The sequence below is a fragment of the Nerophis ophidion genome, linkage group LG14, assembly GCF_033978795.1.
Source record: "Nerophis ophidion isolate RoL-2023_Sa linkage group LG14, RoL_Noph_v1.0, whole genome shotgun sequence".
In the NCBI taxonomy this organism is placed as follows: domain Eukaryota; kingdom Metazoa; phylum Chordata; class Actinopteri; order Syngnathiformes; family Syngnathidae; genus Nerophis; species Nerophis ophidion.
In genome coordinates this window covers 5,784,882-5,853,490 of record NC_084624.1, presented here as the reverse complement: position 1 = coordinate 5,853,490, position 68,609 = coordinate 5,784,882, and the positions used below count along the sequence as shown (strand labels likewise).

General features: G+C 43.0%; 3 protein-coding genes across 3 annotated transcripts; 2 read left to right on the top strand and 1 right to left on the bottom strand.

Moving 5' to 3' along the window:
* Positions 1-8,089: 8,089 nt before the first annotated feature.
* ly97.3 (lymphocyte antigen 97, tandem duplicate 3) lies at positions 8,090-10,546 on the top strand. The gene is made up of 4 exons (XM_061919715.1): positions 8,090-8,241; positions 8,418-8,495; positions 10,157-10,279; positions 10,349-10,546. Exons 1-4 carry the CDS (start codon positions 8,157-8,159, stop codon positions 10,453-10,455), a joined length of 393 nt encoding a protein of 130 aa, XP_061775699.1. The 5' UTR covers positions 8,090-8,156; the 3' UTR covers positions 10,456-10,546.
* Positions 10,547-17,639: 7,093 nt separating this feature from the next.
* Positions 17,640-34,088, bottom strand: rheb (Ras homolog, mTORC1 binding). The gene is made up of 8 exons (XM_061919712.1): positions 33,775-34,088; positions 30,469-30,540; positions 26,141-26,208; positions 24,219-24,301; positions 24,082-24,138; positions 23,936-23,983; positions 21,151-21,232; positions 17,640-18,334 (listed from the first exon to the last, which is right to left on the bottom strand). Exons 1-8 carry the CDS (start codon positions 33,824-33,826, stop codon positions 18,242-18,244), a joined length of 555 nt encoding a protein of 184 aa, XP_061775696.1. The 5' UTR covers positions 33,827-34,088; the 3' UTR covers positions 17,640-18,241.
* A 29,501-nt stretch (positions 34,089-63,589) lies between these two features.
* On the top strand, positions 63,590-66,870 carry LOC133568018 (leucine-rich repeat-containing protein 30-like). The gene has a single exon (XM_061919708.1). The coding sequence runs from the start codon at positions 63,775-63,777 to the stop codon at positions 64,660-64,662; it is 888 nt and encodes a 295-aa protein (XP_061775692.1). The 5' UTR covers positions 63,590-63,774; the 3' UTR covers positions 64,663-66,870.
* The last annotated feature ends 1,739 nt before the right edge of the window (positions 66,871-68,609 follow it).

Sequence of the window (68,609 nt, the reverse complement as noted above, 5' to 3'; positions counted from 1 at the left end):
CCAGTCCATAGCGGATTCAACATGATAGTGAGAGTCCAGTCCATAGTGGATCTTACATAATATTGTGAAAGTCCAGTCCATAGTTGATCTTACGTTATAGTGGGAGTCCAGTCCATAGTGGATCTAACATAATATTTTGAGAGTCCGGTCCATAGTGGATCTAACATAATAGTGTGACAGTCCAGTCCATAGTGGATCCAACATAATATTGTGAAAGTCCAGTCCATAGTGGACCTAACATAATAGTGAGAGTCCAGTCCATAGTGGATCTAACATAATAGTGAGAGTCCAGTCCATAGTGGATCTAACATAATAGTGAGAGTCCAGTCCATAGTGGATCTAACATAATAGTGTGAGAGTCCAGTCCATAGTTGATCTTACATTATAGTGGGAGTCCAGTCCTTAGTGGATCTAACATAATATTGTGAAATTCCAGTCCATAGTGGACCTAACATAATAGTGAGAGTCCAGTCCATAGTGGATCTAACATAATAGTGAGAGTCCAGTCCATAGTGGATCTAACATAATAGTGAGAGTCCAGTCCATAGTGGATCTAACATAATAGTGTGAGAGTCCAGTCCATAGTTGATCTTACATTATAGTGGGAGTCCAGTCCTTAGTGGATCTAACATAATATTGTGAAAGTCCAGTCCATAGTGGATCTATCATAATATTGTGAAAGTCCAGTCCATAGTTGATCTTACATTATAGTGGGAGTCCAGTCCATAGTGGATCTAACATAATATTGTGAAAGTCCAGTCCATAGTGGATCTAATATTATGGTGAGAGTCCAGTCCATAGTGGATCCAACATAATAATGAGAGTCCAGTCCATAGTGGATCCAACATAATAGTGAGAGTCCAGTCCATAGTGGATCCAACATAATATTGTGAAAGTCCAGTCCATAGTGGATCCAACATAATATTGTGAAAGTCCAGTCCATAGTGGATCCAACATAATATTGAAACTCTGTATTCTTCTTTCTCCAAACACGACGAGTTGAGTTTATACCAAAAAGTTCTATTTTGGTTTCATCTGACCACATGACATTCTCCCAATCCTCTGCTGTATCATCCATGTATCCATTTTGGTATAAACTCAACTCGTCGTGTTTGGAGGAAGAATAATAATGAGTTGCATCCCAAGAACACCATACCTACTGTGAAGCATGGTGGTGGAAACATCATGCTTTGGGGCTGTTTTTCCACTATAATTTACAAATAAAGTTTTTAAAATTCCTACAATGTGAATTCCTGGATATTGTTTTTCACATTCTGTCTCTCACAGTTGAAGTGTACCTATGATGAAAATGACAGACATCTGTCATCATTTTAAGTGGGAGAACTTGCACAATCGCTGGCTGACTAAATACTTTTTTTGCCCCACTGTATATGTGATTTGCTATGGAGTTTTTTTTCCCACTCCAGACTGGGCCCCCTTAGGAGCCCAGTACACTGTTTGTTTGTCTCATCTTGAACGAGTTTGTGCTGAAAACAAAGTTTTGTTGTACTTGTGCAAATGACTGTTTGAACTCAAGGATGGGAGAAGTTCTCTCTGAATGTTCTGAACTCCACTTTCCATGCCCCCTTTGTCCTGAGTAAGTGACTAATTCCGTCGTTGCAGGAGCAACAATAGTGTGGATGTTGCATAACCTGTTGCTGAAGTCGTGTTTACACTTCTTTTGACAGCATACCTATGAAAAGTCAACAATGCCTATCCTTTGTTAAAAACCAACTAGTGCACTTTAATGTGCTCTGGACTTTTCAAGACTAGTGATGACTATCTTTCACAATTTAACCAATTCTCGGTTGCCGGGAATCAATACCGGTACTCAACAGCACCAATTTTTGGTATTTTTTTTGTTTGTAAATGTGAATTGTGTCAAAGTTATTTGATGACGGACCCCAAGATGCAGAGATGGAGGCAGGCATTGAATGAAAAAACATGATTTAATATAAAATATTAGAATAAGAACAAAGGGTACAAACAAAAAGCACGCACATGGGCGGAATTACAAACTAAGGGAGCTAGCACTGGGAGCTAGAAAAACAAACAGGAGCTTTAGCATGGAAGCTAGTGGATGGCAAACAGAAAAACTGGAAATAGCGTATGGCTAACAAGAACAGCTTACCGCTACTACGACCAGGACAAAATGTAGTAGCTGTAACGATGCCAGACAGCAAAGACAGAAGAACAACAATACAGCAACAACAATACAGCGGCATAGCTCGGTTGGTAGATTGGCCGTGCCAGCAACTTGAGGGTTGCAGGTTCGATTCCCGCTTGTGCCATCTTAGTCACTGCCGTTGTGTCCTTGGGCAAGACACTTTACCCACCTGCTCCCAGTGCCACCCACACTGGTTTAAATGTAACTTAGATATTGGGTGTCACTATGTAAAAGCGCTTTGAGTCACTTGAGAAAAGCGCTATATAAATATAATTCATTTCATTTTCATTTACAGTGATCCAGCACTGACTGGAGGAACAGAGCAGGTAAAATAGGAGCGGGCTGATTGACCACAGGTGTGGCCAGGTGCCAATCAGCTGCAGATGAGGTGACAATATCACACAGGGAGACAAACAGGAAGCTGAACCAAAATAAGAGCACTTGACAGGAACTAAAGACAGGAGATAGTAAACACAGAGGAAACAAAGACAAATGCAGAGGAAAAAACTAAAACATAGACAAACTGTCAGGGGAAAGCCTGACAATTTTTTTTTCATGTAACATTTAACAGTGAGCTGTTAAATGTTTCCATATGAGTTGGGAAATAGTGTTAGATGTAAATATAAACAGAATACAATGATTTGCAAATCATTTTCAACCCATATTCAGTTGAATATGCTACAAAGACAACATATTTGATTATTTTGCAAATAATTCATTAACTTTAGAATTTGATGCCAGCAACACGTGACAAAGAAGTTGGGAAAGGTGGCAAGAAATACTGATAAAGTTGAGGAATGCTCATCCAACACTTATTTGGAACATCCCACAGGTGTGCAGGCTAATTGGGAACAGGTGGGTGCCATGATTGGGTATAAAAACAGCTTCCCAAAAAATGCACAAGAAAGGATGGGGCGAGGTACACCCCTTTGTCCACAACTGCGTGAGCAAATAGTCAAACAGTTTAAGAACAACGTTTCTCAAAGTGCAATTGCAAGAAATTGAGGGATTTCAACATCTACGCTCCATAATATAATCAAAAGGTTCAGAGAATCTGGAGAAATCACTCCACGTAAGCGGCATGGCCGGAAACCAACATTGAATGACCGAGACCTTCGATCCCTCGGACGGCACTGTATCAAAAACCGACATCAATCTCTAAAGGATATCACCACATGGGCTCAGGAACACTTCAGAAAACCACTCTCACTAAATACAGTTTGTCGCTACATCTGTAAGTGCAAGTTAAAGCCCCACTATGCAAAGCGAAAGCCATTTATCAACAACATCCAGAAACGCCGCAGGCTTCTCTGAGCCCGAGATCATAAAAGATGGACTGATGCAAAGTGGAAACGTGTTCTGTGGTCTGACGAGTCCACATTTCAAATTGCTTTTGGAAATATTCTACATCGTGTCATCTGGATCAAAGAGGAAACGAACCACCCAGACTGTAATCGACGCAAAGTTGAAAAGCCAGCATCTGTGATGGTATGGGGGTGCATTAGTGCCCAAGGCATGGGTAACTTACACATCTGTGAAGGCACCATTAATGCTGAAAGGTACATACAGGTTTTGGAACAACATATGCTGCCATCAAAGCACCGTCTTTTTCATGGACGCCCCTGCTTATTTCAGCAAGACAATGCCAAGCCACATTCAGCACGTGTTACAACAGCGTGGCTTCGTAAAAAAAGAGTGCGGGTACTTTCCTAGCCCGCCTGCAGTCCAGACCTGTCTCCCATGGAAAATGTGTGGCACATTATGAAGCGTAAAATACGACAGCGGAGACCCCGGACTGTTGAACGACTGAAGCTCTACATAAAACAAGATTTGGAAAGAATTCCACTTTCAAAGCTTCAACAATTAGTTTCCTTCAGTTCCCAAACGTTTATTGAGTGTTGTTGAAAGAAAAGGTGATGTAACACAGTGGTGAACATGCCCTTTCCCAACTACTTTGGCACGTGTTGCAGCCATGAAATTCTATGTTAACTATTATTTGCAAAAAAACAAAAAGTTTATGAGTTTGAACACCAAATATGTTGTCTTTGTAGCAAATTCAACTGAATATGGGTTGAAAAGGATTTGCAAATCATTGTATTCTGTTTATATTTACATCTAACACAATTTCCCAACTCATATGGAAACTGGGTTTGTATATGAAAAAAGATCGAAAAATGGACCATTCATCGTCAGTGCGCCTTATAATCCAGTCCACGTTATGGTTCGAAAAATACGGTACTTGTTGTATAATTTTTTCATAATGATTTACACTTTTTTTGTTCCACTGTCAAATTTGTACTGTAAACTAACACCAATGATCGAAATGAATCTTTGCGCCCTATGGTCAGAAAAATACGGTACTCTTTTGTATCTTTTAGGGGAAGGGGCCAACTCACATTTCCAAAATTGCGAGACATTTTCCACTGCCGGTCCTGGTTCTGCGTATATAAACGGGCTCAAGCCAGAGTATGGGTGTGCCGTGGCGTAGGCGACAAAAGCGAAACAATGGCGGGCCTAATCATTTTGCTACATGGACACTTTCTCTTACTGCTGACATCAGACTTTGACTCACAATAGAGGCAGTTTTTTTTTTTTTTTGGCTTTGAATGGGTGTCAAGTTTGGAGCTAACAGAGAAGCATCCAAAGGAGTTTGGTTATGGAGACAAACTCAACCAAACCAGGGTCTCCTAGGGCTCTGGTTCACTTTCACATTTACTTGTTAACATTTGCTTTTTACCAAAAATCAAATCGTAAAAAAAACCCATTGCACTGCAAAAAGTCAGTGTTCAAAAACAAGAAAAAAGAATACAACTATTAGTGGTATTTTATTTGAACTAAGCAAAATTATCTGCCTAATACATACAGATGACACGAGATATGTATGTGGAGAGGCGGAGCCAGTGAACGAGCAGCGGGCGAAGGACAAAGAAGGAAAAGACAAAGACAAAATGGAGGGAGAAAATGAAGAGAAGTAAGTTGGCCATGGCAGTCTTCATTTCCCGCCCCTACAAAAAAGGGAAGGGGGGAGTAGGCTCAGCCGGACGGAAGCCCGGCTTGCATCTGGCGATGGAGGTATGTGGAGAGGTGGAGCCAGCGAACGAGCAGCGGGCGAAGGACAAAGAAGGAAAAGACAAAGACAACATGGAGGAAGAAAATGAAGGGAAGATAGGTGGCCGTGGCAGTCTTCATTTCCCGCCCCTTCAAAAAAGGGAGGGGGGGAGTAGGCTCAGCCGGACGGAAGCCCGGCTTGCATCTGGCGATGGAGGTATGTGGAGAGGTGGAGCCAGCGAACGAGCAGCGGGCGAAGGACAAAGAAGGAAAAGACAAAGACAAAATGGAGGAAGAAAATGAAGAGAAGATAGGTGCCCATGGCAGTCTTCATTTCCCGCCCCTTCAAAAAAGGGAGGGGGGGAGTAGGCTCAGGCGATCGTAAGCCCGGCTTGCGTCTGGCGATGGAGGTATGTGGAGAGGTGGAGCCAGCGAACGAGCAGCGGGCGAAGGACAAAGAAGGAAAAGACAAAGACAACATGGAGGAAGAAAATGAAGGGAAGATAGGTGGCGGTGGCAGTCTTCATTTCCCGCCCCTTCAAAAAAGGGAGGGGGGGAGTAGGCTCAGCCGGACGGAAGCCCGGCTTGCATCTGGCGATGGAGGTATGTGGAGAGGTGGAGCCAGCGAACGAGCAGCGGGCGAAGGACAAAGAAAAGGACAAAGAAGGAAAAGACAAAGACAACACGGAGGAAGAAAATGAAGAGAAGATAGGTGGCCGTGGCAGTCTTCATTTCCCGCCCCTTCAAAAAAAGGGAGGAGGGGAGTAGCTCAGCCGATCGTAAGCCCGGCTTGCGTCTGGCGATGGACGTATGTGGAGAGGTGGAGCCAGCGAACGAGCAGCGGGCGAAGGACAAAGAAAAGGACAAAGAAGGAAAAGACAAAGACAACATGGAGGAAGAAAATGAAGAGAAGATAGGTGGCCGTGGCAGTCTTCATTTCCCGCCCCTTCAAAAAAAGGGAGGAGGGGAGTATGCTCAGCCGATCGTAAGCCCGGCTTGCGTCTGGCGATGGACGTATGTGGAGAGGTGGAGCCAGCGAACGAGCAGCGGGCCAGGGCATGCTGGAGCCCGGCCCAAGATGGCGGCGAGGAGCCGGGGGATGCGGCCGAGCGGAGAGGCGGGGCGTGCCGGATTGCGCACCGGTAGAAAATTAACATTTCTCCTCTGGCTGTATAAAAGGGGAGAAGGAGGAGAGATCGGGGAAGGAGTAGGAGAGCCCGCAGCATCCATCCATCCATCCATTTTCTACCGCTTATTCCCTTTTGGGGTCGCAGGGGGCGCTGGCGCCTATCTCAGCTACAATCGGGCGGAAGGCGGGGTACACCCTGGACCGCAGCAACGACGGAAAAACGGAAGCATCAAAGAGCAGACGAGGACGACGACGGCGGCGGCTGAAAAGCGGACCGTGAGCTAGCAGTGGAGAGGAGGAGCTGAAAAGCGACCCGACCCGAAGACAAAGCTTGTGATTTGAAAAAAATAAGCAAGAGTCAAACCACGTGCCCCCCATCTTCCGAATTCAGAGGTTCTCAAGGTCGGCAAGTATGTTTCAGGTAGTTTCTGCGTGTACAAACTTCCGACGACATGTCTTAAAAAGCGGAGCACACGTTTGTGTGTCACAAATTGTCAGAGTTAGTTTGTGACGGACCCCGAGATGCAGAGAAGGAGGCAGGCATTGAGGGAGAAAACATGATTTAATTAAAATACTAAAACAGGAACAAAACCAAAAGGGTACAAACAAAAGGCGCACGAGGCGGATAACAAACTAAAAGAGCTAGCATGGGAGCTAGGAGATAACGAGCCTAGCGTGGAAGCTGGCGGATAGCGAGCAGGAAACAGAAGTCGTTACTGGTAATATGAAAACAAACTGGAAGCAGGGAACAAAACAAAGTAAGCTACAAACAGCTAACGAACATAGCTTACCGCTACGCTGCAATGACAAGACCAGTAGGAACGACAAGCAGAAATGACATTGACACGGAGCGACAGGTAGCAACAACTTAAAACACATCTGTATACTCTAGCCTTTAAGTAGACCTCCTTTTTAGACCAGTTGATCTGCCGCTTCTTTTCTTTTTTCTCCAATGTCCCCCCCCCCTCCCTTGTGGAGGGGGTCCGGTCCGATGACCATGGATGAAGTACTGGCTGTCCAGAGTCGAGACCCAAGATGGACCGCTCGCCTGTGTATCGGTTGGGGACATCTCTACGCTGCTGATCCGCCTCCGCTTGAGATGGTTTCCTGTGGACGGGACTCTCGCTGCTGTCTTGGATCCACTTTGAACTGAACTCTCGCGGCTGTGTTGGAGCCACTATGGATTGAACTTTCACAGTATCATGTTAGACCCGCTCGACATCCATTGCTTTCGGTCCCCTAGAGGGGGGTGGGGGGGTTGCCCACATCTGAGGTGCTCTCCAAGGTTTCTCATAGTCAGCATTGTCACTGGCGTCCCACTGGATGTGAATTCTCCCTGCCCACTGGGTGTGAGTTTTCCTTGCCCTTTTGTGGGTTCTTCCGAGGATGTTGTAGATTTGTGCAGTCCTTTGAGACATTTGTGATTTGGGGCTATATAAATAAACATTGATTGCTTGATTGATTGATTGATAATCCAGCACTGACTGGATGGGAAGACAGGTCTAAATAGGATTGGGCTGATTAACACCAGGTGTGGCCAGGTGCCAATCAGCCGCAGCTGAGGGGACACAGCATTCAGGGAGGAAGACAGGAAACGGACAAAATAAGAGCGCTGACAGGAAATACTACACACAGAGGAAAAAACTAAAACACAAACAAATAACTCAAGTTGTCAAGCTTTCGCGTTTGACAGGCGCATATTTCCTGGAAGGGCGTACAAAAGGGCAGTGAACTTACGTAAGGCCAGACTGTGCCACATCGCCACCTGTACACACAGGCTTGGCCGGACGGACCACCCCGGGGGACGTTACCATGACACGAGCAAATATGAAGAGCTATAAAAAGGCAGGCGTGGAGTTCATCGCATTGACCGACAGCGATCGACAAGTTCTGAGAGGTATGGAGGCGTAACAAAATACCTTTTATTTTGTATAATGTTGTTGTAGTTCAATACAACCTCTTTCATTGTATGGGTTATGATGCATTTGTTGTTAAATCCACACCAATGTCGATCAAAACGGGAAATATTGCGATCTTTATACGGACTGAATTGTTTTGGCTGTGATTATACAGATTTACTGACGGAAGTGTGTCCCAAGACAATGAAGTTGTTGCTGTTGGTTTTAAGCGTTGCCTTGCTGTTCACTGCAGGTGAGTAGTCACTCATTCTCCACTCAGCAAACATCACTTCTGCTCGGACGTTGATAGCACGGCGACGTCGCAAAGACTGGCAAAAGCTTTTGTAATTATGACTAGGAAGCAGTTTGTCCTATGTTATACAAACCCCGTTTCTATATGAGTTGGGAAATTGTGTAAGATGTAAATATAAACGGAATTCAATGATTTGCAAATCATTTTCAACCCATATTCAGTTGAATATGCTACAAAGACAACATATTTGATGTTCAAACTCATACATTTTTCTTTTTTTAGCAATTAATATTTAACTGCCAAAGTAGTTGGGAAAGGGCATGTTCACCACTGTGTTACATCACCTTTTCTTTTAACAACACTCAATAAACGTTTGGGAACGGAGGAAACTAATTGTTGAAGCTTTGAAAGTGGAATTCTTTCCCTTTCTTGTTTTATGTAGAGCTTCAGTCGTTCAACAGTCCGGGGTCTCCGCTGTCGTAATTTACGCTTCATAATGCGCCACACATTTTCCATGGGAGACAGGTCTGGACTGCAGGCAGGCAAGGAAAGTACCCGCACTAATTTTTTACGAAGCCACGCTGTTGCAACACGTGCTGAATGTGGCTTGGCATTGTCTTGCTGAAATAAGCAGGGGCGTCCATGAAAAAGATGGCAGCATATGTTGTTCCAAAACCTGTATGTACGTTTCAGCATTAATGGTACCTTCACAGATGTGTAAGTTACCCATGCCTCGGGCACTAATGCACCCCCATACCATCACAGATGCTGGCTTTTGAACTTTGCGTGGATAACAGTCTGGATGGTTCGCTTCCCCTTTGGTCCGGATGACACAATGTCGAATATTTCCAAAAACAATTTGAAATGTGGACTCGTCAAACCACAGAACACTTTTCCAGTTTGCATCAGTCCATCTTAGATGATCTCGGGCCCAGAGAAGCCGGCGGCGTTTCTGGATGTTGTTGATAAGTGGCTTTCGCTTTGTATAGTAGAGCTTTAACTTGCACTTACAGATGAAGCGACGAACTGTATTTAGTGGCAGTGGTTTTCTGAAGTGTTCCTGAGCCCATGTGGTGATATCCTTTAGAGATTGATGTTGGTTTTTGATACAGTGCCGTCTGAGGGATCGAAAGTCACGGTCATTCAATGTTGGTTTCCGGCCAGGCCGCTTACGTGGAGTGATTTCTCCAGATTCTCTGAACCTTTTGATGATATTATGGAGCGTAGATGTTGAAATCCCTCAATTTCTTGCAATTGCACTTTGAGAAACGTTGTTCTTAAACTGTTTGACTATTTGCTCACACAGTTGTGGACAAAGGGGTGTACCTCGCCCCATCCTTTCTTGTGAAAGACTGAGCATTTTTTGGGGAAGCTGTTTTTATACCCAATCATGGCACCCACCTGTTCCCAATTAGCCTGCACACCTGTGGGATGTTCCAGATAAGTGTTTGATGAGCATTCCCTCAACTTTATCAGTATTTATTGCCACCTTTCACAACTTCATATTCACAACTGAATATGGGTTGAAAAGGATTTGCAAATCATTGTATTCTGTTTATATTTACATCGAACACAATTTCCCAGCTCATACGGAAACGGGGTTTGTAGGACGTTCACCGGTTCCGATCACGATTACCGACGTCTTTTTTGTTTTCCCCCAGGCGGCGCCCTCGACTGCCATCGCTGCGTCCCCGCCAAGGCCGGCGAAGACTGCGCGGCCAGCGTGGAGACTTGCAAACCAGAGAAAGATGGCTGCGCGGCCGCCAGGTTCCAGAGAGCGCCATGTGAGATCGTCGCATTGACTCCGCCTTGGGTCGCATGAGCTTTATTTTGAAACTCTGCCTTCCTTTCAGACGGCCACTACCAGAAATGCATGAAACTGTCGGACTGCGAGTTGCTGAAGATGAACGCGTTCATCGACATTTCGTGTTGCAACAGCGACATGTGCAACAGTTCTTGAAGACGACAAATACCACTTTTGGTCGGGTTTCAACTCAACGACACTCTTTGTGTGCTCGTGGAAAGCATCTGAAATAAACACTTGAACATTACTTTTGTGCTGAAAATGACTTTCATACCGCATGTTCTCCGACTTATTAAAGGGCTTCAGTCCTTAGAACACTCCTGAGAACAGCGTAGAAAAAGGTACAAAATGAATTGATCAAACAACACGCCGAAAATGAAGACTTTCAGCACAATCCCATTCAAGAGCAGACAAACATCACAGGGAGACAGAACAGGATCAGTGTCAGAGCTTGGTCCGCATCGCCGGCAGTAAGTGGGACCCGTTTGGCGCAGTCCAAGGATTGGTTTGCAGCCAAAGGTCTATACACGTGTACTGGAGAGGAGGCTACACCAGATAGTCGAACCTCGGATTCAGGAGGAACATTGTGGTTTTTGTCCTGGTCGTGGAACTGTGGACCAGCTCTATACTCTCGGCAGGGTCCTTGAGGGCTCATGGGAGTTTGCCCATGTGCTTTGTGGACTTGGAGAAGGCATTCGACCGTGTCCATCGGTAAGTCCTGTGGGGAATTGCTCAGAGAGTATGGGGTATTGGACTGTCTGATTGTGGCGGTCTGCTCCCAGTATGATCAGTGTCAGAGCTTGGTCCGCATCGCCGGCAGTAAGTGGGACCCGTTTGGCGGAGTCCTAGGATTGGTTTGCAGCCAAAGGTCTATACACGTGTACTGGAGAGGAGGCTACATCAGATAGTCGAACCTCGGATTCAGGAGGAACAGTGTGGTTTTTGTCCTGGTCGTGGAACTGTGGACCAGCTCTACACTCTGGGCAGGGTTCTTGAGGGTGCCCAACCAGTCTACATGTGCTCTGTGGATTTGGAGAAGGCATTTGACCGTGTCCATCGGTAAGTCCTGTTGGGAGTGCTCAGAGAGTATGGGGTATCGGACTGTCTGATTGTGGCGGTCCGCTCCCTGTATGATCAGTGCCAGAGCTTGGTCCGCATTGCCGGCAGTAAGTCGAACACATTTCCAGTGAGGGTTGGACTCCGCCAAGGCTGACCTTTTTCACGATTCTGTTCACAACTTTTATGGACAGAATTTCTAGGCGCAGTCAGGACATTGAGGGGATCCAGTTTGCTGGCTGCAGGATTAGGTCTCTGCTTTTTGCAGATGATGTGGTCCTGATGGCTTCATCTGGCCAGGATCTTCAGCTCTCACTGGATCGGTTTGCAGCCGAGTCTGATTCAGCACCTCCAAGTCCGAGTCCGTGGTTCTCGCCCGGAAAAGGGTGGAATGCCATCTCCGGGTTGGGGAGGAGACCCTGCCCCAAGTGGAGGAGTTCAAGTACCATGGAGTCTTGTTCACGAGTGAGGGAAGAGTGGATCGTTAGATCGACAGGCGGATCGGTGCGGCGTCTTCAGTAATGCGGACGCTGTGTCAATCTGTTGTGGTAAAGAAGGAGCTGAGCCGGAAGGCAAAGCTCTCAATTTTTCCATCCTCACCTATGGTCATGAGCTTTGGGTTATGACCGAAAGGACAAGATCACGGGTACAAGCGGCCGAAATGAGTTTCCTCCGCCGGGTGACGGGTCTCTCCCTTAGAGATAGGGTGAGAAGCTCTGCCATCCAGGAGGAGCTCAAAGTAAAGCCGCTGCTCCTTCACATCGAGAGGAGAAAGATGAAGTGGTTCAGGCATCAGGTCAGGATGCCACTCAAACGCCTCCTTAGGGAGGTGTTTAGGGCTGTCCGGTTGGTAGGAGGCCACGGGGAAGACCCAGGACACATTGGGAAGACTATGTCTCCTGGGAACGCCTCTGGATCCCCGGGAAGAGCTGGACCAAGTGGCTGGGGAGAGGTAAGTCTGGGTTTCCCTTCTTAGGCTGCTGCCCCCGCGACCCGATAAGCGGAAGAAGATGGACAGATGGAAGAACAGGATCAAACGTTACAGGGAGACAGAACAGGATCGCTGCCTTACAAACAAAGGTGAGAAACAGGTAAACGCTCGGGAGGCAGCCCCTGGAAAGGGTGTCCAGACTGAGGCCAAGGGAAAAAAACCTCATAGCCATAACACACATTAAAGACGTTCTACACACAGATTTATTCCTCATAAATCATATAAAAATACAAAAAGACAGAAATGCGTGCCCATAGCATGGCAGCTATGGCGAAGCTTAGCACATGAACAAGAATCCAAGACCGTAGAAAAACAGGAATAAGTAGCTCTCTGATTAGTGCCCGGCAGCAGGTGAGCATGCTGAACACTAATCAGAGGCAGGTGAAACCAATCTGCACCCCATGGCAACCAAAACACAAACCCAGGGGTGCGGAACACAGGGACTGAGGGAGTCCAAAACTAAACAAAACATGATCAAGGGCAACGGATCTTGACGTTCGCTCCTTGATCTCATTTTGTCACACAGTTTACTTCAAAGCATTCCAAGTACAACGATTCACATGCATTAAAAAATAATAATAAAATTCAAGATAATTACCATAATTGTTCTTCTTTGTACTTTGGCAACACTTTTAGTTTGGCCAGGCTCTTAAAGTGGATCATATTAGTACTTTGTTTGTGTTATGATCATGTTTTGTTCTGCTAGTTTTGAGTACCTCAGTTCCGTTTTGTCTTGTTTTTTTTTGTCTTGTGAATTGCATGTTTTATTTTGAAAAGTAACTCCTCTTGTTTCAGATCACTTGCCCTTCCTCCTGTGTCATCAGTCGGACCTCATCCCTGACCCCTGATTGTTTCCACCTGTTTCCCACTACCCTCATGTGTCATATGAGCCCACGCCTCCCCTTGTTCTGTGCCGGATTGTCTCGAGTTTTTCGTGCCTGTCTCGCTTCCATGTCCATGCCTTGCCTCGTCCCACGCTTATTTTCCTGGATCCTGAATTCCCACGATGCTATTTTGAGTTTGACTTTTCTCCTCCTCGTTGGAGTTATTTGTAGATATTGTAGTACTCTGACTCTGGAGTTGACACAGCCGTCAAAATAAAAGCCCTACTAAGTATCCCTACTCTGCATCTGAGTTCATTCCTTTGTCCAAGCCCGACACCTGGGTTTGTGTTTCAGCTGCCATTACTGCAGATTAGTTTCACCTGCCTCTGAGTAGTGTTTGGGACACTCACCTGCTCTTGGGCACTAATCCCGTTTCTTTCCACTATCTTCACTACTTCACAAAAAAGTCTATATATTATAAGTATAATGTAAAACTAGGTTAATAAGTAATTTTTCATTTAATTATTTTTTTACTTTTATTGCACCGGCCTCTGATTAGTGTTTGGGACACTCACCTGCTGCTGGGCACTAATCCTGTTTCTCTCCACTATCTTCACTACTTCACAAAAAAGTCCATATCTTATAAGTATAATGTAAAATGAGGGTAATAAGTAATTTTTTTAGTAGTTCTGTTTTTTTTTTACTTTTATTGCACCGGCCTCTGATTAGTGTTTGGGACACTCATCTGCTGCCGGGAACTAATCTTGTTTCTCTCCACTATCTTCACTACTTCACACAAAAGTCCATATCTTAGAAGTATAATGTAAAATGAGGGCAATAAGTAATTTTTTGGGTTGTTCTGTTTTGTTTTTTTACTTTTATTCCACCGGCCTCTGATTAGTGTTTGGGACACTCACTTGCTCTTGGGCACTAATCCCGTTTCTCTCCACTATCTTCACTACTTCACAAAAAAGTCCATATCTTATAAGTATAGTGTAAAATGAGGGTAATAAGTAATTATTTTAGTCGTTCTGTTTTTTTTTTACTTTTATTGCACCGGCCTCTGATTAGTGTTTGGGACACTCACCTGCTCTTGGGCACTAATCTCGTTTCTCTCCACTACCTTCACACAAAAGTCCATATCTTATAAGTATAATGTAAAATCAGGGTATTAAGTAATTTTGTTGGTCGTTCTGTTTTTTAATATTTTTTTTTACTTTTATTGCACCTGCCTCTGATTAGTGTTTGGGACACTCACCTGCTCTTGGGCACTAATCCCGTTACTCTCCACTATCTTCACTACTTCACACAAAAGTCCAAATCTAATGAGGATAATGTAAAATGAGGGCAATAAGTAATTTTTTTTTATACTTTTAAATTGCGCCGTCTCGAAACAGCGCAGTAATGCATACAGTTCATCAAATACGGCCGCAAAATTATATATTTTTTTAAGTCTGGGCGAAAATGAGGACTCAGACTTTATATAATTAGTTTTCTTTGCTATCTCTAGGACAGAGTGATCAAAACAAAGTGGCTACAAAATCTTTGATATATTTGAGGAACAAAGGAAAAGTAGCAAAGGGGCAAAAGGCAATAAACAGAAAATCACTCCATAAGGAGGGAAAGGGCAACAGCAAAAATTATATACGAGTTTAAAAACAAAAACCCAACAATCTATAATTATCTACAAAAAGGAAAATCAATCATGCAAAAGAGTCGAGAAGCCAGCAAACTAAAAGTGCTCAAGAAGGAGGAATATGGAAGACAAGGCACTATGAAATAGATACAAAACTTTAGCAACAGAAAATCACTCTCTCAGAGGAAACAAAGAAATCATTGATTGATTGATTGATTGATTGATTGACTCCCAACAAGACAGAGGAAGACGAGGACATGAGGGAGGGAGACACAGGTGGACACAATCTGGCAATCAGGAGAGACACCAGACCAAGGACGCAGGAGGAAGAGCAAGTAGCCTGAAACAAGAGGAGGATTAGAATTTTCAAAATAAAACAGGACGTTTGCCAGACAACCCCAAAACAAGACTTCCCTTCCCCACGGTGTGACAATTTTGGCGAAATAAAAGCACTTTTTTCTTGTACGCCTGTGAGCTGGAGTACAGGACTGTCTCAGAATATTAGAATATTGTGATAAAGTCCTTTATTTTCTGTAATGCAACTAAAAAACATGAAAATGTCATACATTCTGGATTCATTACAACTGAAATATTGCAAGCCTTTTATTATTTTAATATTGCTGATTATGTTAAGAAAACTAAAAACAATAGAATATTTCCTCGGACCAAGTACAAAAAAAAGATTTATAACAGCAAAACAAAATCAAACATTTGAAAATGTCAATTAATGCACTCGGTACTTGGTTGGGAATCATTTTGCACGGATTACTGCATCAATGCGGCATTGCTGAGGTGTTATGGATGCACAGGATGCTTCAATAGCAACCTTTAGCTCATTTGCATTATTGGGTCTGGTGTCTTTCAGCTTCTTCTTCACAATACCCCACAAATTCTCTATGGGGTTTAGGTCAGGAGAGTTGGCAGGCCAATGGTCAGTACACCAGTTACTGCTGGTTTTGGTACTGTGAGCAGGTGCCAGATCATGCTGGAAAATTAAATCATCAGTAGAAGCATTTAAGTCTCACCTTAAAACTCATTTGTATACTCTAGCCTTTAAATAGACTCCCTTTTTAGACCAGTTGATCTGCCGTTTCTTTTCTTTTTCTTCTATGTCCCACTCTCCCTTGTGGAGGAGGTCCGGTCCGATCCGGTGGCCATGTACTGCTTGCCTGTGTATCGGCTGGGGACATCTCTGCGCTGCTGATCCGCCTCCGTTTGGGATGGTTTCCTGCTGGCTCCGCTGTGAACGGGACTCTCGCTGCTGTGTTGGATCCGCTTTGGACTGGACTCTCGCAACTGTGTTGGATCCATTGTGGATTGAACTTTCACAGTATCATGTTAGACCCGCTCGACATCCATTGCTTTCCTCCTCTCCAAGGTTCTCATAGTCATCATTGTCACCGACGTCCCACTGGGTGTGAGTTTTCCTTGCCCTTATGTGGGTCTACCGAGGATGTCGTAGTGGTTTGTGCAGCCCTTTGAGACACTAGTGATTTAGGGCTATATAAGTAAACATTGATTGATTGATTGATCATCCCCATAGAGTTTTACAACAGATGGAAGCATGTACACAGCTGCATTGACTCTGGACTTGATGAAACACAGTGGACCCAAAACCAGCAGCTGACATGGCTCCCTAAACCATTGCTGACTGAGGGAACTTCCGTTGTCTAGAGTTCAGGAGTGGCTTGACCGTGGGAATACGGCTATTGAAGCTGTATTTTTTTGAAAAGCTCTATGGAGATGTTGATTTCATTTCACATCTGAGGTCCTCTCCAAGGTTTCTAATAGTCAGCATTGTCACTGGCGTCCCACTGGATGTGAGTTTTCCTTGCTCTTTTGTGGGTTCTTCCGAGGATGTCGTAGTCGTAATGATTTGTGCAGTCCTTTGAGACATTTGTGATTTGGGGCTATATAAATAAACATTGATTGATTATAACATTTTTTCATTTTTTTTTTGTTTATGGCCTTCATGTCCAAACCCTTATTTAAATGACAAACACACAAACTATGCAACATTTCCCCCCAAAACATTTCAAAGTGGAAATATTTGACGTGACGTAATTGGAACTCTAAATAGGTCAATAATTCAAAACAATAAAAAAAAAAGAATAAGTGTTGAAAATAAGCCAAATGTATATTTTCATTTTTTTACTTTCAACGCTGAAGTCTGTAGAACTCTTGATTATAAGATTTTAGGATTTTTTTCATATTATTTTGTTTGTTTGATGCCTTTATTGTGAAAGAAAACTTTGTTTCGCACAAAATATGCAATAATATCCCCCCAAAATATCCATCTATCCATTTTCTACAGCTTATTCACTTTGGGGTCACTGGTGCCTATTTCAGCTACAATCGGGCGGAAGGCAGCGTACACCCTGGACAAGTCGCCCCCTCATCGCAGGCCCCTTCAAAATATTTAAAAGTGAAATTGTTCCAGTAATTGAAGCCTGCATTGCAACTTTTTCTTGTTACATGTCACTGTTTACTCTTTTATGTTTTACATTTTTATTATAGTATTTTTTTAGAATGGGCACTTTGGCCACGCCTGTTCTATTAATAAAAGTGTCAATCAATCAATCAAACAGGCGCTCATGTCCTTGGTAGCAAACATGGCGCCTGTTTAGGTGGTCGTGCGCTCTCTATACAGGACTCTGGTTGAATGGCGTCCTCTGGTGGCCATTTAGTATATTCCAGGAAAATTGTTCAATTTGTTCCAATCAGCCGCCTACAATGACTGTGAAACTAAACTAAAACTGAACTAAGATGATGCGTTCGAGGACCCATCGTAAATAACGGTGCTTTGCCACAAAGAGTCCACACAGGTGAGCACTTTACATAACCACTTTTTTTTGCTTTAATGATTAAAATCCAAAACATTTGTACAACAGTTTCAACTCTTTAAAAAAAATGGATGCAGATTTTTTTTGTTGTTGTTGGAATTTGGCTGACAAAAAAAAAAAAAAATGACACCTGCATTTTTGCTAAAGTAGACAAAAATAAAAAATGTATATATATATATATAAAAAAAACCAAAAAACGCTCTTTCCCTCGCTTGGTCACCAGAGCGACGCTGCTTTGTTACTTCTAGTCGTGGTTATTAGTCATCACTACACAGGAGGAACTTTTGCATCAAAAAGCAAGATTTATTTGGACTTTTTTGTTGTTGTTTTTCTTCAATTCCTGATCGTCACTTGTCCTGCTTTGATATCCAACACAGAAAAAGGAAAACATGGATGGCAGAGAGGAACAGTGATAAATAACGGGGGGTGTTCAGAACCATAAATAGACATTATTGGGGTGTCTAGGACCCTTGGAGGAAAGAGGGGGGGGGAGAGAGATAGTCAGCTGAGGTGGAGAACTGGCGGCTCGCCTTCAAGTAAAACGGGATATCCCAGTGCAGTGTCCTGTGGGGCCACGGGGGAGGGGGGGCCTCTACATCACGGAGCAGGACGTCTTTCCGGGCTGCACGCCGCCGTCCATCTTCTCCGCTTCCAGGATCATCCTCCGGAAAACCTCCACTGCTGTCTGCACGCACGTCGCACGCACGCACGTCGCACGGACGCACGCACGTCGCACGAACGCACACACACACACACACACACACACACACACACACACACACACACACACACACACACACACACATTAAACATTTGTTGTATCCATCGTGATTGCCTAATAAGTCTGTTGTTACCATGACTACATTCCTTAGTAAAAAAAAAAGGACAATCGGGGCAAAATTTTACAGGAATTAAGTGATGGATTACTGAGAATTAAATAATGACATCATAATCAACTATTTTTCAGGGGCCTTGTTTTACATGAAGGAGGTCATAATAATAATAATAATAATAATAATAGATTTTATTTGTAAAAAGCACTTTCCATTGAGTAAACAAAAAGTGCTACAGTATATTAAAAAACTAATAAAAACTCAAACAGCCTAATAGAGAGGTCGGGAACCTTTTTGGCTGAGAGGGCCCAGAATCCAAATATTTTTAAATGTATTTCCGTAAGAGCCATATATTTTTTTTCCAACACTGAACACAACTAAACGCGTGCATTTTTAAGCAAGACCACCATTTCCAAAGTATAATAAGTCTCATTGTTATTCTGAAGCTAACTGTGGAAGGGGCGTGGCCTGCGGGCCTGCAGCAAACTTGGGTGTCCCAGGACCGGCCTCGAAATCAGCGACAGGTGCGTAGATGGCCCACCTGGGCCTTGTTATCTAATCACCTGTCGCTCTGTTTATAAGCAGCGGCCAGGAGGAGAGGCACGGTTGGGGCTGGAGCTGGAGCCAGAGTGCGAGCGAGAAGGAAAGACAAAAAGAACCTTGCTGGGAAGCAACTGAGAGACTTATTGAAAAATAAAACATATTATAACCCTGAAACAGGCTCTCATGTCGGTGCTTGGTGGTCTGAAGAACCCCCAGGAGGGCAAGCCCCACACTAACCAATAATAAATAACTTCTTACCATTAACGAAACTTCTTGAACAGGTGCGGTAGAAACGGATGGATGGATTAAAAATGCACGAGAATGTTTTATATTTTTAACAATATTTTTAGCACTGATTACAAGTGGAATTTTTCATTATTTATCGTGTTAAGCAACGTCAGCTCAGATTTATCTGAGAGCCAGATGCAGTCATCAAAAGAGCCACATCTGGCTCTAGAGCCGCAGGTTCCCTACCCCTGGACTAATACCTAGAACAGTGGTTCTTAACCTTGTTGGAGGGTACTGAACCCCACCAGTCTCATATGAGTATTCACCGAACCCTTCTTTAGTGAAAAAAATATATATATATATTTTTCAAATTCAAGAAAAACTTATGTTTTTTTAATTGGTGCACAAAATGAAGCGTGCATGAACACCAGCTTTTTCACAGAACAAAACCAACACAGTGCATGATTTCACAACAAATTACACACCTTACACACATTACCAGGAATTGATTAACGTGGACCCCGACTTAAACGAGTTGAAAAACCTATTCGGGTGTTACCATTTAGTGGTCAGTTGTACAGAATCTGTACTGAACTGTGTAAAACTGCACTGTTTCATGTAATATATTCTCTTCCTTTGCAATCTGCTAGTAAAAGTTTCAATCAATCACACAAAAAACAAGCAAATCAGATGGAATATTAGAGGGAACATTGTTTGGGGGTATCCGTTATACGCCGACAGGGAGAAGTTTTTATTTACACGATAATTCGGATGTGTCTATACTTCCGTGGCAGAGGCTCCGCTGAACCCCTAGGGTTCGATCGGACCCAGGTTAAGAACCACTGAGCTAGAACTAGTATACACATATCTAAAAGAAAAAGAGGCTTCTTCAAAAAGAAGGGTTTTTAAGCCTTTTTTAAAGCATTTACAGTCTGTGGTGCCCTCAGGTGGTCAGGGAGAGCGTTCCACAGACCGGGGGCGGCGGAGCATTGTTCGTAGCTTTGTCCTCTGAGGTTAGCTTGTCCGGAAAAGAGGTGTCGTGTGGAGGATTTGGGGGTGAGTAGTTATTTTTGAGGTAGAGGGGGGGCATTTCCATGGAGGCACTGGTGAGTTAGTAGGGAGACTTTGTATTCAATCCTGAGTGGAACAGGAAGCCAGTAAAAGGATTTGGAATTGGTGTGATATGGTCGTATTTCTGCACAAGCGTGCGCCACTCCGGCTGCAGCAGGTGGCTGCTTTCAATCAGCAATCTGCACACCTGACTTTAGTGCAAACCTGCGTTTCAGGCCAGATGTCTCCTGTTCAGTACAGTGAGCCGTAACGCATGCTTGACAACCCTACCGATTTTCCCGGGAGACTCCCGAATTTCAGTTCCCCTCCCGAAAATCTCCCGGGGCAACCATTCTCCCGATTTCCACCCGGACAACAATATTGTGGGCGTGCCTTCAGCGTCTTCTCCAACCTGTCGTCACGTCCGCTTTTCCTCCATAATATATACTGCTTTTACACACACTTAAGTGAATGCAAGGCATACCTGGTCAACAGCCATACAGGTCACACTGAGGGTGGCCGTATAAACAACTTTAACACTGTTACAAATATGCGCCACACTGTGAACCCACACCAAACAAGAATGACAAATACATTTCGGGAGAACATCCGCACCGTAACACAACATAAACACAACAGAACAAATACTCATAACCCCTGTTATGTCCTGATTTCATACATTTTCTTTACTACTACATCAAATATACAACAAAATCCGACATTTGCAGTAGTATTTTAAAATATAAAAGCATTTTTGTATGTTTTTTTTTCCTCTGGCAGCGTCTAGTTACTGAAATAACATTTTCCGCCGGAAATTTCAGGTGTGCTAAACCGCATGGTTCTCTACCTGGTTCTCTTTGGCCGAGGATTCCATGAAGGCGGCGTTCCAGGAGTCAGCTAATGCTTTCCCCTCCTCGCAGCTGATTACTCTGGGGTGGAAAGAAGGAGTTGGATTAGCAAACTGAGTCCCTGAACTGGACTAGGACTCGGGTCAGCAACCCGAAACGTTGAAAGAGAACATATTGGAGCACAAATACAAAAACGTAATCTGTGTGGATCTGCAAAAAATGAAGACATGTAGCTGAGATAGGCGCTAGCGCCCCCCGAAACCCCAAAAGGGAATAAGCGGTAGAAAATGGATGGATGGATAAGTTATTTTAATGATGGCAACACATGATGTAAGTGGCTAATTAGCTATATGCCATTGGAAAACATTAGTAAAACTTTTCAGAGGGTGAGATAACTCCGGGAAATTACTTTCTTAGAATAGATGACTGTGTCCAAGTTAAAGGTAACGGCAGGATTTATTACAATCTTTGCAAGCTGGGTAACGTTTGCTGTCGTCTGGAACAACATGGCAGCCAATATTACATACAGATAATGTAAATATAAATCAAATACACAGAGGACATTAGTAAGGGAAATTAAATTAACTCAAATATACCTACACATGAGGCATAATGATGTACATACAATTTGCCTAAATAGCATGATTAGCTTGTAGTTACGCATATTAATGCCTGATTGGCACTACAACAAATCAATAACATCAACAAAGCTCACCTTTGTGCATTCACTCACAGTATAAAACGATTGGTGGACAAAATGAGACGAAGGAGTGGCATAAAACACGTCTTTCTGTGGCGGCGTTGGAGAAAGATATACATGTAAAGAAACTGTGGAGTCGCGGTCCACACGACGGTGAGTTCGAGGGCCGCTGAAATTAGTCGGACAAAAGGGCGCTTGCCAAATAATCTCACAAATAATATTAAACAGTGGGCTTTCTAACAATTAGGAAGGTTTTGTGTCGTGTTTGTCCTCCTACAGAAACCAAATAAAATTAAAGCGATGGACGGGACCGAGTATATAATACAGTAGTTTGTATTATGTTGTAGTTTTTACCTTCCATAACGTGTCTACTGAAAGATATGTTAGAACTATACACTACCTTTTATTATAAATGTTGTAGTTTTTACCTTCCATAACGTGTCTACTGACAGATATAAGTTAGAAAAACCCGATGCTAACCGCCCATTGAAAATACATGGGTACGGCTAGTAGCTACTATTAGCAAACAGATAGACCTGCCAACTCGGCGCATAAAAACTGAGATGGCCTTAAAACGCCACAACAGTCAGGCACCATATGTAAGTACCCAAAATAAAGACTCAACATACACAGAAATTCAATCGGAGCAGAAACATTGGAGGAAATGGGATTAAAACCCGATGCTAACCGCCCGTTGAAAATACATGGGTACGGCTAGTAGCTACTATTAGCAAACAGATTGATTTACCAACTCGGCGTAATATCTTAACATCGACACACTCCCTCGTCGCAACTCGGCCTTGATGGTCGGCACCTATAAGTTCACAATTAGTTGTAAAATATTGGACGGTTGTTTTTACGATATGCAGGCAAACGACAACTTTAAAACATACCAGCTTAGCTACGGCACCTGGCAGCCATCTTGGTATAGACGATCACAGCCCCTCCCTCACGAATGTTGGTGCGTGCGCACCAGCAGCAGACGGTACGGAAAAAAAACGGGGATAAAAAACCCCGTCCCCCTCACTGTGTCTGCGCACGGCGGCCATCTTTGAAATGGTTTTCAGCGCAGCGGTTCTTTGAAGGCTGATGAAATCCAAACCGTAGCAGTAATTAAAACTCTTTCATCAACTTTTAATCAAAAGGGTTCAATCGCTCTCCTGTGGTAGTTTGAAGCAGACACGACAAACGCGCTCAGAGGAGATAATAAATGAGAAATGGGTTGTACTTGTATAGCGCTTTTCTACCTTCAAGGTGCTCAAAGCGCTTTGACACTACTTCCACTTTTACCCATTCACACACACATTCACACACTGATGGAGGGAGCTGCCATGCAAGGCGCCAAGTGTCTTGCCCAGGACACAACGGACATGACGAGGTTGGTACTAGGTGGGATTTGAACCAGGGGCCCTCGGGTTGCGCACGGCCACTCTCCCCCTGCGCCACGCCGTCTCTAAATAAATTTTTGAAAAAAGGTGACCGGTTTTTACAAAACTTTTAGTTTGAAGGGGGAATTGGAACTTCCTGTTGATTTTTGCTAGGGCTTTATAATATTTGAAATATAGGTCTAAGTGAGACCAACATAGATGTTTTTGTTTAATCTCTCTACGACATTCCTACTGGAAGTTACAGGCAGTTTTGTCTGTGTTTTCTTCCTAGGAGCAGTGTTGTCTGTGTTTTCTTCCTAGGGGGCGCTAGAGCGCAATTTTTAGTTTTGGGGTTATGTTTTTTGATTAAATCGCAATTTTTCGCCAGTCCTGATGTGTGTGTGTGTCAAATTTGGTGAGTTTTGAAGCACGTTAAGGGGGTCAAATTACAGCTCATAGCTGCGGAATAACATTAAAGAAAGAATAAAACGCTAGAAATTCAAAAGAGTCCTCTGTCCCAAAGGGACTTTCGGTCCCTAAAAATATACTTTCACCCCCATCTTTTTTCCATTTCCATACATTTTTGAAGAGCCGCGGGTTGCTGACCCCCGGACCTGGACAATGTATACTCTATGGCCACATCATTAGGTACACCTGAACAAGCTGTTTTGGGGCGTCACAACCATATTATTGTACTTTTTGCAGCTTTTGACGTACCTCTCCATATGCAGGTCGTTCTTGTTTCCCACGAGCATGATGGGTACCCTGCGGCGGGGGAGGAGAGACCAAAAGGGCACGTTGGGACTGTTTCACACTTCTTTGAAAACGCTGGCCGGGACAAAGTGAGAAGAAGTCGTACTCACTGAACTTTCCCCACCATGTCCAGCAGTTTTTCATGGATGACTTGCACCACTTCAAAGCTGCACCACCCAAAACAAAATACGATCAGCCCACAGTGTGCAGCAAAAGATGATATTTCTGGTCAAAAGTAAAAGCCCACCTTTTATTGGATGTGACTGAGTAGACCAGAATGTAGCCGTTGATGTCTATGGAGTACGTCTGTGGGAAGATGGAGTACTCGTCCTGCAGACATTTAGGCTGAATTAGCCAGCAGCAAAACGGGGTTCAAAGGTCAAACTACAGAATCCAATGGAATGTTCAGAGGAAAAAAACTAAAGCTGGTTCTCACGTCACAACACATCATCTCCATGATGTCCAAATATGTCCCTTAGTGGCCTTTGAGGGAGCAGCATGGAGTATTTAAGTGCTATGATGTCATCACATCATAGATTTGGCTACATTTCAAGTTTGTTGCAATTTGCCATAAAAAAGAAGGAGCGTGCATGTGAGCTGTATGCTTGTGTTTATTATTTTGTGTTACAAACCCCCGTTTCCATATGAGTGGGGAAATTGTGTTAGATGTAAATATAAACAGAATACAATGATTTGCAAATCATTTTCAACCCATATTCAGTTGAATATGCTACAAAGACAACATATTTGATTATTTTGCAAATAATCATTAACTTTAGAATTTGATGCCAGCAACACGTGACAAAGAAGTTGTGAAAGGTGCCGATAAATACTGATAAAGTTGAGGAAATGCTCATCAAACACTTATTTGGAACATCCCACAGGTGTGCAGGCTAATTGGGAACAGGTGGGTGCCATGATTGGGTATAAAAACAGCTTCCCAAAAAATGCACAAGAAAGGATGGGGCGAGGTACACCCCTTTGTCCACAACTGCGTGAGCAAATAGTTAAACAGTTTAAGAACAACCTTTCTCAAAGTACCATAATATCATCAAAAGGTTCAGAGAATCTGGAGAAATCAATCCATGTAAGCGGCATGACCGGAAACCAACATTGAATGACCGTGACCTTGGATCCCTCAGACGGCACTGTATCAAAAACTGACATCAATCTCTAAAGGATATCACCACATGGGCTCAGGAACACTTCAGAAAACCACTGTCACTAAATACAGTTGGTCGCTACATCTGTAAGTGCAAGTTAAAGCTCTACTATGCAAAGCGAAAGCCATTTATCAACAACATCCAGAAACGCCGCTGGCTTCTCTGGGCCCGAGATCATCTACGATGGACTGATGCAAAGTGCAAAAGTGTTCTGTGGTCTGACGAGTCCACATTTCAAATTGTTTTTTGGAAATATTCGACATCGTGTCATCCGGACCAAAGGGAAGCGAACCATCCAGACTGTTATCGACGCAAAGTTGAAAAGCCAGCATCTGTGATGGTATGGGGGTGCATTAGTGCCCAAGGCATGGGTAACTTACACATCTGTGAAGGCACCATTAATGCTGAAAGGTACATACAGGTTTTGGAACAACATATGCCGTCTTTTTCATGGACGCCCCTGCTTTTTTCAGCAAGACAATGCCAAGCCACATTCAGCACGTGTTACAACAACGTGGCTTCGTTAAAAAAAAAAAGAGTGCGGGTACTTTCCTGGCCCGCTTGCAGTCCAGACCTGTCTCTCATCGAAAATGTGTTGCGCATTATGAAGCGTAAAATACGACAGCGGAGACCCCGGACTGAAGCTCTACATAAAACAAGAATGGGAAATAATTCCACTTTCAAAGCTTCCTCAGTTCCCAAACGTTTATTGAGTGTTGTTAAAAGAAAAGGTGATGCAACACAGTGGTGAACATGCCCTTTCCCAACTACTTTGGCACGTGTTGCAGCCATGAAATTCTAAATTAATTATTATTTGCAAAAAAAAAAAAAAAGTTTATAAGTTTGAACATCAAAAATGTTGTCTTTGTAGCATATTCAACTGAATATGGGTTGAAAATGATTTGCAAATCATTGTATTCTGTTTATATTTACATCTAACACAATTTCCCAACTCATATGGAAACAGGGTTAGTATTATGTAATTAAAGTCCTGAGTGTGTGATACCTGTCCTGCTGTGTCCACCAGCTGAAGATGATACTCTTGTCCGTTTATCGTGATCATTTTCGTAAACGCTGCGGGGAAAGAAGAAGAAACGAGACAAGACCGTGACACATCTTGAGATGCTACGGCGAGCAGTTGTCTTCTAAATCTGCCACGCGTTCTTTGAGTGGGTTCACCCGGTGCAGAAACATCGATATTTGCCGATGCTGATTTTTCTCGCTAGGAACGCTGACACTTCACTTTAAGCGCGGTGAAATTATTTATGGAACCACACGGTTGGCTCCGACCAGACACTAGAGAAAGTAGGCACACAGGTCGGGGAAACAGTCAGGCAAAGTTTGGACTGGAATCTCTTGAGTGTCTGGAAATGGAAATGTTTGACATTTTCACCACTTTTATGAAATTGCTGTTAAAATGTGAGTGTAATGTTAGCATGTAGCCCACATAGCTATGCATGTAAATAAATGCTTGATGGTATGTTTTTATATAGCTCTTTACTCTACCTATGTCATGTCTTGTAATCATGTTTTGTTTAGTTATGTTCTGTTTTGCTTAAGACTCCATTGTTTCCTGTTTTTGCACTTCCTTGTTTGCTTTGTTACCATGCCAACCAATTAGTTTCACCTGTCATGTCACGCACCTGTTCAATCACCACAGTATTATTTAAGCCTGTCCGTTTCTGTTCTTCGTCCTGACAGCATCGCCTCCTTCTCACCGTCTGCCACCTTCTATGACAGGGTAGGGAACCTATGGCTCTAGAACGAGATGTGGCTCTTTTGATGACTCTTTTGATAAATCTGAGCTGACACTACTTAACACAATAAGTAATGAATAATTCCACTTGTAATCACAGTGTTAAAAATACAAAAATGCTCATGCATTTGAATCCATCCATCCTTTTTTCTACCGCACCTGTTCAAGAAGTTGCCTTAAGGGTAAGAAATAATTTATTTATTATTGGTTAGTGTAGGGCTAGTCCTCCTGGGGGTTCTTCAACAAGGCCCAGGTGGGCCATTTACACACCTGTCGCTGATTTCGAGGCCAGTCCTGGTAACACCCCGCTTCGCTGTAGACCCGCAGACCACGCCCCCTCCTAAATTAGCTTCAGAATAACAACGTTATTACAAAGAATAAGAAACCTATTGTACTCTAGAAATGTTGGTCTTAATTAAAAATGCACACTTTTAGTTGTGTTCAGTGTTAAAAATATATTATATGGCTCTTATGTGAATACATTTTAAAATATTTGGCTTCTTGGCGCTCTCAGCCAAAAAGGTTCCCGACCCCTGTTCTATGTAATCCATGCCAATGATCCATGTTCCGTTCTTGTTCCGTTCAAAGTACGTTTGTTTCTGTCAATACTTGGACTATCAGGTGGCTGTTTTCCCGAGATACAAGTGAACTTGGACCGGAGATGGCGTGAAGGTAAAGACATCTTTTTATTTCAACACTATAACTACACAAAAAGTGAACAAAAGGCGCGCACAAGGGCGGAAGTACAAAACTGACTAAGGAAACAAAACTTGCACAATGGCATGAACTATGAACAATAAACTAAAACTTACTTGGCATGAATAACAAAAATGACTTTGAACGGAACGAGAACGGGACATGGATCATTGGCATGGAGTACATAGAAGGTGGCAGACGGTGAGAAGGAGGTGATGTTGCCAGGACGAAGAACAGAAACAGACAGGCTTAAATAATACTGTGCTGATTGAACAGGTGCGTGACATGACAGGTGAAACTAATTGGTTGGCATGGTAACAAAGCAAACAAGGAAGTGCAAAAACAGGAAACAATGGAGTCTTAAGCAAAACAGAACATAACTAAACAAAACATGATTATAAGACATCGTCCTGTCCCACTCCTTATTTTTATTTTGTTGTATGTGATAAATGACATTTATTATGTTGGACAAGTGCAGAATTACAGTGTATGTGTAAAAAGTTGATAAGATACACAAAAGCGATTCTTGAAGACACACACAGCTCATTAGCATGAAAGCTAGGGACACACAAAAATATTGTGGCATCTCTTAGCCCTCTAAAAGTGTTTTACAAAGAGTAGAGAGTAGGATCTTTAAAGCGGCTGAAGCCATGAATTGATTAACAAGTTGAAAAAGTTATTTGGGTGTTACTGTCAGGCTTGTCCCTGACAGCTTGGCCATGTTTTAGTTTTTCCTCTGCGTTTGTCTTTGTTTCCTGTCAGCGCTCTTATTTTGTCCATTTCCTGTTGGTCTCCCTGAGTGCTGTGGCTGATTGGCACCGGGCCACACCTGGTGTCAGTCAGCCAGTAACTATTTAAAGCTGCCTTCCCCTCCAGTCAGTGCTGGATTATTGTCACCACTACCTGTTAACGTCACTAATACTTATCGTAGTAGCTGTGTCTACTTCTGTTCACTCTGCTCATGTCATAGTTCCTTCGTGTCACAGTAAGTGTTTTTGTTTCTAGTCCACAGTTAGCCTTTGTGCTCGTTTTTGTTCATAGCCAAGTTTGTTTTCCGCCTTGTGCGCGTCTTTTGTTTGTTCCTGTTTTAGTGTTAAATTATGTTTACCTGCACAATGCCTGCCGCCATCTCTGCATGTTGGGGCTCGTCAACAACAATATGTGACAGTTACGGCTATAAGGCGCAACTAAAATCATTTTTTTCCCCCTCAAAACTCGACAGTGCGCCTAATGTAAGTAATTATTCTGGTTATACTTACCGACCTCGAAGCAATTTAAATTGGTACATGGTGTAATGATAAGTGTGCCCAGTAGATGGCAGTCAAACATAAGAGATACCAGTGGTCTGCACTATGATGGCAATATGACTCAAGTAAACACCACCAACATTTTAAATGTTCCATTGAAAATATAGTACATTACACACGGCGCTCAATAATCTATCAAAATGTTTTAGTCCGACTTTGGTAAGCTATGAAGCCGCGCCGCTTGATGTGATTTTACATAGGAGTATTATTATGGTGTGTGTATAAGGTAAGACATATTATCCTGCGTTTTGTTTCGCAATATTATGCAACAGCAACTTTTCTTACATACTGGTACCTGCTGATCTGTATTTGGGAGCTGCATAAATCTTGAAAAATTGCGCGTGTCCGCCTTTACAGTCTGTGCCTTTGCAGTCTGTGAACACGATGTAGTCGATACGCTTCTTTTTTCTCTCTACCTTTTTGTTATGGGACATTCATCCTCCGCTGTTGCCATTTCTAATATAAAGTTGTCACGACTTGGACTTGGGCGTGGATTGTTTTCCCGAAGTGCAAAACGAAAGTTGGAGCGGGCGAGGCGTGAAAGTAAAGACATATTTTATTTTAACACTATACAGGAACAAACGAAAGCAGAGGTACAAAAACTTAGCTATGAAAGAAAACTATCGCAAAGGCAAAACTATGACCATGAAACAAAACACTTGCACAATGGCATGAATAACAAAAAACTTACTTGGAAAGAGACATGGGGCATGGATCATTGGCATGGATGTGGAGAGTGTGATCGAAGGTGATAGATGGTGATGTTGCCAGGCTTACTACCTTGCAACTGTGGCTTAAATAATACTGTGGTGATTAGTGAAAACAGGTGCGTGACAGAGGGACAAGGTGAAAACGAATGGGTTGCTATGGTGAAAAAACAAACAAAAGTGCACAAAGAGTCCAAAAACAAAACCGAACATGACTAAAACAAAACATGATCAGACAGACATGACAAAAGTAGTGTAAAGTTCTTACTTATATTCTCAGTAAACTTGCGATTAAAGCCCTAAAACATACCGGTGTAGTGACTTTAAATTATTCACCCAAGCAACTTTTAGTTATTAGAGTTCCGCGCTGACATTGTTGTTTCCGTTAATGATTTAGGTCAAGTCTGAATGTCATTAAAACAGCTCCATCTTTTGACACTTCTTCCACTCCTGTCCTTGCACGCTACACCGCTACAACAAAGATGACGGGGAGAAGACGATGCCACGTAAATAAGACCGCCCACAAAACAGCGCTTCCGGAAGTGATTGTCAGAAAGCGGCTTGAAAATGATCTGTAAAACATCATCTATGCAACATTTTGACCGAAGAACCACCACTACATGTTATGTAGACCACAAGAAAGTGTTTTTCATTTACAAAAAAAATAATAATATGACTCCTTTAATGCGCCCTATAATCCGGTGTGCCCTATATATAAAAAAAAAAGATCAAACATAGACTATTCATCGGCAGTGCGCCTTATAATCTGGTGCGCCTTATGGTCCGGAAAATAAGGTATGTTCCATTAACACCAGGCAAGAATAATCCAGACATTCACACATGTAATTAATATCAACAAAGTACTTACTGTTCTCTATTGTCGGGTCATAGGAGTCCACGAACTGGCCCTCAACAAACTGAATAGTCAAAGAGGACTTTCCTGTAAAAACAGTCAAGAAGAACACATGGAAGAATCTTTAGAAATGAACGGTTGCAGACCACCCTAACGTATCCTACTAGGCACCTCCTATATGTATCAAAAATGGCATATGTCATTAAAGTTGCTTCTTTCACATTGATGTTTCTGCAAAATTGGCAGATCAGAGCCACCATTAGAGTAAATGGAATATTATAGAAAATGTGTGCTTTTGTGCACACCGCAATACATTTAAAGCTGACGTTTATGCGCACCTTCAAAAAGTAAGTAAGTATGTACATTTTATTTATAAAGCGCTTTTCACAGATAAAATCACAAAGCGCTGTATAAAACATAGGTGAAGTAAAACAACAATTCAATTGAAAACAACAGAGGCAACATCATGAAAAGGATACACAGTGGATTAAAAATTATACTTAAAAGGTGCATTAACTAAAAGCTTTATTAAAAAGAGAAGTTTTCAAATGTTTCTTAAAGGCCTACTGAAAGCCACTACTAGCGACCATGCGGTCTGATAGTTTATAAATGCCAATTTAGTTCACTAAATTGCAATTTTAAATTTCGCGCCTAAGTATCGCCTAAGTATCCTGCTGAAACGTCACGGTATGTTGACGTGTTCGCATGACGTCACGCATTGTAGAGGACATTTTGTTCCAGCACCGTTCCCAGCTATAAGTCGTGTGTTTTCATCGCATAATTCCACAGTATTATGGACAACTGTCTTGCTGAATCTTTTGCAATTTGTTCAATTAATAATGGAGACGTCAAAGAAGAATGCTGTTGGTGGAAAGCGGCGGATTGCAGCTGCCTTTAGCACCGGAACACAGCCGGTGTTTCTTTGTTTGTTGTGAAGCTTTGGGGCGGCATAGCTCGGTTGGTAGAGTGGCCGTGTCAGCAACTTGAGAGTTGCAGGTTCGATTCCCGCATGTGCCATCCTGGCTTCTGCCGTTGGGCAAGACACTTTACCCACCTGCTCCCAGTGCCACCCACACTGGTTTAAATGTAACTTAGATATTGGGTGTCACTATGTAAAGCGCTTTGAGTCACTTGAGAAAAGCGCATTATAAATACAATTCACTTCACTTTAACACAGAGCGGTCAAGCGAACATGTTTCTCTACGTCAACCAGCAAGTTTTTGGATGGGAAAATTGTGATATTAAGTCGGCTCTTACCGGAGACTTTAGTGGATTATGCGACCTTCTCCTGCAGTTTAAAAAGGCAGCTGTGATCTTGGCTCCTCGGCTTCTCTCAGAGACACTGGCGTTCACCGCAGCCATCCGACTTTCAGGTATGACTTTATAATCTCACTAAAACACTATTAACACAATAAGCAAGTAAGGGATTTTCCAGAATTATCCTAGTAAATGTGTCTAATTACATCTGAATTAGGGCTTCACTCTAACTTTCCTCATCCACAAATCTTTTGTCCTCGCTCAAATAAATGGGGAAATTGTCGCTTTCTCGGTCCAAATTGCTCTTGCGGCTGGTGGCTATGATTATAAACAATGTTCAGATGTGAGGAGCTCCACAACCCGTGACGTCACGCGCACATCGTCTGCTACTTCCGGTACAGGCAAGGCTTTTTTATTAGCGACCAATGTTATCGTCAATGTTCTCTACTAAATCCTTTCAGCAAAAATATGGCAATATCGCAAAATGATCAAGTATGACACATAGAATGGACCTATGTGTCATACTTGGAATAAGCGGTGGAAAAATGGATGGATAAGGAGATAATGTCCGTAGTAGTTTGACAGTTATTGAAATTTCCTGTGTGACATCATGCAAAAAAGTGCACTTTATTTGTTTTCAACTATTGTAGCGGCGTTCTGTACAAAAAGTACACTTGAATTTAGTGTTGTTTTGATATGTCATCTTAGTGACATCATGCACTAATTTTAAAATGTCTCTGTCTTGCACTTTCTGTTTTGGAAATGATATGAATGTTTGTGCCACTGCTTAATAACTGTTTAATAAATGCAGCTTTGCTAAATTGACTTAGTTGTGATTTCCCTCTCTGCATAAAAGTTTAAAATGAGCTTATATTAATGCAGTATGAAGAAGAATGTTTTAATGTACTGCTGTGATTATTTGCATCATGTGTTCATTCTGTCATGTCTATGTGATCATGTTTTGTTTTAGTCATTTTCTGTTTGTTTTTTGGCCACTCATTTCCCGTTTTTTTACTTCCTGGTTTGTTTTGTCACCATGACTACCCATTAGTTTTCACCAGTCCTCATGTCTCACACCTGTATTATTTAAGCCTGTCTGTTTCTGTTCTCCGTCCTGGCAACATCACCTCCTTCACACCCTCGATCACCTGCTATGCACCTTGTAATCCACGCCAATGATCCATGTCCCGTTCTCGTTTTGTTCCGAGTAAGTTTTTTCATTATTCATGCCACAGTGCAAGTGTTTTGTTTTGTGTTTATAGTTAATTGCCTTTCATCTACTGCGATGAGGTGGCGACTTGTCCAGGGTGTACCCTGCCTTCCGCCCGATTGTAGCTGAGATAGGCGCCAGCGCCCCCCGCGACCCCGAAAGGGAATAAGCGGTAGGAAATGGATGGATGGATGCCTTTCATCTAGTTTTTTGTTTCATAGCCAAGTTTTTGTACCGCCTTTTGTTTGTTGGTGTTTTTAGTTATAGTGTTAATAAAATATATGTCTCTACCTTCATGCTGTTTCCACTCCATTCGCTTTGCACCTCGGGAGTCCTAGTCGTGACACATTCAAGGCTAAGGGAAAATATGGAGATATCTATATCGTGTATCGTGATATGGCCTAAAAATATGGAGATATTTTTTTAAAAAAGGCCATATCGCCCAGCCCTACTACGCTGTTATTATTCATGCATTCATCACATTGGGCCTTCTTCCTGCTCACTGTGTGTCAGAGCCATCTTCTTTTTTTTTTTTTTTTACCGCATTCAAACTGCGCCTGTCTGTCTATATGCGTTGGCCCTGCGATGAGGTGGCGACTTGTCCAGGGTGTACCCTCCCTTCCGCCCGATTGTAGCTGAGATAGGCACCAGCGCCCCCCAAAAAGTATAAGCGGTAGGAAATAGATGGATGGATGGATATGGGAAGGTTTAGCGGAGGCCATCTTGCCGGGGGCCGCCGTCACCTGGCGGGCCGAGTGAGGATGCTGTGTGCGGGTCAACACTAACGGAGGCACCGGGCCCGCTTACACATAAAACATACCCGGCGTCGTCGTCCCCCCTCTCCCGGCTCTCACCTACGGATCTGTAGCCAAGAATGGCGATTTTTCTGGACTTGGGCTGCGGCATGTCTCGCTCTGGTTATCGCATCGAGTCCTTCGGGCTCGGCCGCGACCTCCAACCGGAATGGCACCAAGGAAGGGAGCGCGGGGACTGGCACATACAGCCTCCCGGTGTCTGCAATCTTCCGCCGCGTCGTGACGAGGAGACGGTCGCCCACCACCGGGGGTGTGGGTGGAGGTAGAGGCGGGACTGGGGGGGTTTATTTCAGGTCATACGCGGCGAGCGTGAAGAGCTTCCCAGATTTTCGGTAACTGCGTCACTCCCCTCTCGTTGTAATGAATTAGTAATTAGAACGACGCGCTCATTGGCTGCAAGAAGATAGGAGGCGGGCTGTAAGGGCTGGTGTAAGGCGCTGATTGGGCAACGTCGCTGCTCGTCAAGATACAAGTAAGGCGGATCGTGGATGTGATTGGCTGACGTAAGCGTGGTGACGTAATGGAGTACAATGTCTTTCGGGGGGTTTGTAGTCCGGAAGTAGGAATGCTGCTATGATGGCGACGTAGTCTTCTGTTTCTTTTATTTACAACAGGGGTGTCCAAACTTTTTCCACTGAATTGAAATATTTTGATATTTTTCATGTTCAAACCTTAAAAGTATATAGATTTTGTTGTTGTTTCTTACCTTTAGGGCTCCCGGGGACCATAAGGGTCTCAGTCCATCCATCCATCAATTTTCTACCGCGTATTCCCTTTTGGGGTCGCGGAGGACGCTGGTGCCTATCACAGCTACAATCGGGCGGAAGGCGGAGTACACCCTGGACAAGTCGCCGCCTCATCGCAGGGTCTCAGTCATTACTGCTAATAAAACTTCAGGGTGATATGAAGTAATAATCCATCCATTTTCTACCGCTTATTCCCTTTTGGGGTCGCGGGGGACGCTGGTGCCTAGCTCAGCTACAATCGGGCGGAAGGCGGTGTACACCCTGGACAAGTCGCCGCCTCATCGCAGGGTCTCAGTCATTACTGCTAATAAAACTTCAGGGTGATATGAAGTAATAATCCATCCATCCATCCATTTTCTACCGCTTATTCCCTTTTGGGGTAGCGGTGGACGCTGGTGCTTATCACAGCTGCAATCGGGTGGAAGGTGGGGTACACCCTGGACAAGTCGCCACCTCATCGCAGGGTCTCAGTCATTACTGCTAATAAAACTTCAGGGTGATATGAAGTAATAATCCATCCATTTTTCTACCGCTTATTCCCTTTTGGGGTCGCGGGGGACGCTGGTGCCTCGCTCAGCTACAATCGGGCGGAAGGCGGTGTACACCCTGGACAAGTCGCCACCTCATCGCAGGGTCTCAGTCATTACTGCTAATAGAACTTCAGGGTGATATGAAGTAATAATCCATCCATCCATTTTCTACCGCTTATTCTCTTTTGGAGTCGCGGGGGACGCTGGTGCCTATCTCAGCTACAATCGGGCGGAAGGCGGTGTACACCCTGGACAAGTCGCCAACTCATCGCAGGGTCTCAGTCATTACTGCTAAAAAAACTTCAGGGTGATATGAAGTAATAATCCATCCATCCATCCATTTTTCTACCGCTTATTCCCTTTTGGGTTCGCGGGGGACGCTGGTGACTATCTCAGCTACAATCGAGCAGAAGGCGGAGTACACCCTGGACAAGTCGCCACCTCATCGCAGGGTCTCAGTCATTACTGCTAAAAAAACTTCAGGGTGATATGAAGTAATAATCCATCCATCCATCCATTTTTCTACCGCTTATTCCCTTTTGGGGTCGCGGGGGACGCTGGTGCCTAGCTCAGCTACAATCGGGTGGAAGGCGGTGTACACCCTGGACAAGTCGCCGCCTCATCGCAGGGTCTCAGTCATTACTGCTAATAAAACTTCAGGGTGATATGAAGTAATTATCCATCCATCCATCCATTTTCCTACCGCTTATTCCCTTTTGGGGTCGCGGGGGACGCTGGTGCCTATCTCAGCTACAATCGGGCGGAAGGCGGAGTACACCCTGGACAAGTCGCCACCTCATCGCAGGGTCTCAGTCATTACTGCTAATAAAACTTCAGGGTGATATGAAGTAATTATCCATCCATCCATCCATTTTCCTACCGCTTATTCCCTTTTGGGGTCGCGGGGGACGCTGGTGCCTATCTCAGCTACAATCGGGCGGAAGGCGGAGTACACCCTGGACAAGTTGCCACCTCATCGCAGGGTCTCAGTCATTACTGCTAATAAAACTTCAGGGTGATATGAAGTAATAATCCATCCATCCATTTTCTACCGCTTATTCTCTTTTGAGGTCGCGGAGGACGCTGGTGCCTATCTCAGCTACAATCGGGCGGAAGGCGGGGTACACCCTGGACAAGTCGCCACCTCATCGCAGGGTCTCAGTCATTACTGCTAATAAAACTTCAGGGTGATATGAAGTAATAATCCATCCATTTTTCTACCGCTTATTCCCTTTTGGGGTAGCGGGGGACGCTGGTGCCTATCTCAGCTACAATCGGGCGGAAGGCGGGGTACACCCTGGACAAGTCGCCACCTCATCGCAGGGTCTCAGTCATTACTGCTAATAAAACTTCAGGGTGATATGAAGTAATAATCCATCCATTTTTCTACCGCTTATTCCCTTTTGGGGTAGCGGGGGACGCTGGTGCCTATCTCAGCTACAATCGGGCGGAAGGCGGGGTACACCCTGGACAAGTCGCCACCTCATCGCAGGGCCCTTAATTTTAATGTGATTTGTTATTAAGTGTCATCCATCCATCCATTTTCTACCGCTTATTCCCTTTTGGGGTAGCGGGGGGCGCTGGTGCCTATCTCAGCTACAATCGGGCGGAAGGCGGGGTACACCCTGGACAAGTCACCACCTCATCGCAGGGTCTCAGTCATTACTGCTAATAAAACTTCAGGGTGATATGAAGTAATAATCCATCCATCCATCCATTTTTCTACCACTTATTCCCTTTTGGGGTCGCGGGGGACGCTGGTGCCTATCTCAGCTACAATCGGGCAGAAGGCGGAGTACACCCTGGACAAGTCGACACCTCATCGCAGGGTCTCAGTCATTACTGCTAATAAAACTTCAGGGTGATATGAAGTAATAATCCATCCATCCATCCATTTTTCTACCGCTTATTCCCTTTTGGGGTCGTGGAGGACGCTGGTGCCTATCTCAGCTACAATCGGGCGGAAGGCGGTGTACACCCTGGACAAGTCGCCACCCCATCACAGGGCCAACACAGATAGACAGACAACATTCACACTCACATTCACACACTAGGGCCAATTTTTAGTGTCATTGCACTTTTTAAAAATGTTTTAAAAAATGTTTGCAATATAATTTTCCAGAAATGTGTGGCGGGCCAGAAAGCAATTAGCTGCGGGCCACAAATGGCCCCCGGGCCACACTTTGGACACCCCTGATTTATAACATGTGGCCACATTTTGGCTTAATAATTATTATCAGTAAGCTCATTTTTATTCCTATTGTAGCCCTTGTTTACTCATAAATTATTTTGGGTTATTTCAAGTGTGTATACCAGGGGTGTCCAAAGTGTGGCCCGGGGGCCATTTGATGCCCGCAGCTAATCGATTACCGGCCCGCCACACATTCTGCAAAAATTGCAAAAATTGACAGTATTGCAAAAATAAATTAAAAAAAACATTTAAAAAAAGTGGAATGAGGTGAAATCTAATGAGAAAACGTGACAATGTTGACACAAAGCTGCCATGCAGGAAGTTTTTTTCCCCTTTTGTCTTTATTTTATTTTTTTCCCCTTTGCTTAAAAAAAAAGGACAAAAAAATCTATGTTATAATGCATTATTACTTAAAGATTACCAATTTAAAATGTTTTATGTGGAAAAAATATTGCATATGTTGTGTGGTTGCCATATAAAAACATCAAAGTTATGACAAAAGAGCATAAAACAAACAAAATAATAGTTCAAACTTAAAATCGACAGATATATCGGAAGTTGATCTTGAAATTTAAGTGTTAAAAGTAAAAAAAATACTAAAAATGCATCACTTTATGAGCGGGGAACCTTTCGGATCTCAAATATATTTAGTAGGATTTTATTGAAGTTTTCACTGTGATTACTCAAAATTAATAAATAATTAAAATCAATGGTGTCCTGCATTATTGATCTTTGAGGGCTTTAATTGCTAAATAAAGGAACTCTCCTGAAGGAATCAATAAAGTACTATCTATCTATCTAAATACTGCATATTTCAGTTTTACTATAAAAAACAAAGTTGTCTTTGACAGAAAAGGCATAAAACCTTATTTGTTTTACTTTATATCAACCTCAAGTTTATATAGAGATTTACTGTAAGCATTAAATTAAACAAAATAATAATATTAATTTGACTTATTTTTAACATTCTAGTGACTGAGAAGACCCTCTATGCTCCCCAGTAGCCTTAAGGATTTAAAAAAAAAAAAAAAAAATCCATATATTTTGTTATGGTTTGAAAATGAAAAAATCAAAATCCGTGTGTGGCCCTCTGTGGAAAAAGTTTGGACACCTCTGGTGTATATAAACTAAATAGTTTCAATGCCTTTTTTGTCAAAGACAACTTGTTTTTTTTATAGTAAAACTGAAATTAGATTAGATTAGATTAGATAGTACTTTATTTATTCCGTCAGGAGAGTTCCTTCAGGAAAATTACAATTTTCAGCACAATCTCATTCAAGATCAGACAAACATTACAGGGAGACAGAACAGGATCGCTGACGGGTCTGCCGGCTTCCAGCGCCCCTTACAAAAAAGATGACATACAGGTAAACAAGGGGGGGGAGGGGGGGGGGGGGAGAAAAGAATAGAAGATTAAAATAAAATTTAAAAAATCGGTCTTAGCCTGCGCCCTGGAGTGGGGGTGCAGACTGAGGCCAAGGGGGGGGAAAAAAATGCAGTTTTTAGTAATTAGAGCCATAGAAGATCAATAATGCAGGGCACTATTGATTTTAATTCATTATTAATTTTGAGAAAACAAAAGGGCAAAGATAAATAAAATCCCAGGAAATATAATTGGGATCCAAAAGGTGCCGCACTCATAAAGTGATACATTTTTATTATATATATATTTTTTTACTTTCAACACTTGTTACAAGATCAACTTGTAAATAGCTCAAATAGTGCCGCTATTTGAGCTATTTTTAGAACAGGCCAATGGGCGACTCCATCCATCCATCCATTTTCTACCGCTTATTCCCTTTCGGGGTCGCGGGGGGTCTGGCGCCTATCTCAGCTACAATCGGGCGGAAGGCAGGGTACACCTTGGACAAGTCGCCACCTCATCGCAGCAGTGGGCCACTCATCTGGTCCTTACGGGCACCGCGTTGGTGACCCCTGTTTTAAAGTATTGTATAAATACATGTACATTCCTATATTACTCATTGTTAAATGTTAAATGTGGCCCTCTGAGGGCAACCATAACTGGATGTGGTCCTCAATGAAAACTAGTTCGACATCTCTGATTTAGAGTCTCCAATTAATACGTTTTTGGGATTTAGGAGGGGGAGAAAAAAGACACAAAGTTAATGTGTTGTCATGACAATTATTAACCAGTAGATGTCGCCGTTGCACCACCAACCACAATACCAGCCCAAGTCCTCTTCAAAAGCCCGACTGTATAATTCCATGACAACTACACATCCTAATTACTGTTTATTTCCATCCCATGTTTTTAGACTCCGCATCTAATAAGAAGGCGAAGCCTCAAAGCGTCCTTTGCACCTGACCGCGCTAACCCCCGCTCATAAATCAGACGGCCATTTACACACCACTCATTTCCACTGATAGTCTGACGTCCGTTCTGCCCGCTTCTTATTATAACCGTGGCTGGAAAACCACGCCGCAGGCATGCAACAATACCGCAGGAAGCCAGGCCGCAATTAGCGGGTTAAGCCTGCAGGCAGACGGCGGTGGAATTCCAGGCAAGGTGTTGAGAGGAAGGCACTCCCTCTCTTTGCTTTCTACGAACGAATGTTCAGAGTGTTCAATGTTTCTATATTAGGACTGTTTTTTGTAAAGGAACAGATTAGTGTGCAGTTTTTCCAGTTCAGTTTCACTTCATCACCCAAACGTCCAAATCCATAGTCAACTGTTCTGCCGGCACCCACTTCTTTGCACTCAGGGTAGGAAATCAGCATGTCAGCAATAAAACGACGTTAAAAAGCATCCGGCAGTGGAGGCTCCTCTGTGGGGGTCTTGGGGCACTATCAATCAATCAATCAATCAATCAATCAATCAATCAATGTTTATTTATATAGCCCCAAATCACAAATGTCTCAAAGGACTGCACAAATAATTACGACGACAACATCCTCGGAAGAACCCACAAAAGGGCAAGGAAAACTCACACCCAGTGGGCAGGGAGAATTCACATCCAGTGGGACGCCAGTGACAATGCTGACTATGAGAAACCTTGGAGAGGACCTCAGATGTGGGCAACCCCCCCCCCCTCTAGGGGACCGAAAGCAACGGATGTCGAGCGGGTCTAACATGATACTGTGAAAGTTCAATCCATAGTGGCTCCAACACAGCCGCGAGAGTTCAGTTCAAAGCGGATCCAAGACAGCAGCGAGGAAACCATCTCAAGCGGAGGCGGATCAGCAGCGTAGAGATGTCCCCAACCGATACACAGGCGAGCGGTCCATTTTGGGTCTCGACTCTGGACAGCCAGTACCTCATCCATGGTCATCGGACCGGACCCCCTCCACAAGGGAGGGGGGGACATAGGAGAAAGAAAAGAAGCGGCAGATCAACTGGTCTAAAAAGGAGGTCTATTTAAAGGCTAGAGTATACAGATGAGTTTTAAGGTGAGACTTAAATGCTTCTACTGAGGTAGCATCTCGAACTGTTACCGGGAGGGCATTCCAGAGTACTGGAGCCCGAACGGAAAACGCTCGGGCTAGCAGGTTAACCCCTTTACTACTGTTACCCCTTGGCAAAGGCCTAGTACCTGACTGCCCCCTAGCCAGGGATACGGTGAAGACCTCAACAGCGGAGCAGCCAGAAGACGGTAGATCTGAGAACTACGACAACAGCTGAGATGGCGGATCCTGATTTAAATTTCATCAGAATCAATCAATCAATCAATCAATCAATGTTTACTTATATAGCCCTAAATCACTAGTGTCTCAAAGGGCTGCACAAACCACTACGACATCCTCGGTAGGCCCACATAAGGGCAAGGAAAAACTCACACCCAGTGGGACGTCGGTGACAATGATGACTATGAGAACCTTGGAGAGGAGGAAAGCAATGGATGTCGAGCGGGTCTAACATGATACTGGGAAAGTTCAATCCATAATGGATCCAACACAATCGCGAGAGTCCAGTCCAAAGCGGATCCAACACAGCAGCGAGAGTCCCGTTCACAGCGGAGCCAGCAGGAAACCATCCCAAGCGGAGGCGGATCAGCAGCGCAGAGATGTCCCCAGCCGATACACAGGCGAGCAGTACATGGCCACCGGATCGGACCGGACCCCCTCCACAAGGGAGAGTGGGACATAGGAGAAAAAGAAAAGAAACGGCAGATCAACTGGTCTAAAACAAATATTTGAAATTATAGAGTTAAAGGCCTACTGAAAGCCACTACTAGCGACCACGCAGTCTGATAGTTTATATATCAATGATGAAATATTAACATTGCAACACATGCCAATACGGCCGGGTTAGTTGACTAAATTGCAATTTTAAATTTCGCGCGGAATTATCATGCTAAAACGTCGCGGTATGATGACGCGTGTGTGTGACGTCACGCATTGTAGAGGACATTTTGGTCCAGTATCGTTTACTGTTATAAATCGTCTCATTTCATCTGTGTTGCTGAATCTTTTGCAATTTGTTCAATTAATAATGGAGACGTCAAAGAAGAAAGATGTAGGTGGGAAGCGGTGTATTGCGGCCGCCTTTAGCAACACAAACACAGCCGGTGTTTCCTTGTTTACATTCCTGAAGGCGAAACTTTACTATGGAACAGAGCGGTCAAGCGAACATGGTTCCCTACCACATGTCAAATGGTAGGTTTCGGTGAGAAAATGGTGGTAATAACTCAGCTCTAACCGTAGACATGAGCGGAGAGCTTGCGTCATTCCTCTTGCATCCGTCAAAGAGGCAGCTGCGGACTCTCTTGCCTCCTCCCACCCGCCGCCCCCGACCGTCGGATGCTTCCACCGTGGAGGAAGCATCGGCTGCCTTCGCTTCGTCGAGAAACCTGGCTTCCCTTGGAGACATTGACGGTCACCACACCCGTGGCCACACCCTTCCGACCTTCAGGTTGTACAGGTATGACCATATAATCTCACAAAAACACTAGTAACACAAAAAGCAGATAAGGGATTTTCCAGAATTATCCTAGTAAATTTGTCTAATAACATCTCAATCGCTCTACCATCTGTTTTTTTTCTTTTTTCTAGTCCTTCACTTTCACTTTCCTCATCCACGAATCTTTCAGCCTCGCTCAAAATAATGGGAAAATCGTCGCTTTCTCGGTCCGAATCGCCCTCGCTGCGTAAACAATGTTCAGATGTGAGGAGCTCCACAACCCGTGACGTCACACGCACATCGTCTGCTACTTCCGGTACAGGCAAGGCTTTTTTATTAGCGACCAAAAGTTGCTAACTTTATCGTGGATGTTCTCTACTAAATCCTTTCAGCAAAAATATGGCAATATCGCGAAATCCAATCCAATCCACTATATTTATATAGCACATTTAAACAACAATAACGTTTCCAAAGTGCTGCACAGCCATGTTAAAAACAATATTATGCTCCACCAATGACTGGATAAAACAAAAAATGAATAAAAATAAAACCAATAAAAACAATATAAAAACAAATATGATTAAAAACTATTTTAAAGGGTAAAATCAAAATAAAAGTGTATAAAAAACACAGAGGACAACAGAGGACAGAGGACCACACAACTCACGTAGTGTTAAAAGCCAAAGAATAAAAGTGGGTCTTAAGACGAGACTTAAAACACTCCACTGTGGAAGCAGTTTGAACATGGAGGAGCAGAGTGTTCCAGAGCTTAGGGCCGACCACAGAGAAGGCCCTGTCTCCCCTGGTCTTAAGTCTGGTCTTGGGCACCACGAGCTGGAACTGGCTCTCGGACCTCAGAAATTGGATGAGGTCCGAGATATATTGAGGTGCCAGTCCATGTAAAGATTTAAAAACAAACAGCAATGTTTTAAAATCAATTCTAAAATGAACAGGGAGCCAGTGCAAACTCTGAAGAATTGGGGTTATATGCTGGCGTTTCCTGGCCCCTGTTAAAAGTCCTGCTGCCGCGTTCTGGACTAACTGCAACCGGGAGAGAGCTTTTTGGCTAATGCCAGCATAAAGTGCATTAGCCAAAATAAAAGCTTGCACGACTTGTTCAAAAAGGTTAAAAGATAAAAACGGTTTAACCTTTACTAAAAGACGAAGGTGATAAAAACACGATTTTAAAACGCCATTGACTTGTTTGTCTAGTTTAAAATGGCTGTCTATAGTGACGCCAAGGCTGGTGGACTTTGGGACGCACATCATTTTGCAATGGTCCCAAGTCAAGTATGACTTGTATGTCATGATCAAGCATGATCGCGAAATGATGAAGTATGACACATAGAATGGACCTGCTATCCCCGTTTAAATAAGAACATCTCATTTCAGTAGGCCTTTTATTGTTATTTACGTTGACTGGATTTCAATTTTAAGTGGAATTGCAGACAGTTTCTAAACATTGAAGACTGTAGACAATGAACATAACCTTGTGCTAATGGAACCTCCGTAGTAGGGTTGTTCTGGACATGATGTTAAAGTACATCCGGGAATGGAGGCTCCTCTATGGGGGTCTTGGGGCACTAGCAGGTTAACCCCTTTACTACTGTTACCCCTTGACAAAGGCCTAGTACCTGACTGCCCCCGAGCCAGGGATACGGTGAAGACCTCAACGGCGGAGCAGGCGGAACACGGTAAATCTAAGAACTAACACAACGGCTGAGATGGCGGATTCTGATTCACATCTCATCAGAATGATCAAATATTTGAAATGATAAGAGTTAATTGTTGTTTACATTGATTGGATTTCAATCTTGAGTGGAATTGCAGCCGGTTTTTATTAATCTTTATATAAACTTGAGGTTGATATAAAATAAAAAAAATAAGATGTTATGCCTTTTCTGTCAAAGACAACTTAGTTTTTTATAGTAAAACTGAAATATGCAGTATTTAGATAGATAGATAGTACTTTATGGATTCCTTCAGGAGAGTTCCTTTATTTACTCTACCAACCGGCATAGCTCGGTTGGTAGAGTGGCCGTGCTTCCGCCATCCTAGTCACTGCCGTTGTGTCCTTGGGCAAGACACTTGACCCACCTGCTCCCAGTGCCACCCACACTGGTTTAAATGTAACTTAGATATTGGGTTTCACTATGTAAAGCGCTTTGAGTCACTAGAGAAAAGCGCTATATAAATATAATTCACTTCACAATTTAGCAATTAAAGCCCTCAAAGATCAATAATGCAGGACACCATTGATTTTAATTATTTCATATTTTTGAGTAATCACAGTGAAAAGTTCAATAAAATCCTACTAAATATATTTGAGATCCGAAAGGTTCCCCACTCATAAAGTGATGCATTTTTATTCTTTTTTTTTTTTACTTTTAACACTTAAATTTCAAAATCAACTTCCGATATATCTGTCGATTTTAAGTTTGAACTATTATTTTGTTTGTTTTATGCCCTTTTGTCAAAACTTTGATGTTTTTATATGGCAACCCCACAACATATGCAATATTTTTTCCACTTAAAACATTTTAAAGTGATCATTTTTAAGTAATAATTCATTATAACATAGATTTTTTTTGTCCTTTTTTTTTTATGAACAATGGAAAAAAAAAAGAAAATAAAGACATGGCAGCTTTGTGTCAACATTGCCACTTTTTCTCATTAAATTTCACCTCATTCCACTTTTTTTCCCAAACGTTTTTTAAATTTATTTTTGCAATACTATCAATTTTGCAATTTTTGCAGAATGTGTGGCGGGCCGGTAAATGATTAGCTGCGGGCCGCAAATGGCCCCCGGGCCACACTTTGGACACCTCTGGTTTAATGCATCACAACAAAATTAGGCATAATAATGTGTTTATTCCACGACTGTATAAATCGGTATCGGTTGATATCGGAATCGGTAATTAAGAGTTGGACAATATCGGAATATCAACAAAAAAGCCATTACCGGACATTTCTTATATATTATATATATAATATATATATATTAGGGATGCACCGAAATGAAAATTTGTGGCCGAAGCCGAAATCGAATAAAATTTGAGCGCTTGGCCGAAGGCCGAATACCAAATACCGAATAATAAATGCAGTGTTTCACAACTTTTTTATATTGCATAAATAGCCTAGAATACATTTTTAGACATGTTTTTCTAATAAAGTACATTTTTATTGAATATTGACATTTTTTAATATTCCAGTAGCCTTTGCTTTTCAAAAAAAGCACAAAGTTTTTCATTTATATTAGGCCTTCAAACAAAACATGCATTCCAAAAAAAGATAAAGTGCATTAAAGTGGATAAACCCACAACAAATGAATTATTGTCCTTTTGGCAAAAAAGTCTGCTTAGCCACAGTAGATATGCTAATAATGTAAACAGAAGGCCCCACTAAATCTCAATTAAGTGTGTGCTTGTAACCTCATACACTTATACAGGTAGCCTACACAACAGGCTAATAATGTAAACAGAGGCCCCACTAAATCTCAATAAGTGTGTGCTCGTAACCTCATACACTTATACAGGTAGCCTACACAACAGGCTAATAATGTAAACAGAAGGCTCAAATAAATCTCAATAAAGTGTGTGCTTGTAACCTCATACACTTATACAGGTACACAACAGAACAGATTTATCAATAACAGTACTTCAGCTTCAGAATAAAAAGAAGGAAACTAACTACGTATAAAACAATTTAAATTTAACACTGCACGTCGGTTGATTGCGTCACCGCGTCCAAAAATTGCGTCACACGCCACTATTCGGCCTTGCTTTTAACTCATTCCACCGAAGGCCGAAAGTGGCTTTTTTTTGCCATATTCGGCCGAATATATTCGGTTACCGATTAATCGGTGCATCCCTAATATATATAAGTATTGTGAATGATATGCAAAATTGCCGTCAAAAATACATCCTGGCATTTCAAGGCAGTGTAAAAGTGGCTAATATGGTTGGTTTCCACACCAGCCCCCAACCGACTCAGTTAGTATGCCAGCCTGCACTCCAGTTAAAGAGAGACCACATCCTCCAGCTGGACCCGGGCCACCGACGGGCACCTGGACCTCATGAAACTAGAACAGCATATACACTTCAGAGAACTCTGTTTTTTTTTTTTTTGTGCCTCAGCATGCCTGAGGGAGTCAAAGAATCCCCGTTGCTGTTTTTTTTAGAGACTTTTTGCAGGCAACAAAGCCTTTTTTCGCCGCTTGGACTGCAGGCCGCGCCTTCAGCAGGTTGGTCGGCTTCCAGACATCCCGCTGGCCTGAGAGGCAGCTGTGGTTCTGCAACTCTCACAAGGTGCCATTGTGGGAGGGGGGGGTATCCAGTTGATTACCATATCAGTGCCGTGTGAAACATTAATGGCAGGGATACGCTCTGGCAAGCGCTATCATTTGGAAAACGGAGCCTTGTCGCGTCCCATTGTTTGGAGCGCCGGTGCCAGGGAAATAACCTGCCTTTCATTAATCCTGCCAGCCTTTTTGCTTTCCAGCAATTGTCAGGTTCAAACACTGATGGCATCTATTAAACAGACAAGAAGCAAGGAATCATGCAGAGACAGAGTTCGATTTAGCTCATGAGGAGAACGCATGGCGCTGCACACTTACTCGCAGACTCGCCCTACGCTCTAAGGTTCAGCAAAATGGGAAATGTTGAAATATGGCTTTGTCCATCGCACCTGACGTACCTTGAAGGCCTCATTCCATTCCAGCTACGGCGCATATCTAGCACAGCATCGGCCGCCATTTTCACAGCGAATAAAAAAACTCAAATCTCAGCTAACAGTATTTCATGGTGCATAGTTCTAGAGCAGGGGTCGGGAACCTTTTTGGCTGAGGGAGCCATGAAAGCCAAATATTTCAAAATGTATTTCCCTGAGAGCCATATCATATTTTTTTTAACACTGAATACAACTAAATGTGTGCATTTTTAAGTAAGACCAACATTTTTAGAGTCTTATTCTTTTTAATAACATTGTTATTCTGAAGCCAACCAATAATAAATCAAATGTCATGTCTGTTGATCATGTTTTTGTTTGGCCATGTGCTGTTTGTCATTTGGACTCTTTAAGTTCCTGTTTTTTTCCACTCCCTTGTCTGGTTTCGTTGGTTACTCATTTTGTCCACCTGTCTCTGGTGGACAAAATGCTCACCTGCTTCCCGAGCACTAATCAGAGGCGGTGTTTAAGCTTGTCTTTGCCAGTCAGTCGCCCTGTGCTGACTTGTTTCATGCCTTGCCATAGTTTCGTGCTTCATGCCATGCCAAGTAAGTTTTGTTCTATTTATGTTCATAGTCTGTTTATGCGTTCATAGTCTGTTTATGCTTCCCGAGCACTAATCAGAGGCGGTGTTTAAGCTCGTCTTTGCCAGTCAGTCGCCCTGGCGTCAATGTGATCTTTTCTTGCTCTGTGCTGACTTGTTTCATGCCTTGCCATAGTTTCGTGCTTCATGCCATACCAAGTAAGTTTTGTTCTATTTATGTTCAAAGTCTGTTTATGCGTTAGCTTTCTTCCTTAGCCCAAGTTGTGCCTCCGCTGTGAGCGATTTTTGTTTGTATCTTTTTTTAGTTTAAATTAAATCATGTTTTTACCTAAATGCCATGTCCCGAGTGGTCCGTCTGCCTTCCTGGGAGAATGACCCTGCAGCAAACTGCGACCCCCCCCCATCATGACATAAAATACTTCTTACCATTAATGCGACTTCTTGAACAGGTGCGGTAGCAAACGGATGGATGGATTTAAATGCATGAGAATGTTATTTTTTAGCACTGTGATTACCAGCGAAATTATTCATAATTATCGCGTTAAGCAATGTCAGTTAAGATTTATCCGAGAGCCAGATGCAGTCATCAAAAGAGCCACATCTGGCTCTAGAGCCATAGGTCCCCTACCCCTGTTGTAGAGGTTGGACTCTAGTGGGTTCCTCGGACTACCACACACTGCCACGGGAGCCCGGATTTCAGGGTACAACACTGTTTTATTTTCATTAATCCTGCCAGCCGTTTTGCTTTCCAGCAATTGTCAGGTTCAAACACTGATGACATCTATTAAACAGACAAGAAGCAAGGAATCATGCAGAGACAGAGTTCGATTTAGCTCATGAGGAGAACGCATGGCGCTGCACACTTACTCACAGACTCGCCCTACGCTCTAAGGTTCAGCTCCCGCTTCCCTCTATTTATTCAGAGTTCCATAGTCAACATTACTGAGGCCGCCGCTAAAAGGAGTGGTCACATATATCATGAAAAGCAGGTCCAGGACGCACAGTACGTGACGGAATGGGCTCTGGGCCTTGTTAAAGTTAAAGTACCAATGATTGTTACACACACACTAGGTGTGGTGAAATTTGTTCTTCTGCATTTGACCCATCCCCTTGATCACCCCCTGGGAAGTGAGGAGAGCAGTGGGCAGCAGCGGTGCCGCGCCTGGGAATCATTTATGGTGATTTCGCCTTGCCCACGTGTTGTAATCTTATCCTCGTTTAGGTCCTTGAAGTCCTTGGCTGTTAGCGGGCGAAAACAAAGATAACATCTGTGGCTCAGGCCACCCCTCAGACAAGAAGTTTTGTCCTGGCATAGATTAGAAAAAGTGTAACTTGAGCACAATAGCTTATAACTAAAGCAACAGACTTTAAGCATACTAAAGTTAGTGTGATAATATATACATAATTATTCTATCAGCAATATGTCTCTTTTCTCAGTCTGGCTCCCACTCCAACTAAGTGTCTCATCCCGGCTGCTGCTAATAAAGGTGATTAGATAACAAGGCCCACCTGGGCCATCTATTCACCTGTCGCTGTCTTCGAGGCCGGACCCTGCACACCCCGTTCCGCGGCAGTCCCACAGGCCACGCCTCCCTCCACAATAGTATTTTATGACATAGCTTCACTATGTCGCTATACTCGATTTGGTTAACACGGGCTATACTGGATTAGGTCAATTCAGAGCCCGCTACAGATATCATCTTGATTCCCTGGAGTTAACGCTGGTTTCCCGCTCCCCGATGTTGTTATCGTGCATCCATCAGGCCGGCCCACTTTTACTTCACAGCGTATCTGACTGGAGATCTCCCCACGGATAGTCAGCCTGCGGCCGGACTACGAGATGCCAAGATAGTCACGCAGAAACAGTTCCATTACGTAGACAAGGGGGTTAGAAATAGTCCAAGAACATGTCCGATGCTTATCAAATGTGTTTGGGCTTGCTCAATTTCATGGAAAATAAATCTTCGATGGACAAAAATGTTACTTGCCCTTTAAATAGCCATGGGTGGGAGGTTACCCACATTTGCGGTCCTCTCCGAGGTTTATCTCATCGACATCCCACTGGGTTGTGAGTTTTTCCTTGCCCTGTGGGCGCTGATATGCGGATGTCGTTGTGGCTTGTGCAGCCCCTTGAGACACTTGGGCTATATAAATAAACATTGATTGATTGATTGAAGGATCGTGTGGTGACTGCCCGTGCACCAGTCTCCCCACGTTAAACAAAATCACGCACAGGCATCCCCCATAAAGGTATACCCCCCCAACAACACCCGGAGTGACCGCCGATGATGAGATGAGTAGGGTTGTACGGTATACCGGTACTGGTATAGTATCGCGGTACTAATCAATCAAAAACGGTACTATGCTCTGTTTGAAAAGTACCGGTTCCTCGTCATGACATTGCTGGTTTTGCGAGCAGACGAGCATGTTCGGCAGCGCACAATGACTGAGTATTTACAAGCAGACACGGTGTGGAGACAGAATAGGGAGAACGAACGCATTTTGGTCTAAAAACTAAAGATAAACCCTGAAACGCCCTCAGGAAGAGATGCTTTAAGACAGCTGCTTAAGTCTCGAACAAACCTAATATACGATGTTTTAGTCATGAACCAACCTAGCGTACGGCGTTATAAGCTTAAATAAACCTAAGGTAAATTTGCTTTATGTACGATGCTTTAGTCTTGAAAGAACCTGAAGTACAATGCTTTAGTCCTGAGCAAACCTACTGTATGATACTTTAGTCCGGTGTCCACAAGAGAATAACTACAATTAGCACTATCTAAAAATAGTTTGAAACATGTTGTAATACATATGTAAAAATAAAATATAAATACAATAATAAATTAACAAAACATAACATTAATAGTCGTAATAATAGCAATAAATAAATGACAAAATAAACAATCCTTATGTCTTAAAATAATTTAATGTACCTAACGTACTATGTTTTAGTCCTTAGCGGACCTAATGTTTGATGCTTTAATCATGAACAAACCTAAACTATGATGCTTTAATCTTAATCGAACCCAACGTACGATGCTTTAGTCTTACTCGAACAAAAAAAAAACATGATTTAAGTCTTAAACAAACCTAACGCAAGACAATTTAATCCGGAATTTACCTATAATATCGAATGCGTTAATCTTGAACAAACTTAATGTACAATGCTTTAGTCCTGAACGAACCTAATGTACGATGCTTCGGTCATTAATGAACGTAACGTACAATGCTTTAGTCTTAACATACGATGCTATCGTCTTGAACAATTAAACAAACGTAGCATACAATTCTTTAGCCATGAACGAACCTAACGTACGATACTTTAGTCTCAATCCAACCTAACGTACGATACTTTAGTCTTAATCGAACCAAACAGACCATGCTTTAAGTCTTAAACAAACATAACGTATGATGTTTTAGTCCGAAACGAACCTATAATATCCAATGCGTTAGTATTGAACAAACTTAACGTACAATGCTTTAGTCCTGAACGAACCTAATGTACGATGCTTCGGTCATGAATAAACGTAACGTACAATGCTTTAGTCTTTACATACGATGCTATTGTCTTAAACAATTGAACAAATCCAGCATACAATTCTTTAGCCATGAACGAACCTAACGTACGATACTTTAGTCTCAATCCAACCTAACGTACGATGCCTTAGTCTTGAAATAACCTAATGGACAATGCTTGAATCTTGAACAAACCTATCGTATGCTGCTTTAGTCTTGAACGAACTTATAATATCCAATGCCTTAGACTTGAACAAATTTAACGTACAATGCTTTTTAGTCCTGAACGAACCTAATGTACGATGCTTCAGTCATTAATGAACGTAACGTACAATGCTTTAGTCTTAACATACGATGCTATCGTCTTGAACAATTGAACAAACGTAGCATACAATGCTTTAGTCATGAATGAACCTAACGTACGATGCTTTTGTCTTAATCCAACCTAACGTACGATGCTTTAGTCTTGAAATAACCTAATGGACAATGCTTGAATCTTGAACAAACCTATTGTATGCTGCTTTAGTCTTGAACGAACCTATAATATCCAATGCCTTAGACTTGAACAAATTTAACGTACAATGCTTTAGTCCTGAACGAACCTAATGTACGATACTTCAGTCATTAATGAACGTAACATACAATGCTTTAGTCTTAACATACGATGCTATCGTCTTGAACAATTAAACAAACGTAGCATACAATGCTTTAGCCATGAACGAACCTAACGTACGATGCTTTAGTCTCAATCCAACCTAACGTACGATGCCTTAGTCTTGAAATAACCTAATGGAAAATGCTTGAATCTTGAACAAACCTATCGTATGATGCTTTAGTCTTGAACGAAACTATAATATCCAATGCCTTAGACTTGAACAAATTTAACGTACAATGCTTTTTAGTCCTGAACGAACCTAATGTACGATGCTTCGGTCATTAATGAACGTAACGTACAATGCTTTAGTCTTTACATACGATGCTATCGTCTTGAACAATTAAACAAACGTAGCATACAATGCTTTAGCCATGAAGGAACCTAACGTACGATGCTTTAGTCTTGACCGAACCCAACGTACGAAACATACGATGCTTTAGTCTTAATCGAACCAAACATATCGTGCTTTAAGTCTTAAACAAACATAACGTATGAAGTTTTAGTCCGAAACGAACCTATAATATCCAAAGTGTTAGTATTGAACAAACTTAACGTACAATGCTTTAGTCCTGAACGAACCTAATGTACGATGCTTCGGTCATGAATAAACGTAACGTACAATGCTTTAGTCTTTACATACGATGCTATTGTCTTAAACAATTAAACAAACGTAGCATACAATGCTTTAGCCATGAACAAACCTAACGTACGATGCTTTAGTCTTAACCGAACCCAACGTACGAAACATACGATGCTTTAGTCTTAATCGAACCAAACATACCATGCTTTAAGTCTTAAACAAACATAACGTATGATGTTTTAGTCCAAAACGAACCTATAATATCCAAAGAGTTAGTATTGAACAAACTTAACGTACAATGCTTTAGTCCTGAACGAACATAATGTACGATGCTTCGGTCAATAATGAACGTAACATACAATGCTTTAGTCTTAACATACGATGCTATCGTCTTGAACAATTAAACAAACGTAGCATACAATACTTTAGCCATGAACGAACCTAACGTACGATGCTTTAGTCTTGACCGAACCCAACGTACGAAACATACGATGCTTTAGTCTTGAACGAACTTATAATATCCAATGCGTTAGACTAGAACAAATTTAACGTACAATGCTTTTTAGTCCTGAACGAACTTAATGTACGATGCTTCAGTCATTAATGAACTTAACGTACAATGCTTTAGTCTTAACATACGATGCTATCGTCTTGAACAATTAAACAAACGTAGCATACAATGCTTTAGCCATGAACAAACCAAACGTACGATGCTTTTGTCTTGGCCGAACCCAACGTACGAAACATACGACGCTTTAGTCTTAATCGAAGTTAAGTTCTAAATGAAACAAACATACATTTTATGTAAACACTAAAGAAAATCTAGTTTTTCAGTGAATATATTCCATTTATAATGAATTTTTTAACATTTAGCGTGAATTTTACAGGTTTCCGAATAAGGGATTGTCAGGTGCGATTAGTGTATCAGGGGTCACCAACCTTTTTGAAACCAAGACCTACTTCTTGGGTACTGATTAATGCGAAGGGCTACCAGTTTGATACACACTTAAAAAAATTGCCAGAAATAGCCAATTTGCACAATTTACCTTTAATAAATAAATCTATATATATAAAAAAAATGGGTATTTCCGTCCGTCATTCCGTCGTACATTTTTTTTCCTTTTACGAAAGTTTTTTTGTAGGGAATAAATGATAAAAAAAACACTTAATTGAACGGTTTAAAAGAGGAAAAAACACGAAAAAAAATAAAAATAAAATTTTGAAACATAGTTTCTCTTCAATTTCGACTCTTTAAAATTCAAAATTCTACCGAAAAAAATTAAGAGAAAAACTAGCTAATTCGAATCTTTTTGAAAAAATTAAAAACATAATTTATGGAACATCATTAGTAATTTTTCGTGATTAAGATTCATTTTAAAATTTTAATGACATGTTTTAAATAGGTTAAAATCCAATCTGCATTTTGTTAGAATATATAACAAATTGGACCAAGCTATATTTCTAACAAAGACAAATCATTATTTCTTCTAGATTTTCCAGAACGGTTGGTAGAGTGGCCGTGCCAGCAACGTAAAGGGTTGCAGGTTCGATTCCCGCTTCCGCCATCCTAGTCACTGCCGTTGTGTCCTTGGGCAAGACACTTTACCCACACTGCTTTAAATGTAACTTAGATATTGGGTTTCACTATGTAAAAGCGCTTTGAGTCACTAGAGAAAAGCGCTATATAAATATAATTCACTTCACCTTTTAAATAAGATTAAAATTTGATTCTACAGATTGTCCAGATTTGCCAGAATTATTTTTTTGAATTTTAATCCTAAATTTGAAGAAATATTTCACAAATATTCTTCGTCGAAAAAACGAATTAAATTAAAATGTATTTATTATTCTTTACAATAAAAAAAAATAAAAATTACTTGAACATTGATTTAAATTGTCAGGAAATAAGAGGAAGGAATTTAAAAAGTATATGTGTTTAAAAATCCTAAAATCATTTTTAAGGTTGTATTTTTTCCCTAAAATTGTCTTTCTGAAAGTAATAAGAAGCAAAGTAAAGAAATAAATTACTTTATTTAAGACCAAGTCTTTAAAATATTTTCTTGGATTTTCAAATTCTATTTGAGTTTTGTCTCTCTTAGAATTAAAAATGTCCAGCAAAGCGAGACCAACTTAAATAAATCAAATTTTAAAAATTGAGCCAGCTCACTGGTAAGTGCTTCTATTTGAGCTATTTTTTAGAACAGGCCAGCGGGCGACTCATCTGGTCCTTACGGGCGACCTGGTGTTGGTGAGCCCTGGTCTACATAGACCTTTGGCAACATACGTGGTTTCATTAAAAGCGGTTCGATTCCCGCTTGTGCCATCCTAGTCACTGCCGTTGTGTCCTTGGGCAAGACACTTTACCCACCTGCTCCCAGGTTTAAATGTAACTTAGATATTGGGTTTCACTATGTAAAGCGCTTTGAGTCACTAGAGAAAAGCGCTATATAAATATAATTCACTTCACTTCACACACTCCAACAGTCTCTGATGTCCAATTCTGCAAAGTCAATACCCTGAATGTCACTTCTAAGTGCTGACGCAGCTGCGAGGCGAGCACTGACTACCCGGAGTTGAACATCGCCGGTGACGGTCATTCGAGTCTTTTCATCGCCATAAGTGATGATTCAGCCTATTCTTTCAATCAGGAAAAATTGGATCGAGTGACAAAAAAAGTTCTCTCTCCAGCGTGTGCCAGGCTTGTGAGTTTGGACTTCTGCCGCTGTCAAAAAACATTTCAGTCGCTCGCCTGAGAATATTCATTATTAATGCCGAGACACCGTTTGGAAAGCAGTATTGGCCGAGCAAGAAGTGACACATGGAAGGAAAAAATAATAATGTTTAATGCAGCTCCCACTCTTCTGGGAAGACTTTTCTACCATAATTACGTATAAAATACTACACGGTCTAGCTCCATCCTATCTTGCCGATTGTATTGTACCAAGAAATCTGCCTTCAAAGGACTCCGGCTTATTAGTGATTCCTAGAGCCCAAAAAAAGTCTGCGGGCTATAGAGCGTTTTCTGTACTCTGGAATGCCCTCCCGGTAACAGTTCGAGATGCTACCTCAGTAGAAGCATTTAAAACTCATCTGTATACTGTAGCCTTTAAATAGACCTCCTTTTTAGACCAGTTGATCTGCTGCTTCTTTTCTTTCTCCTATGTCCCCCCCTCCCTTGTGGAGGGGGTCCGGTCCGATGACCATGGATGAAGTACTGGCTGTCCAGAGTCGAGACCCAGGATGGACCGCTCGCCTGTGTATCGGTTGGGGACATCTCTACGCTGCTGATCCGCCTCCGCTTGAGATGGTTTCCTCTCTCTGGTGTCTTGGATCCGCTTTGAACTGAACTCTCATGACTGTGTTGGAGCCACTATGGATTGAACTTTCACAGTATCATGTTAGACCCTCCAAGTCCGAGTCCATGGTTCTCGCCCGGAAAAGGGTGGAATGCCATCTCCGGGTTGGGGAGAAGACCCTGGCCCAAGTGGAGGAGTTCAAGTACCTAGGAGTCTTGTTCACGAGTGAGGGAAGAGTGGATCGTGAGATCGACAGGCGGACCGGTGCGGCGTCTTCAGTAATGCGGACGTTGTACCGATCCGTTGTGGTGAAGAAGGAGCTGAGCCGGAAGGCAAAGCTCTCAATTTATCGGTCGATCTACGTTCCCATCCTCACCTATGGTCATGAGCTTTGGGTCATGACCGAAAGGATAAGATCACGGGTACAAGCGGCCGAAATGAGTTTGGGTCTCTCCCTTAGAGATAGGGTGAGAAGCTCTGCCATCCGGGAGGAACTCAAAGTAAAGCCGCTGCTCCTCCACATCGAGAGGAGCCAGATGAGGTGGTTCGGGCATCTGGTCAGGATGCCACCCGAACGCCTCCCGAGGGAGGTGTTTAGGGCACGTCCAACCGATAGGAGGCCACGGGGAAGACCCAGGACACGTTGGGAAGACTATGTCTCCCGGCTGGTCTGGGAACGCCTCGGGATCCCCCGGGAAGAGCTAGACGAAGTGGCTGGGGAGAGGGAAGTCTGGGTTTCCCTGCTTAGGCTGTTGCCCCCGCGACCCGACCTCGGATAAGCGGAAGATGATGGATGGATGGATGGATGTTAGACCCGCTCCACATCCATTGCTTTCGGTCCCCTAGAGGCGAGGGGGGGGGGGGGTTTGCCCACATCGGAGGTCCTCTCCAAGGTTTCTCATAGTCAGCATAGTCAGCGTCCCACTGGACCCTTTTGTGGGTTCTTCCGAGGATGTTGTAGTCGTAATGATTTGTGCAGTCCTTTGAGACATTTGTGATTTGGGGCTATATAAATAAACATTGATTGATTGATTGAATATACAAACTTTTCTATTTATAAACCCTGTTCGGGAACCAATTCAGTTTGCAAATCAAGGTTTCCCTACAAGGCCACAGGAGAGAGTGATCATGTTTAGGGACATCTGCCATTAAATCCCTAGCAGTGACAGAGCAGGAAGGAGCAGGGAACACATTTGGGGTAAAATTAGAGGGGCGGCACGTTGTATAAATAACATTAAACGGAAAAAAATGCAATAATTAGGGAGAAGAAACAGAGCAAAGAGGCACAATTTAAAGGGAACTAAAATAATCATTATAGGGCAGAATTGCTGTCCACAACATGAGTTATCAGTAGAATAAAATACACATTGGAAGCGTTCCCACAATGTGAATTTTATAAGTAAAATACGAGTAAAAAAACAAAAAAAACAATGACTCAGCGGGAAAAGTATTTTTAACTTCATTGTATAACTTTTTTGTGAAGGGGGTTGGTAAAAGCTATATTTTTTTCTCCGTTGTGCATGAAAAGAGATTCGGCCCCCCCGGGGTGAGCAGACAGAAGGTGGCGGAATGTTTCCGTGTCCTTTTGCACTTGAGATTAAAGTGGCGCACGCCTGCCCACGAGGCTCCGCTAATACCTCGGAGAAGTGTTACTTTTTTTTCCACGGTATTACTTTCGTGGGCAGTCCTCTTTGGTGTCATGTTTAAGTAGCGACCAGAGAACATCCGCCCGGTCACCGGGGCTGAGGGGTGGAAAGCAACTTTTAATTGTTTAATAAAAGCTAAACTACAGAAGGGAATTGTATAGTAGGAACAAATTATATATATATATATATATATATTCCTTTTTAGACCAGTTGATCTGCCGTTTCTTTTCTTTTTCTTCTATGTCCCACTCTCCCTTGTGGTCCGATCCGGTGGCCATGTACCGCTTGCCTGTGTATCGGCTGGGGACACCTCTGGGCTGCTGATCCGCCTCCGCTTGGGATGGTTTCCTGCTGGCTCCGCTGTGAACGGGACTCTCGCTGCTGTGTCGGATCTGCTTTGGACTGGACTCTCGCGACTGTGTCGGATCCATTATGGATTGAACTTTCACAGTATCATGTTAGACCCGCTAGACATCCATTGCTTTCCTCCTCTCCAAGGTTTCTCATAGTCATCATTGTCACCGACGTCCCACTGGGTGTGAGTTTTTCCTTGCCCTTATGTGGGCCTACAGAGGATGTCGTAGTGGTTTGTGCAGCCCTTTGAGACACTAGTGATTTAGGGCTATATAAGTAAACATTGATTGATTGATATTATGTTAGATCCACTATGGACTGGACTCTCACTATTATGTTAGATCCACTATGGACTGGACTCTCAAACTATTATGTTAGATCCACTATGGACTGGACTGTCACTATTATGTTAGATCCACTATGTACTGGACTGTCACTATTATGTTAGATCCACTATGGACTGGACTCTCAAACTATTATGTTAGATCCACTATGGACTGGACTGTCACCATTATGTTAGATCCACTATGGACTGGACTCTCACTATTATGTTAGATCCACTATGGACTGGACTCTCACAATATTATGTCAGATCCACTATGGACTGGACTGTCACACTATTATGTTAGATCCACTATGAACTGGACTGTCACTATTATGTTAGATCCACTATGGACTGGACTCTCAAACTATTATGTTAGATCCACTATGGACTGGACTGTCACTATTATGTTAGATCCACTATGTACTGGACTGTCACTATTATGTTAGATCCACTATGGACTGGACTCTCAAACTATTATGTTAGATCCACTATGGACTGGACTGTCACCATTATGTTGGATCCACTATGGACTGGACTCTCACTATTATGTTAGATCCACTATGGACAGGATACTCACTATTATGGTTTACTGCTGGCTCCGCTTTGAACGGGACCCTCGCTGCTGTGTCGGATCCGCTTTGGACTGGACTCCCGCGACTGTGTTGGATCCATTATGGATTGAACTTTCACAGTATCATGTTAGACCCGCTCGACATCCATTGCTTTCCTCCTCTCCAAGGTTCTCATAGTCATCATTGTCACCGACGTCCCACTGGGTGTGAGTTTTTCCTTGCCCTTATGTGGGCCTACCGAGGATGTCGTAGTGGTTTGTGCAGCCCTTTGAGACACTAGTGATTTAGGGCTATATAAGTAAACATTGATTGATTGATTGATATACTGTATATGTGAAATATGTGAAATATATTTATATAGCGCTTTTCTCTAGTGACTCAAAGCGCTTTACATAGTCAAACCCAATATCTAAGTGTGGGTGGCACTTTGAGCAGGTGGGTAAAGTGTCTTGCCCAAGGACACAACGGCAATGGCTAGGATGGCGGAAGCGGGAATCGAACCTGCAACCCTCAAGTTGCTGGCACCGGCCACTCTACCAACTGAGCTATGCCACCCCACGTCTTTGTGTTATCTTTGTTTTGTGATGTGCAATGTCTTTATGTTTAAATGTACGGCAGTGAAAATGAATTTCCCCAACGGGGACCAATAAACCTAAATCTAATCTAATCTAATAAGCGCAGGCCTAAATTTACCGCATGCCTTTGGTAAGCGCCGGAGTGAGAAGAGGTTTTAAATTAATTAGCGGTGAAATTAATTGGAGGTGAAAAGGTGAGGCCTTTAATCCCAGGGACACCATTCCTACCGTCAAGCATGTTGGTGGTAATATTATGCTTTGGGCCTGTTTTGCTGCCAATGGATCTGGTGCTTTACAGAGAGTAAATAGGACAATGAAAAAAGGAGGATTACCTCCAAATTCTTCATGACAACCTAAAATCATCCGCCTAGAGCAGGGGTAGGGAACCTATGGCTCTAGAGCCAGATGACTGCATCTGGCTCTCGGATAAATCTTACCTGACGTTGCTTAAAACGATAAGTAATGAATAATTCCACTTGTAATCACAGTGTTAAAAATAATGTTCAAAATATAAAATATTGCATTTTTAATCCATCCGTTTTCTACCGCACCTGTTCAAGAAGTTGCGTTAATGGTAAGAAGTTTTTTTATTTATTATTGGTTAGTGCGGGGCTTGCCCTCCTGGGGGTTCTTCGGATCACCAAGCACCGACATGAGAGCCTGTTTCAGGGTTGCAATATTGTTTTATTCTTCAATGAATCTCTCAGTTGCTTTCCAGAAATTGTATTTCCAGCCCCGACCCCATCTCTCCTCCCGGCTGCTGCTTATAACAGAGCGACAGGTGATTAGATAACAAGGCCCAGCTGGGCCATCTACGCACCTGTCGCTGCAGGCCCGCAGGCCACGCCCCCTCCACAGTTAGCTTCAGAATAACAAAGTTATTACAAAGAATAAGAGACCTATTATACTCTAGAAATGTTGATCTTACTTAAAAATGCACGTGTTTAGTTGTGTTCAGTGTTAAAAAAAAAGATTATATGGCTCTTACGGAAATATATTTTAAAATATTTGGCTTTTTGGCTCTCTCAGACAAAAAGGTTCCCGACCCCTGGCCTAGAGGTTGGGTCTTGGGCGCAGTTGGGTGTTTCCAACAGGACAATGACCCCAAACACACGTCAAAAGTGGTAAAGGAATGGCTAAATCAGGCTAGAATTAAGGTTTTAGAACGGCCTTCCCATAGTTCTGACTTAAACGTGTGGACAATGCTGAAGAAACAAGTCCATGTCCTTTGGGGTCGCGGGAGGCGACGGATGCCTATCTCAGCTGTATCCGGGCAGAAGGCTTATATACAAACCCCGTTTCCATTTGAGTTGGGAAATTGTGTTAGATGTAAATATAAACAGAATACAATTATTTGCAAATCCTTTTCAACCCATATTCAGTTGAATACGCTACAAAGACAACATATTTGATGTTCAAACTCATAAAGATTTTTTTTTTTGTGCAAATAATCATTAACTTTAGAATTTGATGCCAGCAACACGTGACAAAGAAGTTGGAAAAGGTGGCAATAAATACTGATAAAGTTGAGGAATGCTCATCAAACACTTATTTGGAACATCCCACAGGTGTGCAGGCTAATTGGGAACAGGTGGGTGCCATGATTGGGTATAAAAACAGCTTCCCCAAAAAATGCTCAGTCTTTCACAAGAAAGGATGGGGCGAGGTACACCCCTTTGTCCACAACTGCGTGAGCAAATAGTCAAACAGTTTAAGAACAACGTTTCTCAAAGTGCAATTGCAAAAAATTTAGGGATTTCAACATCTACGCTCCATAATATCATCAAAAGGTTCAGAGAATCTGGAGAAATCACTCCACGTAAGCGGCATGGCCGGAAACCAACATTGAATGACCGTGACCTTCCATCCCTCAGACGGCACTGTATAAAAACCCGACATATGTCTCTAAAGGATATCACCACATGGGCTCAGGAACACTTCAGAAAACCACGGTCACTAAATACAGTTGGACGCTACATCTGTAAGTGCAAGTTAAAGCTCTACTATGCAAAGCGAAAGCCATTTATCAACAACATCCAGAAACGCTGCCGGCTTCTCTGGGCCCGAGATCATCTAAGATGGACTGATGCAAAGTGGAAAAGTGTTCTGTGGTCTGACGAGTCCACATTTCAAATTGTTTTTGGGAATATTCAACATCGTGTCATCCGGACCAAAGGGGAAGCGAACCACCCAGACTGTTATCGACGCAAAGTTGAAAAGCCAGCATCTGTGATGGTATGGGGGTGCATTAGTGCCCAAGACATGGGTAACTTACACATCTGTGAAGGCACCATTAATGCTGAAAGGTACATACCAAATGCTGCCATCTAAGCACCGTCTTTTTCATGGACGCCCCTGCTTATTTCAGCAAGACAATGCCAAGCCCCATTCAGCACATGTTACAACAGCGTGGCTTCGTAAAAAAAAGAGTGCGGGTACTTTCTTGGCCCGCCTGCAGTCCAGACCTGTCTCCCATGGAAAATGTGTGGCGCATTATGAAGCGTAAAATACGACAGCGGAGACCCCGGACTGTTGAACGACTGAAGCTCTACATAAAACAAGAATGGGAAAGAATTCCACTTTCAAAGCTTCAACAATTAGTTTCCTCAGTTCCCAAACGTTTATTGAGTGTTGTTGAAAGAAAAGGTGATGTAACACAGGGGTATGTATATATATATATATATATATATATATATATATATGCCCTGCGATGAGGTGGCGACTTGTCCAGGGTGTACCCTGCCTTCCGCCCGATTGTAGCTGAGATAGGCGCCAGCGCCCCCCGCAACCCCGAAAGGGAATAAGCGGTAGAAAATGGATGGATATATATACACACACACACACACACACACACACACACACACACACACACACACACACACACACACGTTGTACATATTTACCAAAAAAGCCCGCATATTATCTTTGGGTTATAAAGCGTATCATCAATATTGGTCTTAGGGATGGGTACCGTTCACGTTTGAACCGATACGGTACCAATTCCTGGTACCTGATACTCAATGTTCCATACCTTTGTGTGTTTTCATATGTTAATAAATGTTAATTTGTCTAAGAATACCATCTTTATGAACAGTTTAACGTTCAAAAGTGAGCTGATATTGATAACTGTGCTGTGCAGCCAGGCTCGACTTTTGTTGAATCCTACAAAGTGTTTGGACTCTAAGTATTGTACTTACAGTAGCTGTTTTATTGTAACGGCATCTCAGTTGTAGTTTTCATGACCAAAATCTGAGGTGTTTTTAATTGCTATGTAAAATCGACAAATGCTAACAAATAGCATAGAGCTAGTATATTTGTAGCATAGAGCTAGTATATTTTGAAAAGTAAAGTCTCGGTTTTGAGGGCTTTCTATCAGGCATGTTTGACTTGTTTGCACGGAAAAGTACAACTAAAGGCAGTCCACTACGAATATGCTTGTTTGCCCACCAAGTGCTTGAGCCGGTGTGGAGTCTGCAACAGTGACATCACATCAACAACGGTATGCAGATATGGTAGTTTGGTTGATATTCTACCCATAAATTGGAATTCCGTAATAATCTGTGACTGGTGTTATATGGTAATATATTGCAATATTTTGTGTGATATATCTAACAATCCATCCATTTTCTACCACTTGTCCCTTTCGGGTCGCGCGGGGGTGCTGGAGCTTATCACCGCTCCATTCGGGCGGAAGGCGGGGTACACCCTGGACACAGATAGACAGACAACATTCACACACAAGGGCCAAAATAGTGACATACTTTGTTTATATTAGATTTTTGATGTCTTATTATCAATTATTTTTAAATAAAAAAAATTGTATAAACATAAAATGAAAGCTTTTGTGAATGTGTACATTTTTCTTTCTGTAGCTGACAATGTAAAAAAAAAAAAAAAATTCATAAATCAGGTTAATATTGTGTGGAGAGGCGGAGCCGACGGTCCGACAGAGGACGCTGGAGATGGCGGCGAGGAGGCGGAGAATGCGAGCGAGAGGCGAGGCGAGGCGTGCCGGGAGCGACGCCACAAGCGAGATCAGGTGCGTGGATGGCGCACCTGGACACAATTAATGAATAATCTCGCACTGTTAAAAGGGGCGGCAGTTGTGAACGTGAGAGGGAGTGGTGGCGAAACGAGGAAAGACAGTGAGAGGCAGATGCAAAAGATGTGGACGGCTGAAAAGCAACCCGCAAAATACTTTTCTTATTTGCATAAATAAAGAAGTTTACACCTGCTCGCAGATGTCCTTCCTTGGTGGTCCTGGGAACCCGCACGACGGCTTGAGTCCGTCACAATTGCCATGCATTTATTTTGAAGATTATTTTTGCACCGAACAGGAAATCATTGTGCGTGTACTGAAACTAGACCCTACTGCACTGTGATAATAATGAAATTAAAAATACTTAAACCAATCTGCCAATCTGCATTTTTGGATACTAATATGAACCCAGTGGACCAATGACATAAGCTGTAGTAACAGCTCTATCAACGTTAACATTTGAACTTTTCCCCTCTCATGTTTACACACTTTTTTCAACTTTTGCTGTAATATTTTTTCAGTTCTCTTGTCCAACTTCAGTTCTTAGAATAAGTCAATAAAACTTAAGCCGCAGACCACAAACTGCCCCCAGGGCCGCACTTTGGGATGAGATCATAGCAGAGACCTCAACTGGTTAAGCTGGCCCCCTCCTACTCGGAGCTCAGAGAGAGGGTGGGGAGCACGGTTCTATCTGTGGACCTGAGAAGTGACAAGGCCAGCTGAGGAATGAAAACCGAGTAAGACAGGCACTTTGTCCTGGGACCATGCGCAAGTCACCCTAGTGCGCTCTTAGCTCCGCCAGGATTCAAAGCTGCTGAGGTTCCACCCGGACTCAAAGATGTTCCGAGCAAGCAGAGGACGCTATCTTTAATAAGAATCCGGTTGGGAATGGGCGGGAAGCAGTCTCGCGGCTTCTCCAGCAGAGAACTGAGCGAGGTGAGCGTGATTCAAGGCAGCGGAAACGACCAAGCCGGCTTGTCGTCTGCCGCGGAGAAAATCCGCCGACACGCCACGGTGCACTTCGGCTACAGCACCCTAAGCTTGGCCATGCGGGGCCTGGATGACGCCCCAGCCGAGCTGTGGGAGCTGCGAGAGCTGCAGAAGCTCAACTTGTCCATGAACTGTTTGTGCTCGCTGCCACCCGCCCTCAGTGCCCTGGACAACCTGGTGGTGCTCAACCTGTGGGGCAATAACCTGACCAGTCTGCCTCCCGAGATCGGACTCCTGAAGAAGCTCCGTGTGCTCTTCGCCTGCCGCAACCGCTTAAGCGAGGTACCCGAGGAGCTGGGCTCCTGCGCCGGCCTGGAGGTACTCAGCCTGGCCAACAACCAGATCTCCAGCCTGCCGGGGAGCTTGGCAGCCATGCGCAACTTGACCAAGCTCAACCTGAGCCACAACCGCATCGCCCACATCCCGACCTGCGTCTACAGCATGAAGGGCCTGGTCTTTCTTCACCTGGCCTGCAACCGTCTGGAGACGATTGCCGACCAGATCCAGGACTTGGTCAACCTCAAGATCCTCATTGTGGAGGGGAACAGCATCCACACTTTGCCTAAGACACTGTGCTTCCTGGACTCCTTGGAGCTCCTCAACGTGGACTTCAATGAACTGCAAAGCGTGCCAGGGGAAATGTATCTGCTGAGTCGGCTCAGGAAGCTGGCCTGCCACCCTATGGACAAAGGACTCCATATTGTACATAACCCGCTTCTCAAGCCCATTAAGGAGGTGCTGCAAGGAGGACTTAGCTCCCTGTACAACTACCTCAAACCCACGTGAATCTCTACCTCTGTTTTGTCCGACACCGGGCACGTGGGTGGTCATGCTGCCATCCCAAGCCCTCCCCCGGCCGACCACGTATGCCATCCATACCCCTGTTACAGTGGTGTTACATCACAGGGCATCACACAAATAGATTTAAGCGTTTGGCTGTAAATAAACACCGACAAACCGCCGTCACGCCTGCAATGCATAGCGCGCGTGTGTGGGTAATCCGCAGTTAAGGGTTGAAATGAGTCGGAAAAATTCACAGGCCCACATTTGGAGGCTGATTAGTGTCGGTGGTGGGCTGAGGGGGTATCACACACACGCCGTGGTGCATTCAGGTCATAGGGATCAGTTGTGTAAAGTCGAAGGAAAGAACAGTAAAGCAGCATCAGAAGTGAGAACGGACATTATGCAATAAAGACCAGATTACGAAAACGGTGGTACAACGAAACTTTGTTTTCCGCACAAACCTGTTCAAGATTAGACAAACAAACAGTGTACAGGGTTACAGAACAAGAACGCTGATGGGTCGCCAGTAAAAGATGGAAAAAAGGTCAACGCTGGGGAAGGATGAATAAAAAAAATATAATCCAGACTGGGCTCCTAAGGGGGTCCAGTTTGGAGTGAGAAAAAACCTCCATAGCAAAGCACATATTACAACATACATCTCGAGATATCTAGCAACAAAAGGAAGGTATGTAAAGGTCATGGTGGTAAGCCGCAGCTCTCAGGCGCTGACCATCTATTCATCACCCCTAAGGGATTGCATTCAGGGCGTTAGATTGGGGGACAGGAGGGTGTATGTGTGGCGTATATTTATGTGTGTGTGTATAAGCCTGTAGTGTGTCTCTGTTCCGCGGCCTTGATGTATTTGCCGTCGCTAGTCCAAAGTTCACAACAACAGGTGTGTGTCCATGAGAGACAAGAAGGGAGTTTGTTGTGTCTTCCTGCAGTGATCTTCGGGAGAGTCTCGAAGCCAGGGAAAAAAACCCAAGTTAAAATGATTTGTATGCGAGTGAAAATAAAATTTGCTTTTCACTCTAAAATTGTCTATGACTGGTCCTCAAAAACCTGCGGGGTAGACAGTCCGATGTCAGTTCTTCCCGCATCCTCCAATCATTTGTGGCAGCTTTGGGGTACTTTGAAGACCGCCAGCAACGTCCAATTTGTCGACAAACCAGAGCAACGCTTAGTCCAATCAGCAGATGTCCTGGTGTCATAATTCCGATAAGTAGATATCTTCACGTCGTCGACAGAAAAGGGTCGCCAGGCACGCGGTCCTCCTTCTTCTCCCAAGAGTCCGTGGTGTGTCCAGCAACAACCGCTTCGTCACGACAGCAGGTTCCCCCCAAACTCAAAATCTTGTCAATTTTGTTGAGGCCAGTTAAATAGTTCCAATGTTTAGATTTGGAGAGCAGTGCAAAAAGAGGCGAAGTGAAGTGAAGTGAAGTATATTTATATAGCGCTTTTCTCTAGTGACTCAAAGCGCTTTACATAGTGAAACCCAATATCTAAGTTACATTTAAACCAGTGTGGGTGGCACTGGGAGCAGGTGGGTAAAGTGTCTTGCCCAAGGACACAACGGCGGTGACTAGGATGGCGGAAGCGGGAATGGAACCTGCAACCCTCAAGTTGCTGGCACGACTGCTCTACCAACCGAGCTATACCGCCCCACAAGGCAACAAGAAAGTTAAGACAAGACAAAACAAAGAAGCAAGCAGGACAGGAAAGGGGAGCGTTCACCCTCGGTGAGCGCCAGAGAGAGAAAAAAAAAAGTTAATTCGTCGTAAAAATGTCTGTGAGAGTTAATTAAAAAGGTGTTTTATTAAGTGGTATATGTCGACAATCCTGACCAACATGTTAAGTCCCTTTGAGAGATGTAACCCAATTTGAGAAACACTTCTTCTAGCTTATTTGGGGGAGCCTTTCACATACTAACATCTTTAAATAATGATATTCACTACTATTGTAATTGTTGTATGGTATTGTAAATAAACTTGAAACTTGGTCGACTAAAAATTGATTTTGAGTTTGGTTATTTTGTCAAATTTCTTATAAGGTTTAGGAAGGGCGTACTGATCCGATATTTTTTTATTTATTTTTGTCCTGTCCAGCTTCTCAGGCAAATCATATAGTTCAGGGGTGCCCATTACGTCGATCGCGAGCTACCAGTCGACCGCGGGGGGTGTGTCAGTCGATCTCCAGCCAGGCTTTTAAAAAAAATAGACCTAAAAATGAGTGATCATCAATCTTCACCAAGACGTCACTTAAATGACATTCACGGTACCGGAGGGTCTTGTGAGATGACGCTGGCTGCTGCAAGATCATTATTATGAAAATATGACCGAGAGGAAGGCGAGAAACACTTTTTATTTCAACAGACTCTCGCGCCGTACCTTCCGTCAAAACTCTAAAGGCCGACTGCACATTTCCTATCTTCACAATAAAAGCCCTGCTTCATGCTGCCTGCGCTAACTAAATACAGAGTCTCGGAAAACTGGCGTGCACAAGCGATCCCTCAGAAAGCTGGCGTGCACATCACTTGTGCACGCCAAATTTCCGAGACTCTTATTTTGTTAGCGCAGGCAGCATGAAGCAGGGCTTTTATTGCAAAGATAGGAAATGTGCAGTCGGCCTTTAGAGTTTTGACGGAAGGGACGGCGCGAGAGTCTGTTGAAGCAAAAAGTGTTTCTCGCCTTCCTCTCTGTCATTTTTTCATAATAATGAACTGGCAGCAGCCAGCGTCATCTCACAAGACCCTCGGGTGCCGTGAATGTCAATCAAGCAAGCTACGGAATTTGCCGCCAATGTTTTTCTTGTAAAGTGTATGGAAGCTGGATGAATTAGATGCCAAAAACCAACCACTTTCATGTGGTATTGTACAGAAAGGACAACTTTTTTTTGTCCTCCATTTGAAAATGTGGGCGTTATCATCATTACTGTCTGATTCCAATCAATGCAAGTCATCAGAATCAGGTAATACACCAACTTATATTCTTGTCTTTGTGAAAGAAAGACATCCATATGTGTTACACATGCTTGTATTATCATTAAACACATTTAACTTGTTTACAAAAATGTCTCTTTCATGAATAAATAAATATAAATGATATATATAAATGAGGTAGATCCCCTCGAGTTGGTCAATTGAAAAGTAGCTCGCCTGCAGAAAAACTGTGGGCACCCCTGATATAGTTGATGTAGACACCCACATCGGCTGTTCAGATTTACTTTACAAAAGAGAAGTGTAGGATACTTCTCTTTTTGTGTTATTTGAATTTGACTTTATTAAATGTATTTATATTATCATTTGGTGCAGCCGGCCCGGAGCAGGAGGGGATAGAAAGGGGAAAAAAGGAAGACAGAGGGGGAAATTGTGGGGATAAGAGGGGGATTAGACAGAGAGACAGCAACAACAACAGCAAATACAACAATAACAACAACAACAATAGAACACCAACACATACAATATGTACAAATATGATCGTAAAAGTGATAGCAAATAAGCAGTTAGTGAAATAAATAATATAGTAATGACAATGAGCATTTTTACACTAAAACTGGAGCAATACGAATACCAATAGAAAAAGCGCTATTGATCATGAACAAAACCAATAGTACTGATCCGATGTTGTCCGGCTTTCCCCTGACAGTTTGTCTATGTTTTAGTTTTTTCCTCTGCATTTGTCTGTTTCCTCTGTGTTTAGTACCTCCTGTCTTTAGTTCCTGTCTAGTGCTCTTATTTTGTCAGCTTCCTGTCTTGTTCCCCGAGTGCTGTGTTCCTCCTCAGCAGCGGCTGATCGGCACCTGTTGCCAATCAGCCTGCTCCTATTTGTACCTGCTTTGTCTTGTGTACTCTAGCCTTTAAATAGACCTCCTTTTTAGACCAGTTGATCTGCCGCTTCTTTTCTTTTTTCTCCTATGTCCCCCCCTCCCTTGTGGAGGGGATCCGGTCCAAT

Coding starts and splice junctions, on each gene's coding strand:
- ly97.3 (XM_061919715.1), top strand. CDS start 8,157: ATGACACGAGCAAATATGAAGAGCTATAAAAAGGCAGGCGTGGAGTTC. Junction 8,242..8,417: donor CGATCGACAAGTTCTGAGAG/GTATGGAGGCGT, acceptor GTGATTATACAG/ATTTACTGACGGAAGTGTGT. Junction 8,496..10,156: donor TGCCTTGCTGTTCACTGCAG/GTGAGTAGTCAC, acceptor GTTTTCCCCCAG/GCGGCGCCCTCGACTGCCAT.
- rheb (XM_061919712.1), bottom strand. CDS start 33,826: ATGCCGCAGCCCAAGTCCAGAAAAATCGCCATTCTTGGCTACAGATCC. Junction 24,302..26,140: donor TGGTGGACACAGCAGGACAG/GTATCACACACT, acceptor AAATGTCTGCAG/GACGAGTACTCCATCTTCCC. Junction 21,233..23,935: donor AACGACCTGCATATGGAGAG/GTACGTCAAAAG, acceptor TTTCCACCCCAG/AGTAATCAGCTGCGAGGAGG.
- LOC133568018 (XM_061919708.1), top strand. CDS start 63,775: ATGGGCGGGAAGCAGTCTCGCGGCTTCTCCAGCAGAGAACTGAGCGAG.